We start from the raw sequence: 60,948 nt of genomic DNA, 5'->3' as shown, positions 1-60,948 counted from the left end.
AGTACCGAAGTGTGGTCTCATATTCACTTGCTTTATCTGTCTCATAAGTATATGTGGCATCTTCTCTGAAAGTACTTTTCCTCTATCCAGGGGTGGTATCTTTAATTGGTGGTGATGCACAAGGTAATGTATCAATTTGACTTGAAGCTTACTTGTAGTTTCAGGCTTGGTCAATCGCAATACAAACCATGTAGTAGGAGTCCCCCAAGTCGCCGAGCTAGGAGATCTGCCGAAAGAGGTGACAGACAAGGTAAGCAATCAGAGCTCCCAGCAATCAGTTCCAGATCAGAAGTTTGATTTCGAGTTCCGGCTGATTGTTCTCATTCTCCCTATCTTGCAGACAGCATGAAGGATAAAGAGAAGAAAAAGGAGAAGAGATGATATTACATACTTTTACTTTTGAAGAAGTAACTTCCCACAGGCTTATTCTTGAACTGGGCTAGAGGGTTTTCTGGTTTCCTCTAGAGTATAAGGCCGACTCAAGAATTTGAGGATCAAAACAAGTCCATCAAATCTAGAGTACGTTTGAACTTGATGATATGGGATACTTTTATTGTTGATAAACTAGTGGATGTAATGGCACATGTTCTGTTATGCTTGTCTCCACATACTTCATTGTATCCTTCTCATTTGCCCTATCTGTTCCTCAGGCAGATGTGGTATCTTCTCTGGAAGCATAAGATGTTGAAGATGAGTACTCGATAGCAATGCCAGGTAAGTAATCAGGTAAGGGGTTCGAGGCAGTCAGTTCCTGACTGGAAGCTTAATTCCAAGTGCTGACTGATTGCTCTCTTTCTCCTTGTCTTGCAAGAAAGAATAAGGCCAAAGGAAGAGACAAGGAAAAACCATGATATGGGATACTCTTGCTTTTAACCCTGATGATATGGGATACTCTTACTCTGGTGTGGCTTGTTTGCAGAGGTATTATCGGGGGGTAAAAGAAGCTGAGTATTTCGAGAGACTTTGCTGAGAGTGCCCTCTCGAATGTGAAGAAAAGTTGAGCATATTTTTTTATTTGCAAGTCTACCTGGCTATGGAGGATGAAGGTCAACATATATAGGAATTGTCCCAAAAGCAAGTGGTAACGCTTTTCCTTTACCCTTCTCAGTCATAGCAATGTAGTGGGAGCTGCAAGATACATGTGTTTTAACTTTGTCAAAGCACTTTGAAAAAGTGGTCTATGATATCTAGAAAGTTGATGTTGCGTGTGAAGATTGCAGACAAGTTTTATCCAAGGAAATCTGGCTTTCGAAGTTTGAAGAGCGGTGCCTCTTCAGTTTTCGAACAAGCAATCGTGTTGGGGATCTAGCTCTCGAGAATCGAAGAACGGTGCCTCTTCGATTTTTAAGAAATCAATCCTGTTGGGAGTCTGGCTCTCGAGATTCAGAGAACGGTGCCTCTTCGATTTTTGAGCAAGTAATCCTTTTGGGAGTCTGGCTCTCGAGATTCAGATAGCGATGCCTCTTCGATTTTTGAGCAAGTAATCATGTTGGGAGTCTGGCTCTCAAAATTCGGAGGGCGGTGCCTTTTCGATTTTTGAGCAAGTAATCTTGTTGGGAGTCTGGCTCTCGAGATTCGGAGAGCGGTGCCTCTTTGATATTTGAGCAAGCAATCTTGTTGGGAATGTTTTCTCCAATGTGAGTAAAGGTTGGGCATTTTTGCCAGTCTGCCTTGCAACGGAGCACGGAGGTTGACACACATAGGGACTTTCCAGTTATTAAGCAGTGGTGCTGTTCCTTTACCCTTGTGGGTAATAGTAAGGTAGCTGGACCTTCAAAATTCACGTGTCTAAACTTTGTCAAAGATTTTTGGCAAAATTATCTATGGTACCCGAGGAGCTGATGTTGCGTGTGGGGATTGTCGACATATTTTACTCAAGAAAATCTGCTTCTCGAAATCCGGAGAATGGTGCCTCTTCGATTTTTGAACCAACGGCCCTGTTGCCCTTTCTTTTATAGGGACACCAATTGTGTGCAAGAAGTACGTTCAAAGAGTTATTTCTTGCAGGAATTTTCCCCTTATTTTTGTACTTAAGAGATTTATTGAACCTCATTTCTCCTTTATCATTTCTGAGAATGTCTGACCCATCCGACCGTCGTTTTGACTTGAACTTTGGTGAAAAGGCAGTCATGCCTTCTCAAGACAACATATGGCGTTTATCCTTCTTATCCCTTATTGGTCCTCTTACCGTTGGGGACTCTGTGATGAAGAATGATATGACCGCTGCGGTGGTGGCCAGGAACATTCTCACTTTCAAAGATAACAGACTACTTTCCAAACGGTCTGATGAGTTGGCTGTTAAGGATTCTTTGGCTCTCAGTGTTCAGTGTGCAGGTTCTGTGTCTAATATGGCCCAACGCCTATTTGCTCGAACCCGTTAAGTTGAATCATTGGCGGCTGAAGTGATAATTCTTAAACAGAAGATCAGAAGGCTCAAGCATGAGAATAAACAGTTGCACAGGCTCGCACATGACTATACTACAAACATGAAGAGGAAGCTCGACCAGCTACATGAATATAATGGTCAGATTTTACTTGATCATCAGAGGTTTGTGGGTTTGTTCCAAAGGCATTTATTGCCTTCGTCTTCTGGGGTTGTACCGCGTAATGAAGCTCCAAATGATCAACCTTCGGTGCCTCTTCCTTCTGGGGTTCTGCCTAGTACTGAGGCTCCGAATAATCACCCTCTGTTGCCTCATCTTTCTGGGGCTCTGCCGACTGCTGAGACTTCTCCTAAGCAACCTTTGTGAAGGCTCCCTCTTGTTTGTTTATTTTGATTCATGTATATGTACATATTTGTATCTTATCGGAGATATCAATAAACAAGCTTTGCTTCGTTTCAACGTATTGTGTTAAATACACCAAGACCTTCTTCATTAAGTTCTTTGAATTTTTTCTTTTGTTGAAGCTTGTATGTTGAAGCTTTATGAGTGAAGCATGTATGTTGAGGTAGTGCTCCCTTAATTTCCCGAGAGAGGAAAACTTCTCGGTTGGAGACTTGAAAAATCTAAGTCACTGAGTGGTCGTGAGACTTCCGAGTATCACGGTGTAGTAGCATATGGTAAGAGTCCCCCAAGATTCCAGTCGAGGGAGTTGACGAATGAGACATTTCCTTTCTAAGTGGTAGCCCAAAACTCCTCCTTCATATATATTTGTTATGAAAGTTGTTAAGCCCAAAGAAGAGCATGCCTAGGCAATTTCTTTTTTTTTTTTGAATTTTTTTGAATTTTTTTTTTTTGAATTTTTGAATTTTTGAATTTTTGAATTTTTGAATTTTTGAATTTTTGAATTTTTGAATTTCTAAATATATATATATATATATATATATATATATTTTTTTTTAAGCTTTGTGGGTGAAGCTTTGGTGTTGAAGCTTTGTAGGTGAAGCTTTGAGGTTGAAGCTTTGTTGGGTACCATGAATTGATTTTTCTTTACACTATCTTGATCAAGATAGTGTGAAGCTTTTGTGGTGGGTGAAGCTTTTGTGGTGGGTGAAGCTTTTGTGGGTGAATCTTTTGTTGTGGGTAAATCTTTTGTTGTGGGTAAAACTTTTGTAGGTGAAGCTTTTATGAGTGAAGCTTTTGTGGTTGGTGAAGCTTTTGTTGGTGAAGCTTTTGTAGGTGAATCTTTTGTGGTGGGTGAAGCTTTTGTTGGTGAAGCTTTTATGGGTGAAGCTTTTGTAAGTGAAGCTTTTGTGGTGGGTGAAGCTTTTGTCGGTAAAGCTTTTGTTGGTAAAGCTTTTGTGGTGGGTGAAGTTTTTGTGGGTGAAGCTTTTGTTAGTGAAGCTTTTATGGGTGAAGCTTTTATAGGTGAAGCTTTTGTGGTGGGTGAAACTTTTGTGGTGGGTGAAGCTTTTATGAGTGAAGCTTTTGTGGTGGGTGAAACTTTTGTGGGTGAAGCTTTTGTGGGTGAAGCTTTTGTTTTGAAGCTTTGGAGTTGAAGCTTTGTAGGTGAAGCTTTTGTGTTGAAGCTTTTGTAGGTGAAGCTTTGGAGTTAAAGCTTTGTAGGTGAAGCTTTGGAGTTGAAGCTTTTGTTGGGTACCATGAATTGATTTTGCTTCACACTATTTTGATCAAGATAGTGTGAAGCTTTTGAGAATTTGTAGTTGTCCTCCATTGATGAAGCTTTTGTTGGTGAAGCTTTTGTGGTGAAGCTTTATTGGGTACCATGAATTGATTTTGCTTCACACTATCTTGATCAAGATAGTGTGAAGCTTTTGAGAATTTGTAATTGTCCTCCATTGATGAAGCTTTGTTGCATTTCCTTTTTTTTTTCTTTTTTTTTTTGGGGAAAACTAGAAATTTGAAAATGTGGGAGAGACAAAATATACAAATTTTGCTTCCACACTGTTGAGCAAGAGTTTGTGATGCAAGCCACACCTTGTAGTAGTCGAAGGTTTGGATGAAGCATATAAATTGAATTTGCTTCGAACATTCTTGATTAAGAGTGTGTGAAGCTTTGTACGAATTGTAGTTGCCCTTTATTGAGGAAGCTTTTGTTGGCACCATAAATTGGTTTTGCTTCACACTGTCTTGATCAAAAGTGTGTGAAGCTTTTGAGAATTGTGGTTGCCCTCCATTGATAAAGCTCTTATTGGCACCATAAATTGGTTTTGCTTCACACTGTCTTGATCAAGAGTGTGTGAAGCTTTTGAGAATTGTGGTTGCCCTTCATTGATGAAGCTCTTGTTGGCACTATAAATTGGTTTTGCTTCACACTGTCTTAATCAAGAGTGTATGAAGCTTTTGAGAATTGTGGTTGAACTCCTTTAATAAAGCTCTTGTTGGCACCATAAATTGGTTTTACTTCACACTGTCTTAATCAAGAGTGTGTGAAGCTTTTGAGAATTGCGGTTGCCCTTCATTGATGAAGTTCTTGTTGGCACCATAAATTGGTTTTGCTTCACACTGTCTTGATCAAGAGTGTGTGGAGCTTTTAAGAATTATGGTTGCCCTCTATTGATGAAGCTCTTATTGGCACCATAAATTAGTAATTGTGGTTGACCTCCTTTGATGAAGCTTTTGTTGGCACCATAAATTGGTTTTGTTTCACATTGTCTTGATCAAGAGTGTGTGAAGCTTTTGAGAATTGTGGTTGCCCTTCATTGATGAAGCTCTTGTTGGCACCATAAATTGGTTTTGCTTCACACTGTCTTGATCAAGAGTGTGTGAAGCTTTTGAGAATTGTGGTTGAACTCATTTAATGAAGCTTTTGTTGGCACCATAAATTGGTTTTGCTTCACACTGTCTTGATCAAGAGTGTGTGAAGCTTTCTACGAATTGTAGTGTTTGCATTGTTACAGAGGAGAAATGTGTGAAGCAGATGCAAGAGGGCTGAATAGTTTGATCTTCGTATGCCATGCACTGAAGTTGTTGTTGGCTTGCAATAAGACTTTGTTGGTGATTATAACTTTCGTTGGGCATAAGTGCTCTCTAGTTGAGTTGTCAAGCTTGAGGGTTTTTAATTATTTGTGAATGTTAGGAGTTCACATGTACAAATTATACCACTCGTCTTCTGGTAGGTGGAATGAATGGTGAGTTGCTTTCATCACTTGGTTGGTGGTACAAATGTGAGTTCCTTCATCACCTTTCATCACATTTCATCACCTGGTTGGTGGCATGAAGATGAGTTCCTTCTTCACTTGGTTGGTGGCATGAATGGCAAGTTGCTAAATGATATTAGAGTATGGGTTGTACATTTCATCACATGGTTGGTGACGTGAAAGAAAATACGGGTTGTACATTTCATCACCTAGTTGGTGGCATGAAGATGAGTTACTTCTTCACATGGTTGGTGGCATGAAGATGAGTTCCTTCTTCATATTTCATCACCTGGTTGGTAAGAATAAGGGTAAGGTGTCAAGGCATATTGTAGCAAGTGTCGAATGACACAAAGTATGTTGAACCCTTTCGAAGCACAGTTGGCTATGAATGTGTTGGAATGTATGATTGAAGGAATATACTGTAAAGCTGTTCATTTATTTGTATAGTCTTGTTAACATATACTTAAACTTTGTTTCATGTTGGAAACATTTATGTTGAAGCTTTGAACCCGAGTGTTTCATTGCTAGGAATGTAAGAGAATTAGGGCCGAGTTGTCAAAATCACCTCTTTATTGAATTCATCCCAAATAGTTTTTGTTACATAGGATGCCGAACGGCTGAAGCTTAACACTTGTACCATGTGAGTTTACTTGTAATAGTACTTTAAGTGGTCAACGTTCCATAGATGGCCAAGGGTCTTGTCATCAGAGCTTCTAAGCTTGTAGGAGCTAGGGCGACTGATGCCGACAACTTCAAACGGTCCATCCCAGTTTGGACTAAGTGTTCATTCACTCGAGACTCTGTCGCAGAGTAATCTTTTCTTCAATACCCAGTCCCTCACTTTGAAAGAACGAGGTTTGACCATTGAGTCATAGTAGTTGGAAATGCGCTGCTTGTAGGCGACATTCCTCAAGTGAGCCTTTTTTTGTGTTCCTCGACTAGATCTAAGTTGAGGGCAAGTTGTTTGTCATTTTCGCTTTGCACGTAGTTCTGGACTCGAAACGTTGCTTGCTCAAGCTCAATTAGGACAACTACCTCTGCACCAAAGGCAAGTGAGAATGGGGTTTCTCCTGTTGATGTCCGATACGAAGTGCGGTATGACCAAAGAACTTAGGGTACAAATTCTGGCCAACAACCTTTAGCCTTGTCCAAGCTGGTTTTCAAAGTTCACTTGATTATTTTGTTGATGGCTTCGACTTGTCCATTAGACTGGGGATGAGCTGGGGAGGCAAAACATAAGTTGATGTTGAACTTAGAGCAGAACATCTTGAACTTATTGTTGTCGAACTGTTGCCCGTTGTCAATGACTATCGCATTGGGAATGCCGAATCTACAAAAGATGTTCTTCCATACGAAGTCTTTTATTTTTGCCTCAGTAATGGTTACCAAGTGTTCTACTTCAGCCCACTTTGTGAAGTAGTCAACTGCAACGATTGCATAACGGACCTTACCCTTTCCTGCGGGCATTGGGTTGATCAAATCAAGTCCCCATTGGGCGAAGGTTCAAGGGCTGATCATAGGAATGAGCAGCTCGGGAGGAGAGATGAATAGTTACTTAACGTTGACACTTATCACATGAGCAAGATATTCTGATGGCATCTTGGTGGAGTGTTGGCCAGTAATATCATTGGCAAAAAGCCTTGTGTGTTAGGGATCGAGATCCAGTATGATCTCCGCAGACTCCTTCATGTATTTCCCGAATGACAGTTTCTGCCTCTGCGGGCGTAAGGCATCTTAGGTATGGTAGGTTAAAACCTCGCTTGTAGAGTTGGTCATTGATGATCAAGCAACGGGTAGCCTTGTGTCGAATCTGCTTAGCTTGGACTTTGTCATTTGGAATGATGCCATGAACAAGGAATCTATAAATCGAGGTAATCCAACTATCCCCATGTTGTAAGTTGCACACTTCCACAGCCATGGTGCTTGGTGCTGCCAACAATTCGACCTGAATTTTTTTTCCAATCTTGTCTTCCACCGCTGAGGCGATGCGAGCCAAAGCATCTGCATGACTATTTGCCGCTCGAGGAATTTGGGTGATCTGGTAGTGGAAGTGCTTAAGCAACAATTGTGTTTGTGCCAAATATGCTGCCATGGAGTTATCCTTAGCGTCAAAGTTGTTGGTGACCTAGTCAACCACCAATTGGGAGTCACTAAAGATATCAATTCGTTTAACGCTAAGGTGTTTGGCCAAACGTAAGCCTTCTATGAGGGCTTCATATTCGGCCTCATTATTCGACGCCTTGAATTTGAAACGAAGAGCATACTCCATCGCCACTTTGTCAGGGGTTGTAAAGACTAGTCCTGCTCCACAACCCTGTTGGTTAGACGAGCCATCAACATATAGACTCTATGCTGAGGTTGTTAGTTCTATTTTCTGAGCTTCTGAGGGTAATGAAATCATTTCTTTAGGCGTAGAAATAATGTCAACAGGATATGTGAAGTTGGCGATGAAGTCTGCCACTGCTTGGCCCTTCTCAGCTGGCTTTGGTTGGTAGGAGATGTCAAACTCACCCAATGTTATCACCCATTTTATCATTCGCCCAGAAGTGTCAGGACTTTGGAGTATCTGTCGAAGATGATGATTTGTAAGCACGATGATGGAGTGTGCTTGAAAGTAAGGGTGAAGTTTTCAAGCAGACATGACCAATGCTAGAGCCAATTTCTCAATGTTAGAGTATCGTGTCTCTGCATCTTGTAAGGCATTGCTAACGTAGTAGACATGCCGTTCGACATTACCATCCTTTCGAATGAGAATGAAACTTACTACTGAAGCCAATACCGACAGATAGATAATGAGAGTGTCACCAACCTCAGGTTTGGATAGCAGAGGGACTTTACTTATGTAGTCTTTGAGGTTCTTGAATGCCTCGGCACATTCATCAGTCCATGTAATATACTTCTTACTTCCCTTAAGTGTTTTGAAGAAAGGAGCACATATGTCTGTGGCCTTAGAGATGAACCTAGTTAAGGCTGCCACCTTGCCAGTAAGGCTCTGGATGTCTTTTGAAGTTACCGGTTCCTTCATGTCGAGGATTGCTTTGATCATCTTGGGATTAGCCTCAATGCCTCGTTGGCTTATCATGAAGCCTAAGAATTTACCAGAGCCTACACCGAAAACACATTTGTTAGGGTTCAACCTCATTCGATACCTCTTCAGAATGGTGAAAGTTTCAGATAGGTTAGCGATGTGTTGGTCAGCATGTTTGCTCTTGACTAACATATCATCAACGTAAACTTCCATGCTCTTCCCAATCTGTTCGGCGAACATTGAATTGACTAGTCTCTGATAAGTCATTCCTGCATTCTTTAGGCCGAAGGGCATGACTTTATAGCAATATAGTCCCCTGTCAGTAGTGAAGGCTTTGTGTTCTTGGTCTGAAGGATTCATGAGGATTTGGTTGTATTTTGAGTAAGCATCCATGAAGCTCAGAAGTTCACACCCTGCCGTAGAGTCTATAAGTCTGTCAATGAGAGGAAGAAGAAAGCTATCATTCGGGCATCCTTTGTTTAGGTCGGTGTAGTCGACACACATTCTCCACAAGACCTTTTGGAGCAAGAGACTTTCTTTGGTCTAATTTTTCTTAACAATGACCACATTTGCTACCCATGTTGGGTAATTGACTTCGCGGACGAAGTCTATGCCTTTGAGTTTTTCAACTTCTGCCTTCATTGCTTCGTATTGTTCAACATTATAAGATCTTCGCTTCTGTCTCACCAGCTTGGTCTTGGGGTCAATACTCAAGCGATGACATATGATATCGGGAGAGATGCCTGGTATGTCTTCGTATGACCATGCAAAGACCTCAGTGTTCTCTTGCAAAAAAAAGATCAATGCCAACCGAATGGGTGGTGACAAAGTGGTGTCAATCTTCACCATGCGATCTGGATAATCTTTTGATATAGAAACCTTTTCCGGCTCTTCAACGGGTTGTGCTTGCTGGGTGCAAGAGTCATCTCGAGGATCGTCGGGTTGACTATTGCCACTGTGAAGATCCAAGTTGGCTTCGTCCGGGTTGGTCTTTATGACTTGGTCATGTATAGAAAAGGTTTCCTTGGGCACAGGCAGGTGTTGTTACTTGACCGAAGTGTTGTAACATAACCGTGCACTAAGTTGATCTCATTTGATGTAACCATTACCATAGGGGGTTGGAAATTTCATTAACAACATATGTGTGGATACCATGGCCCTAAGATCATTGATGCATGTGCGTCCAAAGATGACATTGTATGTCGTTGGGCAATCAACTACCAGGAAGTTAGTGGTAATGGTAGCTATGTAAAGACCTGTACCAATGGTGAAAGGTAAGTGTATGCTCCCTATAGGTTGCACGATATCACCGGAGAAGCTTATCAGAGGAGAAATCGAGCGATCGAGCAAGTTTCAGCTACATTAAGTACCCTGAAAGCTTCAGCAAACATGATATTGATCGAAGCCCTCGTGTCTACCAGGATTTGTCGTACTTCAAAGTTGGCTATGTGAGCCTCTAGGATCAGTAGGTCGTTGTGAGGGTAGATGATACCTCTTTTTTCCTTTAGGTAGAAACATATTGGATCCCAGTTAGGCTTTTGATACTTGGCTCCCCTGATGTCTTCCACGTGAAACACTTGGTGGCCAGGCCTTAAAGCTCGTTCGCTGTTTTTCATGACCCTATTGGAAGATTCAGATATGGGCGTGCCGCCGCTTATGGAATATATCACATTCACTTGGCGTTGGTTACGGTTATCCTTTGAAGGGTGAAGAAGAAATCGATCAATTTTTCCTTCACGCGCCAAAGCTTCAATATGATCACGAAGAGTGATACACTTCTCGTCGTCATGGCCGTTATGCTCGTGGTAGTAGCAAAATGTGTCCGTGTTCTTCGTGGGCTTGTAACCCGACTGCCTCGGCATTGGCTTTGGTATCAAGTGTGCTATGCTGGGGTAAATGGCCACGCATGTGGCGTTCAAAGGTGTGTATGTCTCATACCTCGGGGTAGGGCCTGTCTTGACACGTGTTTGGCCCACTGTGTTGACTGACTGGGGGCGGGCATTATCGTGGCGATACCTTTGGTTATCGCCATAGTGTCCCTTACTCATTTTACTAAAATGAGACTGGTGAGGATGGAAATCTTTCCTTTTACCCTGAGATTGATATGTCTATTGACTTGGCGAAGTATTAAGTAAGGCAGGGGGAGGCACTGCTGCTGTTTGGAAGGTCGAGGTCTTCTCATTTGGTTGGATCTGGCTTCCACTTCCTACTTGCTGATAAGGGGTGGCTGTGGGGGTTTCCCTTGATATGTCATTGCCTCAGCGAATGCATGGTTGTAAGCATGTGCCATCATCTCAGAGTAAGTCTTCCAAGTGTTGGCATTGATCATGTACTTGAAAAAACAATCACGTAGGCCTGCCGTGAAGGCTTTGAGGGCAGTCTTATCGTCTGCCTCGGCACAACAGGAATACTCTTGGTTGAAGTGGCCAGCATACATACGTAATGACTCGTCTAGCTTCTGGCGAATAGTGTACAAGTCATCTGGGGAATACAAGCAACCGGTCTGGAAAATGTATTGAGAAACAAACAGTTTCCTCAATTTCTCAAATGAGTCTACAGTCTCAGGTGGAAGATGGCAATACCAGTTTAGAGCTTCGCCAGAGAGGGTGGAAGGGAAGAGAAGACATTGTTCTTCGTCGGTGTGCATCCGGTATGCCATGGTGGACTCAAAAAGGTTAAGGTGTCCAATCGGGTCCTCCTTTCTAATATAGAGTTGCAAGCCAAGCTTCTGCTTTGTCTTTGCTTAGAAGGGGTGTCGAGGATCCTCCTTGTAAGAGGGCCAGGCCTAGGTTGGTTCCAATCAAGTATCTCAGCTTGTTGTTCGGCCTTCAACTTGTTTACTTCCTTAAGAAGCTGTAGGACAAGAGGGTCCTGAGTAGAGTCATGTACCACTGGAGCTTTCTTTCGTAAATCTCCATCTCCTCTTGGAAGTATGAAGGTTTGATCAAGAGCATGTGATTTTTCCCTAGACTCGCCGTACTGACTTCCAAGGTATGTCTGTCGGAACATCTCTGAGTCCCCTATACCTTCGTGTTTCTCTAGGACTTGTTACCCCTTCCCCAAATTGGTAGCCAGCCTGGGACATGGGAGGGGACCGAGTCTTTCAAAGACCCTTGAGTCATTGATCTTCGAGCTTACATGGATGAGATTGTCTCGATGTTGCTTTAGGAAATCTCAACAGTAGCGAAAGAAGGCTTTCGATCCTTCCACTCCTTCTGTAAAGAGGTGTCTTCCTCCATTTCTCCTGCTTCGGGTCGAAGTAGCTGGGTTGAAAGAAGTCTCATGTTGATCAATGTTTTGATGATTAGCTCGCTCCTCATCAGGGATACCCATGTCGAAGGAAGGTGACCCTCCGTGTTGGGAGGCACCCAGATGATGGTTGATGTCTACAGGGGTAACGAGCTCCTGTGTTTGAGTATGCCTATTTTTGTGGAACGTCTCAAAGAGCTTCTCATACTGCTTCTGGATGACCTCATTCTTCATTGTTATCTTGTTATTCTGAGCTTCTAGCTCATCAACTGTAGCTTGAAGAGCAACCCTTTTTCCTTCCTTCTTTTGTTGCCTCGCACCAAGGCAAGAGGGGTGTCATTCTGCGTGCTATGGCTTCCTTCGCTCCCTATTTGGAGAGGGATGCCTGGTCAAAATAGAGTGTACGAATGGTGGAAACCAGTTTAACAAAGCTGAAGATAGTGGGAATAAGTGTCATTGCCACATACGGCACCAAATGTTGATGCACAAAATCAGTGGGGACTTTGGTACAACAGAAAGTGTTAAGTTTGTGATCTTCGCTAGATTGCTCCGGTCATTAGTGTGGATAAGTATGTAAATTGATAGAGACACAGAAGCAAAAATAAGATGTACGTGGTTCACCTAGATTAGCTACGTCCACGGAGTAGAGGAGTTCTCATTAATTGTGAAGGGTTTACACAAGTACATAGGTTCAAGCTCTCATTTTGTGAGTACTAGTGAATGATTTAGTACAAATGACATTAGGAAATATTGTGGGAGAATGATCTTCTTTTATAGAAGAGAGTTTCTAGCTTTGTTCTGACATTGACACATGCTGTGTTGTGATTGGCTTCTGATATTGACACGTGTCGCGTATGATTGGCTTCTTATGTCGACATGTGTCGCGTTATGATTGACTTCTGATGTTGACACGTGTCGTGTTGTGATTGGCCTCTTGGTTTGAGGGAAACTCTTCTGGGTCCTTGACGGTATAATGTTGAACTGTGCTCAGTAGTTTCAGGATTGGTCAAGTATGGTACAAACACATGTGTTGCACATGAGAATTATGGGATCACAAATTGACGATTACCAATGTTAATTTTGGTTTTCGGTAGCTACTAAATTCATTAATGAGTTGTGTTGATATTGAGCCACGTTCTTTTGTTCATCAACAAAAAGAAAAATTATTGGCCAAAAATAGAGAAAGGCAATTCTATTACAATTTATTACGAACGTGAAAAAATGGACCTATAATACAAATCGCCAAATGATGTTGAACCTAGAAGGTTACATATGGGCATTTGTAATACAGTGAAATACACTCACATGATATGACACAAGGTTTCCAATTGAAACCTGAAATTGTAATACACTCCTGGAAACATGATTTCTCATTGTGAAGCTTGTTCATTTCAATGGAGAATTATACGTGCCTGAAGCATATCTCCGCAAGTAAATCCCTCAAGTATACATGGAAGCAAGTTGCCCTGTATAAATTCCAAAGGAAAATGTGTCATGAAGTGTAGAAAATCCCTTAATGATTCAAATTTCTTGAAGAAAGCCCTGGAATGGTAAAGCATAAATTATGTACTCGATACCAATAGATGGTATAAATTGCCTTAGTGAATACTATCATTATGATATTGTTGTAAAATACTAAATCTCTTGCAAGAGTTGATATTAAATTGGGACTTCTAAAGAGTCTAGAAAGATTATAAAGTGTTGAAAGGAATATTGTCTTGAGCTGCAGATCAAACAATATGCCAACACAAATCTTATCCAAAATGTTTATGGTATTAAAAAACCATATGGATTGAAGATTATGAGCTGAATACTCAAATGATTAACCAATAATTAGACACTAAGAAAGATCATTCATCCTCGTGAATGGTATCAGATTACATTTGGAGCGCATGTGGTTTTTTATATCTCACAGAAATACAGGAGTTTGGTTAAGACATGTGGTCATTAAAATTTGAAGCGCATGTGAACCACCTACAGAAGCAAACACTCCAACTATCATGAATGATATCAGATTACATCAACATAGTAGTCAGTCAAATTAAAGAATTCGAAATTAGGGGGAGATACTCATCAGGGGGAGCATCCAAAACAGATCAAGGTTTTAACGAGGTAACCAAAATTAACATATGGCTATCTAAGGGGGAGTGTTGCAATGAAATATGTGGATGGCCCACATGAATAGTTTGTTACTATTCATCCAAAGAAAAATCAGATAGGTTATCATTCATATAAAGAAAGTTTGTAAAGCAAATAGTATTGCTAGAGTAATCTTTTGCCTATAAAATGAGAGCATACGGATGAAGAAAAAAAAGTAAGAAAGAAAAGAAGAGAGAGGAGAAGAAGAAGAGAAAGAAGAAAGATACAGAATAAAATACCAATGAGTTGGGCTAAAGAGAAGAAAGAAAATAGTGAGAGTTATCTTTGTACTCTAATTATTTCACATAATAAAAGAAAGTACTACTGTTGCGTTGATGACGTAGGCACACTTGCCGAACCTAGTAAAAATTGTATCTTATTTACTTTGTATTCAACTGCACACATTCCGTCGATTTTACAACAGGAGTCTCATTGTTGATAATTTTTATGTGTACATAGAACACAAAGTAGTATATCACATATTATGATATAAATAGAGAAAAGATTAATGTGTCTTATTTTTAGAATATAATTTTCAATGTCTCTCCATTTATAGTATGTCACGTGGTGTGCTGCCTGCGGTCTTTCTGCATTGAAAATGAAAGATCTTTCCTCAATGTCTGGCAAAAAAAAAAAAAAAGAAATTTTTCCTAGTCCGTATTAAGGGCTTACTGAAAAAAATTTCCCAAAAATGGAAACTATAGTTTGGTGAACAAAATATAATCTGAAACGTGGCCGCTGTTTATTGGGCGGTGGGTTCCCCGTTCCGTGTCCCTTTTCGCACCGTATAGCAAATCCCATTCCTAACCCGACTGTAAAGAAATCGATCGTCGATCTTCATCTCTCCCGAGGAAACCAAGTTCTCTGCAAGGTAAGCTTCTGGGATTCCAATCGATTGCTTGAATATTTTCTGCAAAAATCGAAATTTACGTTTTATACCCCTGAGGTGCATCAAATTGCGTATATTGCCCCATATCAATCGAATTGTATTGATTCAGTCTTCCGGAGGTTGTGGGTTTGGATGCGTGTGGCGAAATCAAAACTTCCAATCAACTGAAATTTCCAGTTTTTATTTACTTATTTATTATTATTTATTGTTAATTTTGTGAAAAAATGTTGTAATTCTGTTCAGATAGTGGGGCTTTGTGGTGCAGTGCTGCGTTTTGAGTTTCCAAGGCGTCAATCAACATGCAGGTTAGCTCAAGTTCTTGTTTTGGCCAGTCAGGTTATAGCTAGAATTCATTATTGTTTTTCGGGTTTATTTTCGATAGGTTGTTTATCCGAATTCTGTTTAGCTTCAGAGGATATTGGAATATGCGTGTTGTTGGTTAACAAATTGTTAATTGTTTGAAATGTGTCAAACTTTTATGGCTGAAAGTGGATTGGGATAGAGGGAGGATTGTCGAAAGATGCGGTAAAAAGCTAGAAAGGTGACAGATGGAGGGAGAATAGATTTGAGTTTGAGGATAAAGCATCGTTTGTTTTGTGGAGAAGAAGGATACTGTGGGGCCTAATGGAGCGATAATGATGAACTTGAATGACTAGTATGTTGTATTGCATAGTGTGGAATCGTTACGAATACCACACTGAAAAGATAAAATCGTGAAAAACAATCGTATCTTTAAGATGGAAGTGAATCCAATGTGAATGATGAACTTTAATGGCTAGCCGGGTGTTGCCATTATACAACATTTGCTCTGCTTCTGGTCTTCGATTGGTTTAATGCATAACTTTTTTAAACCATGCGGTGAAACCATTTTGAAGACATAAGTTTTTGCAGGCATCAAGGGCAAGGCTTTTCAAGGAATACAAAGAGGTGCAGCGAGAGAAAGTTGCTGATCCAGATATTCAATTAGTTTGTGATGACACAAACATATTTAAATGGACTGCTCTCATCAAGGTACGCTCAGTCATTACAATGAAAACTTCTTGGGGTATATTGTTATATTGTTTGTCCTCATCTGTCCAAATTTTGCCTGTAGGGTCCATCAGAGACCCCATTTGAAGGCGGTATATTCCAGCTTGCTTTTGCGGTGCCTGAGCAGTATCCTTTGCAACCTCCACAAGTCAGGTTCTTGACAAAAATATTCCATCCAAATGTACATTTCAAGGTATGAACTCTTTATATGATTGCGTCTAATCTGTTTGAATATGAACTACTACCTGAATTTGTTCTATCAAAGCTTTCAATGAAGTAGTGCATCAAAGCTTACTGAGGATTTCATATGGTTAATTGCTCGGTCTACCGGGCTTACCCTCTGACAGTTGACTGGATCACCAAATGAAAATTAAATTGGAAACTATATGTTTAATGTACTTTTCTAAACGCATCAAGTATTATTTCATTTTTCTGAAGTTGTTTTCTATGCAGACGGGAGAGATTTGCCTTGATATTTTAAAGAATGCATGGAGCCCTGCTTGGACACTTCAATCTGTTTGTAGGGCTATAATCGCTTTAATGGCCCATCCAGAACCTGACAGCCCATTGAACTGTGATTCCGGTTAGTTGGCACACTATATGAGCATTGACATTGGATTTTTAAGTTATAGAAGCTCAGTATTTATACTTGCATCCCATGTGCTTTGTGAGTCGTCTTTATCAATTCTTAAGCCAGCGACTGGATACCCCCCTTAAGTTTTCGTTTCAATAATGGGCGTTTCTTATGACACCTAAGCTTTGTTCCCATGGATGTCCGAGAACTAGGATTCTGAAACTAGGGAGGACATAAATAAATAATCGTCTGAGGCTAGTGAACCATAGTTTACTTATGACTACCTCCATTACAAGGAAGAAAGTTGGTCCAGTTTTCCATATCTGCATTTGTTATGAAGAAAGGAGATAACTTAAAGAACTTGGGCGCATCCCCCGTCCAAAGACAGTAGGTTTTCCCTTATTGATGCATTTGCATTGTAGAAGATGAAATTCACCTGGAATCCCCAATTCCATGTATTCCGTGAAAAAATGCCGTGGCAAAAATATCTTTTTAGAATTAAACTACAGATAGCTTCAACTATTCCTTCCACAATGTTGCATTAAACTGAGTGCTAGATTTGAGTTAATATGCAAAGTACTGTCAATTTTATTTTCCATCTTCTATTTTAGTTAATTGGTCTTGCTTGTGTGGTAGGCAATCTTCTGCGTTCTGGCGACCTCCGAGGGTACTCTTCCATGGCACGAATGTACACTAGGCTTGCTGCCATGCCCAAGAAAGGCTGACGAAGCGGGCATGCTCCAGTTTTTTGTCTTCAATTTTAGGAGCAGCTGGTATGTGATTGTATTGCCTGATTTTATGCACGAAGTTGCACATAATGTAAACCTTGACACATATTAGCTTGGGGGATATTTATACGTCATGATTTGAATTGACGTAACTGAAAATTGTACTCGTTTAAGAACGATGTTTTAATAAAAGTCCGTACTACCAAATGATTTTGCTGAAAACACGATGCATTATTTCAGTCTTGACGATACATTGTCACAGAGTACATTGCTTAAGCCCACAAGCCGATTGGATCTAATTACATATGAACATTGGGAAACTAGATTGGGTAGAAACAACGAACGGAACGACTGCAACCACGGCCTCACTGCTTCAGAAACTGGTCGAACCAGTCACTCGCCTCGACTACCATGAGCGGGGTCATTTGGTGCCCGATTCCTGGCTGCGCTATGAACTGCATTACGATGAAATGAAGGTCATTGAATAGCTTTGTCAACTAATCTACAAAAGGAAAATAAAATGCCAAGGTTCGATATTATTTGCGTTTGGATGAACAAATATGAACGTCGGCCATGAGCATGAAGGAAGATTTGAACACAAGAAGTACTAAATCAGAGGCTCTAAATGCGGTTGAAGACGGTGAAATTTGTGAAAATTATTTGCAGGGTATGACAGCGCTACTCCGTACCTTGAAGTTGTCTATGGCGTGCCCATCTGCATAAGCCTTGCATGCTTTGGAGTTGGGAACTTCCAGACCAGCAAGCGGACATCGAGGATCTTCGGCACCTGATATTTTCCGAAATAAATGAAACATGATAAAAACTAACATGAAGTCATCTTCACGACGAATAAATTGAAGGAAAACAAGAATTCTTGAAGATTGTCCATTGTCAAGTGGATTTAAGAAAGTACTGCTCCCCAGGACAGGGCGATGGACAAATAGGTGAAGCATCACTATGTTTGTGATTCGTAGCTCCAGTGTGAAACGGAATTTTACCGTTTAAAATCAACAGAGGACGAGGTGCGATAGCTGGAATCGAGTAAGGAGAATCAAACTGGGAGGCCAGACCTGGAGCAATCCTATCCCAGACCTGGTCAGATAAGTAAATTGTAAGCTGTCGTCCAACTTCATAATAACAATCAATTACCCCTTCTAGTTTGAAATACTGAATGTATAGATCAGACTCCCCGAGATCAATTCGTATCTGTGAGTCAAGTATGTAGCGAACCTTCTCCACCACTTCTTTGTCAATCACACTCTTCCTAAGATCAATTCGTGCTTCTGCAGTACAACCGAGAAAATGAAAGAATCAGAGAAGTAAACACAACCCTGTCTACGAAGACAAGAAACACTAAAAGAAGGTCTAGGTTTTCGTTCAAATGAATCGAACAAAAGAGAATTTATGAAGAAACTTGAATCCACTACACTATAATCGTATGTAGACTGATTACTAATAAAAATGGAGGCAAAAGAATCTACTATTGGAAGGGAACTAAGAGCGAAAAACGAAACTAATTGTTGGAGTGAAACCAAAAGTATACTTTCTAATATATAATTCAATCTTCTACTTCTCTTACCCTCAAAAACAGGTTTTATACTGTCAACTCGAGCCTGCCACTTATCGTTGTCTATGGCCCATCGAAATCCCTGCAGATGTAGTTGCACTGAGTTAGAAATTTAGAATCACAAGAGGTGAACTTATAACTAATGATATTAGATGCAGCACCTGAACACCAATTATAGGAACCACTACTGCATAACGGGTGTCAGCAGCAGCAGCAAACCATGCATGCATCCCTGCATCGGAAAATAACAAGATGACTTTGGAGTTGCACAGAAAGAGGTAATGTATTTTCAAGTTTCCGTCTCATAAAGTTTTCCTTCACAAACCTCCAAGTGATTCACCGGTGATTCCTACCCTAGTAGGGTCTATATCCTCCCTCTGTGTTAAATAATCTGCCAATTTTATCAAGTCCCAGACCTGCGATAATGAAATTTATTTCATTCACACACAATCATCAGATAACAATTCCCAATGACGAACTACATTTCAACTTATCAATTTTCCTACTTCAATGTACCAGTTGAGTAACTATCTTATTCACACAAAAACAAGTGGAGTTACCGTATCAAATAAGAATGGCATTGTATCACCCTTTTTCCATGCTGATACGAGAGCCTGCATGCGAATAAATCCCCGGATCAGTTTGTATGGCGTAGGAATGCTTACTAGCTTAAACCAGAGTAGGACGCCTCGCTCAATCTAAGATCGGTTCACGTTTTCTTGAGAAAACCATGTGAAGTACTAGTCTAGAACTCACACTACCATAGCACAGCTCACAATACGTACTTACCCGTCACTTTAATCTATGAGGAGATTCATAAACCAAAAAACTTGAAAACAGCATCTAGATTGTGCTTTTACCAAACCACAGGCCAAAATCACATAATTACGACGAAGCAAAGGTGGAAAAATATACGTACGTCTCTGTAAGTGGAGATATTTCTGGCACGTTCGCCATGGTAGCGGGAATCAATGGCAATTGCTACGTATCCCCTTGAAGCATAGGCCTGAAAAACAATACAAACATGAGAATTCTTGCTCTGACCGAGTGTAGATTGTAATTGAAAGATCGCACAAAAAGATCAGGTACCTCAAGCAATGGTCTTAACCATTCTTTGTTCTTGTTTGTACTATGCAGAAATACAACAGCAGGCCTTTTCTGGGTACAATTTTCCTTCATGCTCAAAATTAACACGGGCAACCGCCCTTGCTCTCCTGCCTATCATTTACGATAATAAGAACATTATTCCCCACCATAAAACTCCAACCCGAAATTTACTTAAACGATAATAATTTGAGAAATTTGATTATTTAGACTTAAACCAACTACCTCAGTATTTAAGTAAAGGTTTTCTTCCTGCAGCTTATCCTTGAAATCGGGGATGCTGGCTTTCGGACAAGCGTTCATTGCCTAGCAAGCAAAACACAAAACACCATAAATTCAACAATTTCGAATTGTCAAAATCACAACTTTCAACACATATGGGGGCCTGTTTGGAAGTGCTTTGAATAAGCTTTCAGATCACCAAAAGTGTTTCTAACAACATTTGAGAAAAAAAAAAGTTTAAGACCATCTCCAAAGGAGATGTCAAATATGCCAAATAGGATTAAAAGACATTTAAGTATTCTCCAATGGATATGTCATATATGATGTGGTTTGACTTCTTACTTTCTAATGCCTTTTTTGACGGCAAACAAAGAAGGAGTCAAATATATTTAATTTAATTTTTTAATGCATAGATCCCATTAACAATCAATAGAATACAAACTAAAACTAATTTTGATTATTTTTTAATAATTAATGTAACTCTAGGCCTAATAAAATAATAAAATAAATATTTAACACATCAATTGGAAAAGAAGAAGATTTAACACTTGTATTCAATTTGCCATATTAGCCATCAAATAAAATTACAAAGATGCTCTAAAGGTGCTTCTAGATGTAATAAGGTATGTGCTTTTTCTTCACGAAGCAATAAGTGATTTCTAGATGCTTTTATTAAAAAATTAGACTTGCGTGAGAAAAGCATTTCCAAATTGGAATCAGATTCGAACCTCACTGAAGCTTGCTGGATTATCCTCCTGAAACAACGGATTCGCCACCGGTTTCGCCGGCTCAACCAACATTGGAACTGAAAGGAATCCAAAACGTTACCAAACAGGCAAGTATTCAATCAGACATTTTCCACCGATTCCCTCAAATTTTCTCACCAGCCAAACAGAAAATTAAGCAAATAAACGTCTACAAATTCACTCACCTTCGCCCGATCGTCTGCTGCGCAGAACTTGGAGGAACTCCGAGCGAAGCTTCTGAGCGTCCATTTCGCTCACTTCACAGTCACTGAGTTTTGATCTGCTGCTTCTGGCCTGCGACTTGGTTCGGTATTTATAGGACAGTTTTGGCGGGGAGGGAGGTACGGAGAGACACGTGTGGGACGGAGGAGGTGCCACGTGTGAGAGCGTGGTGCTTGGTGACCTGGATTGCAGAGGTTGTTGACGAGCAGCGATGAGCGAGTGGGTCCTCATGATGCAGCTTCCTTTTCCTCCTGAAACGAATATTATTATTATTAAATAATATAATTTAGTACAAACGATGAAAACCTTTTTGGCGTGCGATGGTTGCATCATATCCAAATTTTCTTTATCAATGTGATTGGCAGCTGAGAAAATTTTGAGGTGATGATGGAAATCATTTGGGTTAAACGATTTGTTTATTTTAAATCCAGAGTCGTGTGGAATTAGTCTTTCTTTACACTTATGTATCAGAGTTGTGCCTTATTTTTTTAATGTATCGAACATATGTCTTATCATCTGTTGTATATGTGTGTGACGTAATGAGAAAAATAAACACATAATTATATACAATCACTTATGTTCCATAATCTCTCCCCTGAAGATAACGTATGCAAGAATGGTCCTCCAATGGTTTTGTTGGATACGGCCGAACGATAATGGAGGAGTGAAGTATCAAAAACATGATAACAATAGTAAATGCTTTCCATTGCTTAAGCTACAAGTTCTTTACAAATCGGTGAATTAAGAAACTAATTTGGTATTTACATTCTTTTCTCAAATTTCGCAGCATCCAAACAGAAATTTTCGGTATCCGATTGAGTTCGTGTGCTTGACTCCTTGCGGTGATGAACCCTAATGGAGCCAAATTTTGTTTGAACGAAAAATCAAACAAAAAATGAAAGCAGTAGGAAGCAACGTTCAGGCAAACAAAACAATCGGAACGAAAATACAGTTTATGGAAGATGCAAGGAAGCTCCGCAAATACGGTAATCGAATAATCGTACTGTAGTATAGGATGGCTTTTTGGAAAAGTGCTTTCCTGGGATAGGCTTTTTCTAGCTCCTCTACCAAGTCCCAGGTTTTCAATCCCAGCCATTCAACGAGATCCAACTGTTATAAACAACAATTATTGTGAAATTTGAACAGTTGTGTATTGAAATTTCCAAAACTGGGAAACAAAAGAGAAGCACTTTTATCGTACACAGCATAAATGCATAACGAAACTGAAAGCAGCCCTTTCGAGAATTAATTTATGCACCAAGAGAAAAAGGGTCTAGCTCTCATTAGTTTCTCAAAGTTCCTTTTTTTCTAACTGCGAGACCTAAAGATCGACTGATGTGGCACAAAATCAAGCCAAAGTGTCTCGAAAGAGGCACGGTGGTACCATTTGAACTACTTCGAATCCTAAGTTACAACCGGTATTGCTTTTAGTGCTCAGTATTATTTCTCAATGGGCAATCCAACCTTTAGAGTGAGATCATTGTCACCAGAAGTGACTGTCGTTGCCGACTGAAGAATTTTACCGTTTGCTGATGAAAGTGGAGATTTCACAATGCCGTTGATGTAGACCTCTTTCTGGTACCTGGGTTCAGTGTTTGGTTTTGCTGTTCCAACCTGTACGGATTCTTTCTGGCTTAACCTCTCCGTTTTGGCTTGGGGAGAACACATTGTTTCTGCAAAAGTCACCAAAGGACTCACTCTTGTTAGATTAGCTGGATGCATGAATGAAGAACAAGATCAATTAACGGTCACAAAATAGAACATGATGATGTGGGGAACTCAACATAACGAAAACCCATTTATATCAATGACAAAATGCATATTCACTCTAGAACTGCGGTCCGCTAGTTACAGTAACAGAAGACATGATCATCCAATTTATCACAATGCTCTGAAGAGGTAGAAAACTATACGAATAAAGCCAAACTGATCTTTCTTTTAGGGTGTTCTCATAGTATTAAATTCCCAACAATATTCACAAAGCACATGGGCATTCTGTGTTTCTACAATTATAAGGTTAGAATTGTAACTTGAAGAAGCTCACCTTTTATGCTCCCCCGAGTAATAAGATGGTTAAGGAAATCCCTGAACCCGGTCAGGACAAGCCTTTCCTGTTCCGCGTAAATCTCTGTGAAACCTATTTCCTGAGTTGGCTTCTCAGGCATACTTGGATTATCAGTTCCCGCACCCTTTGGCAATCCAGCTTCCATAAACATCTTATCTTGTTCATCACACATCAGGGCAAGAGTTACAGGGGACATTGGCCTACTATTTTGCACATCAACTCCATTTGATCCAGAAAAGGTACTTACTTCTCTATCTGCTTCGTTCACTCCTAATTGGTCGTCGTGCTGCTTATCATGTTCCATTTTATGATCTTCCCCCTCTTGAGTGGATGAAGTGGTACTAGTATTGATTGTCTCTCTTTGCATATCTCCTGCACATATTAAATTAGCAAATCCTAAAGCGAATCACATATTTGAAAAGCCATATGGTAAATGGAGAATATCTAATATCCATCTAGCAACTCAAAAGGGGGGAGAATAAGATCTTTTAGATTCTTCTTTGGCTACCAGCTAAACAGCAAGTTTTCCTCCCCAGGGAAATCAAAATTAAACTAGAAATCTATTGATTAGTCTGAAATAAGCAGAAGTCGAGGAGGAGAATGAAAATAAAAGAGAAAAAACATGTACTTGATTTTGGTCAATAACCATGAGGAGATGAGCTCTTTTTCTTGGGCCCTTAAGAAACAGCCTCTTGTTCGTTTTCTTTTTTAAAACCTATGAAGGGAGTTTTAGTTTGAAAGCAAGTTTACTGAAACCAAACTTGATAGAATTGTGACTTCCCAAAAACAACAGAGTTCCATGCCTTAGAATAATAGCCTTTTCATTCAACTGATTAGCTAAAAATTTGTTACTTTGGGAGAACCCATTGTAAATCCACCTACTTTTGAGGCCAGTAGGGTTCTAGCTTACAGTGTCCTTAAAAACTTTTAAACAAGGAAAAAAGAAAAGAGAGCTAAAAACTTAAAAGTGAAATGAGATGCACAGGTATCAGCAAGAGAAGAAAGGAATCTAATTGACTTATGTATAGAACCAAAACCTGCAAGTGCCTTAGCAGCTGCTCCTGCAACTACAACCAAACGTGAGCACAGATCCTTTACATTCTTTGGTTGGATGATATCCGCCAATGGAGATCTTCAGTCATGAAACATGATGATTAGTATTACAATATTTTGAAGGAAAATAAAGAAAACTTTTAAATTAGCAATGTTAAGAAAATTAGCACACCTGTATATAGTGGTTTTTGAAGGTCTTGGTACAGCTGCATCAGCACGAAAAATAGGAACAGACAACTGAGAAGAAGAGGCCATATGAGGTCTTAGATGATTTTCCTGAAATAAGGTTAATATGAAGCCTGTTAGCTTAAGAAATAGATCGAATGATATGAAGGAAGAAAGAATAAGGAACTGGATCCGAATTTAATCTGGAAGGGATTGCCATATTCAGCAAGCATTTTGTGTAGAATAATGATCATTATCTTAGCCTTCATGAGCTAATGTGAACTTATGGTCATTCAAGTATTAATAATGGCAAAACTGGACTTTTTGAAGCCTGACAAGAACAACTTATCAAAATATTCATAACGCCAAACACACAGCTACCCAAAACCTAACAAAGATGTATTCAAGTAATTGAAGAAAAATGTACCTGTTGAGGTTGTGCAATTGGATGAGTGGATTGATTTCCAGTTGTAAAATAAAGTTCATAGCCTTTTCTTTTTCTGGACACCAGAGGGGTCCCATAACCAGAGGTTCCAATGGCCCCACTAATGGCCGCATTAGCCTGTTGCATGTAGGCCGCGGTATTGTGGCCTTCATGATAGAGAGCTCTTCTCTCTTCACTTCCTTCAAAGTTCTTGCAGTCCATGCATTTACAATTTTCAGAGCATAGAATATTGGCTTGGAAGCACTCACAATACTTCTTGAGGCAGCCTGATTTCTTACAATGGCATCCTTTGTTGTGCTTTCCAGCCGCTTGAATTTCCCTAACATCTTCCTGAATTTGTTATAAGAAACTGTTAATGTACACTGAGCTGAATTACCAAATGCAATCTAATGAGAACATCAATAACCAGACTAAAAATTAAGTATCTACTATGCTTGCACCTCCTTGTTTGGTTTCCACTAAGAACTTGGTAAAAGTCAATCCAAGGGCACAGATGAAGCAATATATGAGTCAGATTACATACCCTACCATCACGAGATTCTTGTGGGCTGCTAGCAATCTTTGGTTGGAAAGCATTTGGATTACGCTCTAAAATTGCTCCCCTTGCGTCTTGCCTAGCAGCTTCATTGTTCACATTATTGTGACAATTTGAGCAGTTGCAACCATCACAATAAATTCCAGCTGCAAAGCACTCACAGTACCTACAAGATTATCAAGTCTTGACTTTAGGTGGTAAAAAGAACGTGGGGGAAGCAGAAGAGACAATGATCCACATACTGACATACATAGGGCTAATTTAAAACCATAGAATTAAAGTACTATAAAAGAAAGCTGACAATCGATAGTAACTTAATTTAAAGTGGATTTCCATTATTTCCACAAATTATCTTGTTCCAATATGCATATGGAATGAAATCCACAGAGAATTACATTCAAGCTTGCAGCTTTATGTAAGCAAATTTAAGCATCATTGAGAAAATCTGTTTGTTACTTTGTTTACATGTTAATGGACCACGAGCTGTGCTTCCACTATAAAGTACTTTGGCATTTTCGCTTGTAAAAACAGGATAACAGAAACTCTACATGAAAGGGTTAAAATGAATTTCAAGGTTTTAATGTAATGGAGAATTGACAAGATATGCAAAAGGTGAGCTGAAGTGCTCAGGACCAATAGTGTGAATATCTCACTCTGCAGATGTGAAGTGAAAACATCACTCACAAAGGGGTTTTAGGTATCCAAGTTTCAAATTGACAAGATTCCGAAAACAAATACAAATCACAAATGGTGCATTCTCATTCTAAGGCTAAAAATTACGAAGAGGAGGAAATGTCCTTACAACTTCAGGCACCGAGAGTTTTTACAATTGCACTGCTTCTGCTTCTTTGGAGTACAATCTTTTTCATCGCCACGTTGGCGTGATACAGGAGAGTCTTGTTTTCTGAAGAGACACACATGCACACAAAGGTCAAGAGAAGTATAATATAACAAATCTCACAACCAAAGCAGAACGTCAAATAGATTCTCAAAAGCAGAGCTTCCACCTCTATGATTACAATAGTTGGAAATTATTGTTTTTTCGACAATTTATCAACGACATTACCAATATCAATAACACATCTGAAAAATTTAACAAAATTTCCCATAAATGTAAAATGCACACTCCCAAAGCAACCATATTTTACCATCCAAGCATGCAATTACCAATTTTGCACTGTTTTCCTACGATAAATATCATAAATTTTAGCTCTACATCAAAGCCAATATTCAATACCAAAATCCACCATATAAACTTGAAATTCAACTCCGTAACTCCAGATATGATCAAAATTCATAGAAATTTACCTCACTTGCGAAAGCTTATGCACCGGGTGCGGAATCCGAACGTTTGCGGGCGGCGCCGGACTCCGCCGAGCCTGAAACTGCGGAATCGCCGGCGGCGGCGTTAACTGCTTCGACAACTGAACTGCCGCAGGCTGCGGCGACTGTAAATGCAAATGCAACTGCGGTCTTGCCGGTGAGATTTGTGGCTGCTGCTGCGCCTGTGACGGTGTCTGTAGCTGTAGCTGTACGTCCGTCAACGCCGCGCTCGCCGACGCTCGGTACACCGTCGTGAAATCCAATTGCCTCGCCAATTTCTTCGGCGCCACCTCGGAGACCGTTTCGCTCTGCTCCATTAATCTCCAATGAATCCAAACGCCAACATGCACAATCAGCCTCCCAAATTCGCATTTAATTTCCAAAACACAAATTATCAAAATCCTTCGAGAAATAATTCCACCGCGCACGCCATCGGTAACGGATAAACGGTGTCGTTTCGGAGCTCAATCGTCACCGGAGACGGTCGCGGACAGACGGCGGCGATTTGGCGGCGATTTCCAGTACCGAAAAAGCAGCCATAAAATTTTGAAACAAAAAAAGTGTGAAATTTCTGAAGGAGCTCGATTTGCAGCTGCTGAAAATCTCGAATCGGATCAGAGATTTTGAGAGACTAAAGAGAATCAGAAGAGTTGGGGAAGATAGAGCAGCTCTCCAGCTTTTGGTCTTTTTCTCTTTCACTCCCCCTCGTTGTTTTTTGAAATTGAATTTCCTAAATAATGGAGGGCTGGATGAGAGGGACAGGTGATCGGACGATTTGCTTAAAATCTCGGTTGGACGCTCACGATTGGGTGGGAGAGTGAGGAGTGGTGGCCAGCCGTTGGATCTGGAGGAGCTTTAGGTTTTGTTCTGTGAGAGCGACGCGAGTGGAATTTGGCGCTAATTAGAGTACAGAGAGCATCGGGGGTGAGTGGGGGGGAAACGTGTACGGGCGATGATGGATTCTGCTTGACCTAGGGAAACAATGGACGGTCAAAATTTGAAAACGATAAAGCAAGAAAAGTACGCGTTTAATTTTTTGAACTAGGAATTTGTATTTCCCGGCGGCTACAAGAGGAGAGGAAGGCTGTTTGTCGTTATCTACAAAAATAGCTACTCCTTTTTAATTTTGCCCCGAAATTATTTAAATGAAAATAAAAAATTTTAGGCACAGAAAGCAATGGAAGCATGGCTCTCACTTCAATCTTAATTATTTACCACAACCGGCCACAACATGATATATTTATAAATAAAATAAAATAAAAATAAGCGATTTCAATTCTTCTTTAGTTATTTTCGCATATTTTTGTTTATTTTAAAATTTTAATTTGAATAAATTAAAAAATATTAAGAGACAAAACTAAATAACATACATAAAAAAAGGGTTTGTACGAAAATCATGTCCAACACGAAAAATAAGATGTTTAATTATATTGTATCTTGTGGGACAAAAGGGTCACTACAAGTAAGGTACGTCAAAAATTCAGTTTACTACATTGGACAAAGTTACACTACGATTTTTTGTAGTTTGAATTATCGCAATCCAGTTGTCATAGTTTAGTAGTTGTTGCAATATTAGAAGGACAAACACTTCTTTCAAATTTTTGTTGACAAAATGAGCACATTAAGGTAATGTGGGGATTGGGGAGGTGTTTTACAGTTCTTAATGTTAATTTTTATGCATAAACGGAAATGAATTCTAATAAAGTACCAATATCAACGTCGTAGGTGAAAGTTAAAACAAACAATCTCAAACTATCACAAGAGATTTACGTGGTTCGGCGTAAAGCTTACGTCCACAAGCAAAGCACAACGAGGAATTTCACTAAACAAATGGAGATTACAAAAGAGTGTTTAAACTCTCACAACCCAAATCCCACAAATTACAAACCCTAAATCAAATGAGTAGAGAACCCAAACAAACGGAGAAGATTTTCTCAAATTGCTCTCTAACTCACAAATTCACAAATTGACTCTCACCAAATTTGCCAAACAAATGAGCCACGAATTTGCCACACACTCATGACTCCAAACAGTGACCTCCACCCAAAACCAAAATAGAGAAAAGCTCTCTAAACCATGATGAGGCACACTAAATACACTAACCCTAAGGTCGCATAGGACTTAGGTTACAATAAGAATCCTAATAGGACATAAATCCAAATCCTAATCAAATAGGTAATTAACAAAATCTCTCCACCAAGGAAACTAACTAAGAAGTCAAAACCAAACCCAAATAGGACACCAAAACCAAATAGGTAACACAAACCTAATTTATTGCATCATCCTAATTTTGAGCCAAAAACCCAACATTAAGAGTCAATGTCACATCTCAGTCTCGACTCAGTCGTAGCACGATATTGTCCGTTTTGGACCTTGACCACGCCCTCACGGTTTTGTTTATGGGAACTCAGATGAGAACCTTCTAGTAGGACACCCATCCTAGGATTGCTCTCGCCCGAACTCGCTTAACTTCGGAGTTTCCAATGGAATCCGAAGCCAGTAAGTTCCCAAAAGGCCTCGTGCTATAGGAGGTGGGCATGTTACAGTCAATCATATGCTCACATATGCCACTTTTGTGCTATTTTCGTTAAAAATTGATGAAATTAAGTTATCGTCCTTGAACTGCAACGTTCATTAAACTAGAAGTCAAATTAAATAATCGGAAATATTTTGTTCAAAGCAACACATGTCAATTACATAAACCAAATCATAATTTGGCTGTGATTTTTCCTTTTATTTTTTGTTTTTGGTCCATATAAATGAAGCTAGGGTTCGATCGGTTTAGGCTTCAAACTCTACACACCTAAATCGATGTAACAACATTAATTGTTCGATTTAGTTCGGTTTAACCTAATCAAATCAAACAATTTTGTGATCGTTTTTTAGTTTAATTTTGTCATCAAATATTTCTTAGATCTCTTTTGTTATCTGTTTTTGTGGTTATGTTTGGAAAATTACGTAGTTTCAAACTATCAATTAAAGAATTTATCGCCAAATTTGTGGTTATGTTTGAAAAAATACATGGATTAGATCCGTTAATTTTAAACTCACCCTAAAAAAACCACTTGAACTCCCGAAAATTACCTCGTTTGGAAAATAAGTAAAAGACTAAAAACAAATCATATGCAGGATGGAATTCTTAAATTGACAACAAGATACTGATTAAAACAGCATTGAAAATCACTAAAAATAAAGTAAGACGTCATTTATTTTCGTCCTAAAATTAGAAAATTACAAAGTCTTAAAAGAAATAAACTTGGTGTAGGACCCAACTGCAGGACCTTAAATATGTTATTTGATTTGATTAAAAAATAAAAAATAAAAAAACCCAGAAGGGAGAAGTTTATTTGGTCATGATGATTAAAAAAAGTACTAATTAATTATTAAGGTTTCTAGTTAATTTATTATTAAAATCTCTATTTTCTTTAAAAGAAATTCTTCTAGTTATATATGGCACATGTGTTTTTTCGCGTAGGAATTTCTTCTTTCTTACAGGTTGAAGCTACATCTTACATAGAGCTCTGCAAATAATGGGCAGCACAAATGCGTTTTGCAAAAGTTGATAATGAAGGCGACTCCAAAATTTTAATACATAAAATAAAAATTGAGATATATATTCTGTGACAAATTTCTTTTGTCATCAAGAATATTTAAATAAATTTCTGTCGCCATCAAGAATATTTAGAATTTATTGGAGGCGATAATTTTTAAATTACACGATTAATATTTTATTTTTTAACAAAAACGATTAATTATATTTTTAGAGAAGTCAACATGTTTGCAGATGGTTCATGTAAGAGCATCTTCACCCGTTTTTGGAGGGCAAGCAATTTCATTGCTTTTACTGTTCACTCTAAACCGTAATTACCTTTCTACAAGTCCACCCATTTAAAGGAGAAAGGGCAAGGGCAATGGTGATTACTATTCACGAATATATTTTTTAATGTTTTCTTCGTTTTATCCTCCAAATGTCATTATCGTCGTAGATTAATTGGGATACATTGGATGCGGTCCTTAATCTTTGACATTCTTTGATTAAAACCTAATAGTATTCAAAGTTTGATCAAAGTCCCTTAACTTTGTACACCTTATTATATTACTATTAATATTTATATTTTTATAGTTTTGATATTAATTGTTTGATATTTTATGAGATTTATAATCCTATAAATTTAAAATCCCTCATTATAATACTATTAGAAACGGTTACAATAAAAAAATTCAAACATTTTGATTTAATAAATGGATAAAAACTATGTAAAAATAAGAAATAATAAATGGCAAAAGAATGTATCCATAGTGTTAAAAAAATTGGTACATTTAAAAAAAAAAGGGTACATTTCACATATAACAAAGTGGTACATTAATAAAGAAGAATGGGTACATTATAAATAAATTAGGGTACAGATAAAAGATAAAAAAATTATGAGTACAAATGAATTTTAAAAAAATATAGGTGCTAAAAGAAATTAATACGTGGGTACAAAATAAAACTAAAAAGAAAATACTACAATTTTAAAAAAAAATATTGCAAATTAAAAGTGGGTACAAACTAAAAATATAAATATATGATACAAAGTTTAGGCATAAAACATAAATATACCATATGTAATTTTTCTATCATTTATTAAATCGTGACAATATACACATGGATACAAACACAAATAAAACTTTAAAAAATTGGGCACAAAAAAAAACTAATATATGGGTACAAATTAAAAATGAAAAGAAAATTGGTACTAATTAAAAAATATTTGCAATTAAAAATAGTTACAAACTAAAAATAAAAATATATGATACAAAATTTAGTCATAAACATAAATATACTAATTGTAACATTTTTAACACTAAATGAATATATTTAAAAATAAAAATATTTTATTATTCAAATAATTAATGATGTTATTAATACCCACGGACCTTGATCAAAAATTGAAAATGATTATGATTTTAATCAATGGAGTAACAAAAAGAAGGATGTGAACCTAATTTTCCCTTATTTTATGCTCCACGTGCCACATCCCGGGTCGGCTCCACCGTAGCACGATATTGTCCGCTTTAGGCTTACCATTCCCTCACGGTTTTGTTTCTGGGAACTCACGAGCAACTTCTCAAGGGGGTCACCCATCCTGGAAATGCTCTCGCCCGAACTCGCTTAACTTCGGAGTTCTGATGGAACCCAAAGCCAGTGAGTTCCCAAAATGCCTCGTGTTATATGGAGGTGGGCGAGGACACCGGGTTCCCCTTAAGTGGGGTGGATTGTAACATCCCACATCACCAATGTAGAGGGGGTGACGTGCCTTATATTCTCTTTGACCAATTTCTTGAGCTTGAGTTTTCTTTCGTAGCCTGTTGAATTCATAGTAGTCTTACCAATGACTTTCTCATCCACTTCAATATATCGGCAAATCTTGGTGTAGACAATTACAATCGATGGTATAATTCTCACCCTATTTTATTGTACTGTACTTATGCTTTGTCATCACGTGTGAATTGGGTTCATTCCCGCTCACAACGCACTCTTATATTTAGGCACTTTTAGGATTAAATTTATTCACATTTTCCATATCACTACACTTTATGGCTTCGTCACCTTCCAGGTGTCAGCTAGCATAGCTCGATTCGGAGTCCTAATGGACATACCGAGTCGGGGTGTGTCACCACGTTAGCAATAACAATATCTACTTATGTTTTATTTATTATATTTTGTGTGTTTAATTTTAAATGTTTACAATTTTGTAAGATTTTATAAGTGTGAACTTGAATTTTTTAAATTCTTTTTTGGTAAATTTTTAGAGTTAAGATTAATTTTGGCCATTGAATTATTTATTTTTTTTAAAAATATCAATCGCTACAAAGCGCCACATGGTGCACCCTAAAGTTTTTTACCGTTAATAGACCGTAGGAAATCCAACCGATGTTGCATCAAATTTGAGCCGGCTCTATGTTCTTCACGCGGGGTGGGCCCCCTGTCTGTTGCTTCTCCACTCGAGCACAAGCCCTTGCAATTATCGGCGGGGCAACTGGCTGGGCACCTACCTTTCCCACAATTGCCTTCCCACCGGTTAAGCAACTTTCTTTGGGCAAGAAGGCAATTTCACGCAATTACAAGGGCAATTGATGACTGCTGGAGATGCTCTAATAGGTACTAGGTTACAAGTTTGATAATTTTGTTTTTTTTTTTAACAAACGATATTACCTATAGAGGTGGAGGAGTGGGCTAAGCCTCATAATGGACTGACAATAATTTGGTTCAATTGCCTTTGACGATAATTGAATCTAAGACCTCTCACTTATAAGTAAAGAGGAATACCACTAGAACGTAGTACTAAATCGCTACAGGTTTGATAATTGAATCTGGTTAACATCCAAAGTTTCTTTTTCTCCTAAAAAAACAATTAAAACGAAGGTACATATCCAAACCCCACCTTTTTTCTTTTGGGTTATGTTATTCACACACCATTTTTTACTTCTCACACAGCTCAAGTCTTTTAATTTTCTTCAATTCATCCGATTACCAAAAATTAAGAGGGTGTGTGAATAGCCCAATCCTTTCTTTTTTATGATATATATCCCTGCCACAATTAGATTGCCTTATCCGCACATCTGCCAAAGTGGCTCAATTATATCGATCTATTTCTCCCACACAACCAACCCATTAAGAAAGAGAGAGCCACTACCAGGACCACCACCACCACAGACGGCCGGCCCTCCCCTTAAAGCACCACCAATTAACCCTACAAACTATACAGCAAAAATGTGATTGCCTACCAGCAATTTAACCTGCACACGAAGAAAAAATTGGAAAAAGTCAAACGCTCCGGAGGACTGAGTAGTTTAAATGACAAGAAGGCCAAATTTACAACAAATACTGGAAAATAGAGAGAGAGAGAGAGAGAGAGAGAGAGAGAGAGAGAGAGAGAGAGAGAGAGAGAGAGAGAGAGAGAGAGAGAGAGAATTTGAAATAACAAGGAATCATTTCATACTTTTCAAGTCCAGTTGTTTAGAGAGAGAGAGAGAATTTGAAATAACAAGGAATCATTTCATACTTTTCAAGTCCAGTTGTTTAGTTTTCTCTTTTTTTTGCTAAAAAATTGCCGTGTATGGAAGTGATAGTGTAATTAGCAGTGATTATTTTCCAAAAAAAAAAAAAGAAAACCTAGTTTTAGGGAATTGTATTGTATTGTATTGAAATAGGAGTTTAAAGGATTTCGAAAGAGTTATAAATCTCTGAAGTTTGATGGAGCTTCATAGACACCATTTGAATCTTGGGTGAAACCATTAAAAATCTTAGGGAGAAATGCCTGATTTCTAAAGCTTAAAAATCACTATAACTCTCTCCAACTTCATTAAATTATTTATCTTTTAAAATTCTTAAAAATCAAATTCTAATTCAATACAAATAAAATTTTATGAACTATTTTAAATTTAGAATGAATACACTAGGATTTCTATGAAATTTTATAACTCTTTTAAGATCTTTGATTAAATACCCGTAAACTTGTACGTATTCACTAATCATTTCTTAGTGAATTAAATGGGTCCATTAATTAGGAATAAAATGAAGTAGTTTAGTTCATAAACTGATCTGGATCAAGGAAATTAATTATACGACTAATAAGTGTGACTATCAGATTAAGGGTCTAATCTGAATGACTAATTAGGACATGATCAGCCATTCCCTCAAACTTGAGGAGTTTGTTATTTCCATACCTCAGGCGCTCTTATGAGAATGAGACGATAAAAAGAGGTGTTGATATATTGGCATGCAATGCTTTGACAACAAAGAAACGTACACACATACGAGGATTTGCAATAATTGTGGAGAAAACAAATTAATTTGCACACATTGCAAATTATTTACACACAACATAAATCTCAAAATTTAATTTAAGCGCTCAATAATGATGTCATTTCCAATTTTTGTACCTGAGATATATAAAAGAAAATGCATTAGAGAAAGAAGGTATGAAGAAGCTGGTGAGAGAGATATAGAAGAAATAAACAAAAAGGAATGAAAACAAAATCTTGAAAGTGAAAACAATTTAATATTGTTGTTTTTTTTTAATTTTTATTTTGTGTCTTTTCTTGTATATTTCCCGCGAACCTTCATCTCTTATTTCTTCTCTTGTGCATTTCCACTTTATCACTAACACAAAATATAAAAATTAAAAATTAAAAAGTTATCAAGCGTACTCACAATTCCAAGGAAATGTAATGTGGTGATAATGCATAAATAATGAGCAAATTTATTCTCATATTAATATTGGTTTAATCCAAAACATAAATATATAATGCTTACTTCTAGGAAAAATGATTAAATACATTATTTTTTCACATTTGCACAGTATTTTTATTTTTGACAGTTAAATCGAGTAATGTAAAGAAAAATCGATGAACAATAATAATCAAATCTACAAATGAAAAAGAAAAAGGTGTGTAGAATCATTTCCTACTTTTATACTCACTCTTGGCCTACTTGGTACTCATGCATGTTATGTTGGGTCGTAATACTTCTGTTTCTTCTTCTTTTTAAGCATCATGCATTGCTCATGTGCGAGAACCATCTCTCTCTCTCTCTCTCTCTCTCTCTCTCTCTCTCTCTCTCAAATAAGGATGGTGTTATCCACACACTTTTTTTTTTCTTTCACACATCTTGTTAATTGCCATCATTTGAAATTCTTCAATTTATTTGATTTGAAAAAGATGTGTGGATAGCATCACCGCAAAATAAAGGTGCTAGTAGTATGTACGTACACTGCAAATTTTCATACGTACACGTATATAACCTAGCTACCACTGTGCCACACTTGTCATCATACTTTGTCATAAAAGAAGATTTCTTTGATTCGCAGTTCACCCTTGTCACTTTCATCCAGTGTGGATCAGAAATTTAAACTGGCCAACCACTCAGACTCAAAACTGGTATCGTCACCGATAATATTCCTTGATCAGAATTAACCCTTAATTAAAAGCTCGGAGTTTTTTTATCAATAAAAACTGGTTTGGATTAGAAGAGGACAGTACACTTTCCTACAAATAACACTTGATTGACTCCAGCTTGTGACAAAACGTACAGGCAGAGGTTGACGGTGGGGACCATGTACATTAGGGTCAGTGATGACCTTGATAGAAAATTTTGGTGAACTGTATATTCACAAGGTATAAAATTGAACGTAATTGCGCTATAAGATTTATAAAGTCGATATTACTTAATGAGATAAATTTTTGTTGTTGTATTTATCTGGCTTATTATCTATTGCATTTACTTTCGTTTCATTCAAATCTAATTTATTTCATGTTAAGTTATTTTTTTTTTTGTTAAGTGGAGGTGTTATTTATAATTCAGGACCAACAACATTTAGAATTATAAAGTCTTTCCTCTAGCACAATCACAAAGGGTCATACATCGAAAACCCTAGAAACTTGGTTAAACGAAACACTATCTACAAAACTCAAGTTGAATTTCTGCAACTTATTGTTTGTGTCTCATATACGTAAGAATGGCTAATTAATTAAGTACTTTTAAAATTAATTGGGTATCCTAATTAGAAATTTAATAGGAGTATCAATTAGTTAAAAAAAAGAAAGAAATATTTTAACACTTGTTATATAAGTGTTAAATTTGTGCGCAAGAATCAGTTCATTTTCTTAATTAAATTCACGTTGATTCTTATAAACTGAATCATTAGGTTCTGCTCCGACCCAAAAGAATAAACCGGAGTAAGATTACGCAGCAATTCCTTTCTTACTTATATATATGAACAATTTAATGAATTAATTAATTAGAAGAAAAGCAGCATGATTAAAATTCATGGTTGTTCTGCAAATTCCTTTGCTAAGGACCTTTTCCTGACTCACAAAGATAAAATGATTTGCATTAAGAAATAGATGTATGATTTGTAGCTGTTAATTCACACAAACCACTGAGCAGCTGGCAAGGTTCTCAAGAAAAATGGCACAGTGACACACGAACTACATAGCAGACATCCAAAAACAATTTTGTTGCTAATGGGTAGACTAAAATACATTTTTTTTTTTTGAAGAAAATAATCTAAATCCATAAATTTGTTTAACAATACAATCAGACGAAGATTTTAAAATGTACCAAGAGAAGGGTACTTGTAAGCAAAAAATTTGAAAAATACAAGATAATAAACTAATGTTGGACGTCTTTGAAAAGGAGGAAGATCCATAGAAATCAATTAATACATCCAATGTTGTAAGATTAATTATGTGAAAATGAAAACTCTCCAAACAATTTATTAAATATGTCATTTTAACTAAATTTATATATTAAAATAAAAACTGCAGCTAGTAAACTAGTCGAGCTATTATTAAGTAGAGCAAGCTCTATTTGGGCACAAGATGCAAGATATCAAGACTAAAATTTCCTCATGATCTCAAAGCATCATCTAATAATGGATCCAACAGTCACTTAGTACTACGGTCGCTAGTGGTATTCCTCTTTACTTGTAAGTGAGAGATTTTAGGTTCGATTATTGCCAAAGGCGAATTTGAACCATATTATTGCTAGCCTATTGTGAAGCTTAGCCTACCCCTCCCCCTTAATGTAAATAATATTTTTTGTTAAAAAAAAAAAAAAAGGATCCAACAAACTCAACCAGCTCACTTCCAATACTCTAGTGTAAAATTAGCCTACTAAATTGATCTCACAACAACCAAACTCACATGTAGCATATAGCAAGATTAAAAAACTCGCTTAAAGCGACTATAAACACAAACAACTCATATTGAGTTCTGTAATTATTACAAACACAACATATACAGTTTTTGGTTACACATAAATTAATTCATACTTGGGTCATTGCAGTCCTTTTTTTGGTCTGTACGTGGATGACAGACTTTTTCTTCCTTTTTTTGCCTGTGCTTGGGGTTTTCTTTTTTTGCCGAGTTTGCAGTTCAAACGCTCTCTGAATTAAAGAATAAGAAACCGAAGAAGAACAAATTGAGAAGGAGCAGACAGGGTTCTTGGGTCGTGAAAGGCACTTTGTTAATTTAATTATTTAATTGGGTTAATATATACTTCTTTGATGGGGTCTTTTAATTAGATCTATATGCATGATGACAAGGAAATCTGAAGAGGGAGGGCCCCGATCTCCATAATAAGAGGGTGAGGTTATCTCTGTCAGCCTTCAGATTAACTTACACAAAATCCTGCAATAAAAAAAAAAACTCTCTCTTAAAATTTGTGTCAAATTTTAGCCATCAATTCAACACGCATCACTATATGGGTCCAGTGCCTTCAATCACTGATATATTCATCTATATATATATATATATATTATATACATACATCATCCATACATATACATATATACATATCATGTATATATATATGTATTTTTTTTCACTTCTCCTTCGATCGGTTTCTTATTCTGTATTTTTTTTATTCTCTTCATATATAGTATAGAGGCCGGACTATATCCATATATAAACAAGAAGAAATAAAGTTCATAGATCTGGAATATGCTTGTTTTCTTTTCTTTGTACGAATCATGATCTTAATTTCTTGGGTCGACAACATTGATCGATGCAGGTATAGTTAGGCATAACCCAAACGTGTCTATTGCTGGTACTAGAAATGGCACATCACAGTCAATTATTGGAGTGTACTGTTCCCCGTATTAACATTTTACAGAGCTTACTTTCTGGATTTAATGTTAAAGACGGATCTTAGTTCGACTTTTCATTTACTTGTATGTGATTCGTATTTTCAACTTAACGACATCAGAGAAGTGATTTTAAACTTGAGTGCAATTGATCAGTGCACTACTCTACAAATACGGCTAAGTTCAATGCGTATATGAACCGATAGATTCCTCTACATTGCCCCCTAGCTTTGTAGCAGTACATATGGATATATACACACACACACATATACATATCTCTATTTAACAATGGGCTAGCTTAATTGATCACCGTTTTTCATTACTTTATAAAATGACGAGTATACGTACACAATAGCTTTTTTGTTATGAGAAGAGTATTACGCGCGAGTGCTTTAGGATCACCGTTTTTCATTCTTTTTTGTTTCCTGGTCACTGTTGGTATTAATTACAAATTGATAAAATCATACTGGAAAGTGTATTTGGCCAAGAAAATGAGGAGAAAATTACCTTTTTTTTTCCATCGAGCAGCCAAAGCAACCTATTTATATTTGAGATCGAAGGGTATAAAGGCAATATTTTACAATACATTCATATTAAAAAGGAGATTTGAACCTTGATGCAAGAAAAACACTGTTTTTGTGAGCTTAACTAGGCTCAAGTTTGCACATTACGAGGTATTTAGCTAGCCAAAAAATGATCCATCGAGTAGCCCATATTATTTACCTTTGGACGCTATACAAATTAATATAGAATTGCATGGCTTGAATCAGCGTTAACATTAGCTACATTTAACTTAATGAGGTTGCCATGCATGCAGCCATATGTTCCTTCCAAACTTCCTCTTAATTTTGTCTTCCTTCTTAACTTAATGAATCTGGTCCAATAGAAATCACACTTAAAATAATTAAGTTAGCTAAATCGGCTAATAAACTCCTCTCTAACCAATAATCTTACGCGCGCGCGCGCGCACATATATATATATGGGACCTGGCCAGCGACCTAACCAAAAAGATACATATAGCCTGTTGGTTTTGTTATAGGTTTATATCAACATCCTTCTAATATGTAAGCAATGCATTCAATGTTTTTGCCATGTCTAGCAATCACCATTATTTTTAGAGAATCCGATCACTTTTTACTTCAATAATCTGCATGAATCCAAGGCGGTCCCGATGTCAAAGCCCATTATATTTAATAATCTTGTTGATACTCTACTATGTTTTTAATTAGTCTTTGTAATACTATACAACGTTTTCTCTATATATATAATTCTTCATTTCTCTCAAGGGTAAGAAATCAAAATGAATCGATTTCATATATTGTTTATGTGTATATATGTGTTTTTATTTGGATTTACAAGGTATTTGAAATTTTGGGTCTTATATATATTGCAATTAACATCATCAATAAAAGTAAAATTCTAGTAAAAAATTCTGAATTTGCCACTGAATGAAACTCATCAAAGATAATATAGATAAATAGTAAGACTCTGACCCCACCAAAGTAAAATTCGAGGTCCGGCCCACTAAATAACTTATCCAATAAATCCCCGCAAAAGTAAAATTCTAATTCTGCAAGTTTGAACAATTTAAGACGCATATGTAACGAAGCTCCACAAAGGTAAAATTTGAATTAGCCCAGTGTTTAAAACGTGTCTACATTTGGAAACCAGCTAATATAATTTGTGTCCGTCCATAGAATGTGACACGAATGTATCATGCATTACACATCAAAACCTGTTGTTCCCCATTCAAAATTATTAATTGTATAGAATTTATATCATAACGAAATTAGATTTTTTAACTAATACATTTCATTAGTGTAATCCCGAGTAATACGGCAGAACATAACACTTAAAATATCTAATTTATTTCACATTAATATTAGTACAAAAAAAAAAATTCGAACCCCAACCTTTTTCCTCCATCTCCCTCTTTCCCATTTTTATTTCCCCCCTTTTCGTGAATCATCGAATTGTTGCTAGGTTAAGATACGTAGATACCCTTTGATTACCCGCAAGAAAAACCTAGGGTTTCATATTGGACCGCACTCACACTCTCGAACGACTCACCTGAGCCACACGAACCGATCAGAATCCACTTATGTGCAAAGGCATCTTTGGCCCTCCTTGACACGACAGGTATAAATAAACTATCCACCCCCTCACCTGAACCAGAGCGTACACAACACGCGAGGGAAACAGTAGCTTTTTTTACCTCCGCTAGGGTTTCCTTTTCCCTTGTCGAAGGGATAAGTGACGCACACTGCGCCACGTGGCGGAACGGGATTGCTCCAGCACCGTATCTGGAAGTAATTTATCGTACAAAATGTATGTGTTTGGACATGACATGTAATATGTATGGTGATGTTTTTTTAAGTACATTCGACGACAAAAGAAAGAATAAAACCCTCTCTCTCTCTCTCTCTCTCTCTCTCTCTCTCTCTCTCCTCCTACCCTCACTCTCTCTCTCTCTCTCTCTCTCTACATTTTCGAAACCTCCTCTCTACTTTTTCTCTCTCTAGGGTTTTACGATTGTTCGCACTCAAATTCCACTCACCCAGCTTCGCATCTCAGCTGAAAAATCGCCTCCCGATCTTCCCCCTCTACCGCTCTATCCGCCAGTGTCATTTTCCGGACGCGCCGTGGAGAATCGGGAGCTGAGCTTCTTACGACGTCGTTTCCGGTGGTTGTCGATTTGCCTTGAGGTTTCAGGTCTTTTTTTTCATCTGCTCGATTTACTCTTTTGTTCAATTGGGTTTTTGAAATCGATGATTTTTTGGATTTAATTAGTATAAAGTTTGAAGCTTTGAGCTGATTTTTTCAGCTGCTTATTAATTTTTATATTTTTTAAAAAATATTTTTTTGAGCTGGGTTTTACTGTGTATAGTACGTCAAGTTTTGGGCTTTACTTTCCATTTCATTACCTGGGGTTCGCTGTTATGCTCGGTATAAACAATTTTATGCGTTTAAGGTGTTATTCATGTCGTTTTGATGTGCTTGGACTCAGTTAATTGTCTAGTGACTGTGAATTTATACAAGGTATACAATGAAAGAACCCTAATTTTTTTTTTCTGTTAAGTTGGTTGATTGGCATGCATTTATTTTCCAATTTGGAGTCTCCGAGGGCGAGCCTGAAATGGGTTTGTACGATTGTAGCTTATCTTGGAATATTCATTCGACCTAGATTGCTCTAATTGAAACAAAACCCTAATATGTGGTTTAGCTTTATTGTTCCTATTTTTGTGGTTGAGTTTGCATCTTTAATGGTGAGTTTAGGTGTGCGAATAATTTCATCGATCGTAATACATTTAGCTGCCATCCTTGTTTATATTGATTCATGGAATGCTAGGGTTTGTAATTTCTTCCATTGGGTTGCTGTACATGTATATATCTATGCTTGTACGTCAATGGAGGTTGTTATTTTATGTGCAATGTCAGTGTAGGATGAGTTGTTATACCTTGTCATTTATTTCTATGATAATTTTGACACTGAATAATTCGTTGCGGATGAGAATTGTTGGCGGTTGAGTATAACCCTAATAATTTTTTATTTTACTTGAACAAAGATTTTCTCTCGCATGGTATAGATCAATGCTTTCTTTACACTTTCCTCGGTTTTTCTCCCTCCATGGTGCTTTCTTTGCTATTCTAATTATCATACGATAATGATATCACTCAATTAATTGTTTCATTTGTTTGAATATAGGAAGTACTATATTAAGAACACTGATCTGGATAGATGCTATAACATGGAGAAGGGTCTTCTGATCGACAATAATCATAAGAGGAATGGTCCTATCATTGCTTCCAAGATGGTGGGATCATTTGTTAAAATTGATTCAATATCTATAGATCTTCCTGATGCTAATGACAAGGGTAGCAGCCATGTGGGAAACTGCGAGCATTTCAGTATACGGTAAGCCTTGGAGCCTTGCTAGTTGGTACCCCCTTCTGGGAAATCACCTATCCTTCTCAATGTCTATGTGCTGTTAATTACTCACTTGTTCATAATAAACTAATGTGAATCTTTTGCTAATGATATTAACTGATTTATATTTCTTCATAAGCTGTCATTTCTTTTGGCTCAATTTTCAAGCTCTAATTTGGATATAGATTGATGTTGTTTAATTAGTTTCCTCCAATTTTAAAGGTAATATATTATGCTATTTTGCAGCAGTATATTATATATGATTAGAGAAGTATATCCTCTTTACTTTTTAGTTCACTGTAATATCACACTTGTTGGGATTTGACTCTTTGATGCAGCAAAGGTTTTCATCAGCAATCATATGGCATACTACCTAGCTAGTATGCGTGTTGCTAATATAACAAGATAGTGTCTGAAAAGACATAAGTACATAAACAATGGGGAGGATGTATGTGTGTGTGTAGAGCATTATTTTTCAAGAGTAAATTGTATGTAGTAAATAATTGACTTCTACTTCACACATGGATCTTTTTTTTTTATTGAAACTTCTGTTTTATGTTTTGGATGTAGTGGTTATGTAGCTGAAGTTCGCAAAAAGAATTGGAAGCTTTGTTGTCCATTTCCTCTGGATGGTGAGTTGGACAAGTTTGATCAGGAGCCAACATCCTTGCTTCCTCCTTTGGATCCTCCAAAATTCAGAAGGTGGTCTTGCCAGAATTGCGTGCTGGAAACTGGTTCTGAGAGTATTGCAAGAGATCATGGTACAGACATTCGTATTGGATCTGATTCCAATAACAAGTGTGCTCAGGTCCCACACCACAGTGATGCTCCACTGCTTCTGTTAGATTCTGAACAAGGTTCAATTTCAAAAACTGTTGATGGAAAAAGAGTTGAAGTTTATGTTTCTGTTGATGGAATTGGCAATAAGCAACATCCTTCGTCATCTCCCTTTGATAAGAAAGAAGGGAGGCATGAAGTTGCACCCACTGCCATCACAGGTATACTTAAAGTCAAGCTCAATTCAACTAAATAGACTGTTGGGTATATTATTGTCTTTTGATTAATTTACTTTTTGTGCTTCATCCAGTGAATAAGAATGTCTTAGATGATTATGCGAGTCATGAAATGCCGAGACTCAATTCTGTTGAGGCAGAAGTTGACCCAAAAAGGACGCAGGAGAGACATAAAGGTAAAACAGTTTTTCTTTCCCTTTGTTAAAATTATAAAATAAGAATCTGTGATTGAAAAAGTTTACCTGTAATTTCCACAGGTAAATTTACTTTGTTAAGAAAAAAAAAAACAAAATTACATTACAACTTACTCCATATGGTATCTCACATTCATAATGTCTTTGATTTCTGAAGCAGAAGCAGTAAATTTGGAGGGCAATGGATCTGTTGAAGTCTGGAAATCAGGATGTGAAAGTCGTGATGATACCAACATTAAGCTCCATTTTTCAAACAACAAATTATTCTGGAATAAGAACCTCACCCAGACTAGTGAAGCCGAGTGCCGACCTTCTGCAGAAGAAAATCACAAGGAGTCAATGAATGCTTCTGGGACATGTAAGATAGTCGGAACTGTTGACAGGGCAGGTGATGCTACCAAGGGCCAGACCAACATTAATCATCCTCTGCATGAGTGTGATTATGCATCTTCTGAAAATCTTGATAAGTCAAGTAGTTTGAATCGTAAGAAAGGTAGGAAGGTGCGTGTGCGTCTGCTGAGTGAGTTGGGTGATGCAAAGCCTGATTTCTTCAGGACGGAAGATTCTCCATCCAACAGAATTAGTAATACATCTGGGGCAGGAACTGTTTCCCAAGGCCAGGTGTCTGTCCAAGAAAGTGCTATAGTGGATCTTGGTGAGAATAACAAAAGGAAATTGCCTGAGGAAGAGGAACAGAGAAGCCAAGGGACGAGCCTTCCAAAAAGTTTGAATAGAAAAGTTAAGACTTCCAAGCGAGATGAAGAAACCACCAGACGCGTTGAGGATTCTGAATTAGAAGAAGATGCAGTTGCCAGAATATCTTTGCAGGCAGATATGAGGAGCAACTGGAATAGATCTGAAATTGAACGAATCCCGGCTGTTGGTAAGAAGAAAATTATGAAATCCAATGATATTGGTGTATGTTCATCCTTAGTCCGACCCAAAGATATTGTGCCAATAGAAGCGCTAGACAAAGTTGGAAGTTCAAGTAAAGGTAATGCTACTACAATAGCTTCTTCTATTCCTGCGTATGATGCATCCACAGTTAGAGAGATAGATCAAATTGCTTTGCCTGCCCCAAAAGCAGGTAGAAAGTCTGGTTCCTGTAAGCGGAAAGACAAGATGCCAGAAGTTGATACTGGACTGGCTTCTCTATTTCCTTGGCTCACGAAAGGTCCAAATACTAGGAAAGATGCAGAATTCATGCAAACTGGGCATCCATTTCATCGGGCAGAGGACTCACCCGCTGAAAAAGGGTTGAATCTTTCTCTTAACAGCTATTTGTCTGCTCAAAGAGATGACAGGAAATTTATTCCTCAATCCGAAGATGGATTTCCTTCCTGGTCAACTCGGAAAGATGGCACCGGCAAACTAGATGAGTTTATTAGGAAAAATGCGGAAGCCAACGCAAATCTGAACAGACTTCCTAAACCTGTTTCAGATGCATTTTCTGGGAAAATAGGGCATGATGATCGCAGTAGTAAATTTTTCACCTACAGCATGCCTATCCCGAATGAGAAGCAAAACTATCGCTCCCAGGTTGAAGGGAGTTTGTTGCAGCAAATGGTAAGAGCTTTACTCTCTTTTTACTATTCCCTGGATGAATGTCTTCATCTTGATGGCTGCATGATATATGTCCGCAGCAAATGCATGTTTCTTCTGTTTCTAAGGCTTTTTATATGCAACTGTGCGGTTATAAAATTGTTGGGTATCATAAATCACTCATCTGTCTCAAATTATTACTGACACAGTTAAGTAGTGGAAACTAGTGAGTTTTTTTTTTTTTTTGAACACTGCTGATTGGTGTTATGTCTAAATAATTTGTTTTCCTATTTCCGTTGCCTATGCTGATATGCTAAAATTAGCAGCATTGCTCAAGTTCAAAGAAATAAAGAAGCCAGTCCATTATCCTTGTATTTCCGTTGCCGATGTTGATACTGTGCATATTAGCTAGTCCTTAGAATCATGTTGCACATTTCTCATATCTGTAGTAAATTTGTAAACACTAATATGCATAATTATCTTCTCTGGTTCTAGTTTTGTTTTGCAATTTCTTTCTATGATGATTCATTTTCCTTTTCAGGATATTTCTCGTGCAAGAAACAAGGAGAAAATCATTGAGGTTCCGAAAAATTCAGCTGTGCCTGTTAGTAGGAAAGATAGCAACCATAGAGCTGAAAAGACGTCTCATAAAGGAGCTGCAGATGACATACCGATGGAAATTGTTGAATTCATGGCAAAAAATCATTATGAGAGAAATCAGAAAGTTTTGGAAGCAGATCATAGTTATGGCTTTGGAAACTTAAGAATATTAGAGGAAACAGGTCAGAAACGAAAACCTCAGGCAAGAAAGGCAAAAGATGGTGCAACAGCAAGAAAAAATGTGGGACCTTCCAAACAGAAGTTAGTTGACTTTTCTACTTATATCCCCGAAAAAGACACATTTCGTCTTGATCAAATGCATTGCCCTACAGGGTTTAATGCATTCAGTCAGCCTAAAAAGAAGATGAGTACTCGAGAGCAATTTCCTACTGCTGGTTACAGCAGCTGTAGTTGTGCTCAAAATTGCAAATGGAATGGAGATATGATGAGCCATGGGTTGTCAAATTCTAGCTTGCGTCCGTCTGTTCCACAATCAAAGGAAGAAGCAGCTCGCTTATGGTCACCTGCAATGCCAGCTCAAACTCCCTTAATGCATTACAATCCTCAAAAGTGTGCAGCTCAGCCTTCTAATGTCGATATGCTTTCACACCCTCCAGGCTCGCTGCATAAGGGAAATTTCCATGGTGATTATGGCCTGAAATTATTTAATTTAAATGCTACCAACCCGGAAAAGCATATTGAAGGTGTTGGTTCTGAACCTTTCAGCAGAACAAATGCAGAGTACTCATTCACTGGCAAACGTAACGGGACTGAGCCTCCTAAGAGTTCAGCGGGTTCTTTTGATCTATATTCCAATGAAACCATACCAGCAATGCATTTGCTCAGCCTCATGGATGCAGGTATGCGGTCAAGTCCGCCCTTCAGCATTGCTGGAAACCCGAAATTTCCCAAGAGACCCATTGATTTTTACTCGAAGGAGTATTCTGCGGTGGATGCTGGTGGTTATAAGGTTACCGATACTATGAAGCATCCATCATCCAGTTGTTGCGGCAAAAATCACATTTCTGAGAAGTCTCTTGACCTTTTTCCTATGAATCCTGGTGGTACATCTACCTCTTCCTATCCTAAAGGATTCAAAAGGGCTGCCGTAGAGAATAGAGGCTCCGGATCCCAGAATTCTGCATTTAAAGGTGGTGTTTTGGGCAAAAATCATGGAACTATCCCTGTTATGCACAAAGGACTCGCTACACTGGCTGATTCTATGATGTTTCCCCAGCACCACCACAACACTGAATATCCAATGCTGCAGAAATTAGATACTCATAATGCTAATGGGGCCATGAGGCCTCCAAGGAGCAGTCCCAATTCTTTAATCTGCACTATAAACAAAAACCCAGCTGAGTTTAGCTTGCCAGAAGATGGCAATGAGTACATGATTAGCGGGAAAGACTTAAAAGTTGGGAAGCAGAGGCACGGCTTTGTACAAGTAGATCAGAACAAGCAGCTGAAGAAGAGGAAACAGACTACAGGAAAAGGACGCGCACAACAATGAGTTTGATGAGGTTCCTGATATATCTTTACTTGTAGTATTGTATAACCCTTTATTAGCTAAAGTGCTCGAACCAGAACTCTTTGCTCAGCTGCCTGGTATACAGTGTTTTCTTATTGCGTGTCTTATTCACAAATTTATCAGTTGGGGTTAATTTGTTTTATTTTAACAGGCAAAGATTTTCCCAGCTAGCTTCCGCAAAATAAGGTTCACAGAGGATCCAAGTTGTAGTCGTATGAAGCTGATATTAGTCAGAGACTCGGAAGCTGAGAAGCGGAGTTTATAGCAGTCATACTGGGTGGAGGTTAAGGCCTGTATATAGCCTTCATATGTCTTGACCTGCCTGTGCTATTGATTTTGTATCAAATCTTGTTATTGTTTTTCGGGGTCGTACTTTTGCAATGACAAGATGGCTTTCGTACTGGTGAGTTATTTTCATGGATAAAACTTGAAATTGTAATTTCTGTAGTTGCCAAAAACATGTGAAAGAAGACAATGCATGCTGCTGTTATTTGAGTGATTTGAGAATAAGATTTTGCCTCATCTCTTTCAAGCACTTGAAAGAGATGAGCACATCTCTCTCTCTCTCTCCACACACCCACCCACACAGGTGATTTCTGAATCTCTTATAACTTTGGTTAATTTGTATATCTTTCTTCAGTTTCTACTTTCTACACACAAAACTGGAGACTCAATTTTTTTTGTTTAAAATTTTACTTTTATGACTTATGACAGTCAAAATTCCATGACCTTGTTATTTCGCCTGTCCAAACTCGTCATGAAATGGGCTCTGTGCGGTGTGGCAAATCAGTTTGGGCGGGAGATCAAAGGGAAAAAGATAAAATAAGGAGGGGAGCCGTGCGTTTAGAGAGATTTTTTCAATGTGCTGAGAATATGATTCTATACATCAAGTGATAATACAATTGGTTGGACATTTGAAATAAAAAAAAATTTCAACTAATTGCATTATGATACTTAATTTATCGGGACGTGTTCTCGGCACGCTAAAAAAATCATCCAGCGTGTACCTCGTTAAGAAGTATCTCCTTATTGACCGGCGAACTAATGACTGCACCTGATTGATGAAATGAAAGTAGGAATACACACATGTTCAAAAGAGCAAAAACACAATACCAAAATGTAAATTCCCCAATATATATATCAATCATATTTTTTAGGGCCTCGTTCTGTACTTCTTTTTAAGAATTTAAACCATATATATTTCAATTCATCATTCATAGATTATCTCCGTAAAAAATTAGACAAATTCAAAATTATTAAGAAATTCATCTTTAGTGAAGAAAATGAAAGAATACGATTTTTGAAAGAAACACTAAAATGATTATCATTTAATTCAACGATCACATGATTTTGAATTTGAGTGATTTTTTATAAACATGATATTTGAAGAAGGCCTAAAAGATAAACGTGTTTTTGCTACCCACATTTTCTCTCCTATGTATGCTACCCATCCTATAAGAGATATTTTATTTTTCTAGTGCAATATCACATAAAGAGGTTCCTACCAGTCAAAGAAATGAGAATTCGTAGTTTGGTTGGTAGAGGACTTGGCCTTTCAAGATTGATCCTAGAAGGCCAACTTATAAGTGCATAAACTCATTTTTTTGGCGGTTCAAGTATTTTCAGTCAATTGAATGTGTTTCCTAAGTTTTCTTCTAAGCCCAGTAACAAAACTTGTTTTCCAACCAGAAATTTATAAGAGAATCCCTTTCTTCAACATTGTAGTTCCAGCATGTGCCTGCAAATGAACTTCTTTAGCTTGTAACTCATGAAGCACAAAACCAACAGAAGAAAGTGGAATGCGATGCAGAATAAAACTACGAAGCGATTCAAAATCATCCCGAAAAGCCATAAAAAACTTCACTAGTCTCTTTCTCTATACGTACAATACTTAGCAATTAATAGAGCTAAGTTCTTCAGGTTATGCCAATAATGGCTCGTCCCATAAGACAGTCATTACATTATAAATTTCTTGAATGCTTTTATCGCCTAACTAGGTGGTACGTAAGTATATCCATCTCTAGCTGATAACGCTCAGCAAAATTGAATGTGGTCTACAACAATAACGACAACAATCAAGCTTTACTTCACTAAGTGGGATCGGTTGTATGAATTCTAAGACTACTGTTGTTCAAGCAAAGATCTCTTTGGAGAAGGCTCCTTGGACCTCAACATAGCTCCCCAAGGGATTGGCACTTTGGATGTATATGTTTGGTAGTCGGGCTCTTGCTTGCCTGGTTTGCTGCAATAAGAGCTTAAATTTAGTTCTAAAAGGTGCCTTTGTGGGGCCTTAGGTGTAGGTTTTGAGGCTCGTGATCAAAACTAACTAAATGCTTAGACGTGGCACTGCTATCTTAGTATAGCAGATGTTGAACAAGTGTGTTTTAAGTTGATTACTTGCGCCCCAAGTTACTCCAACTTCTTGTTACCAAAGGATTGTCACAGATGAGTTAAGTCTATATTAAGTTCTTTTTCTTGCCTTGTAAACAAGGACTTTTAGTTCATGGTTTTGTATGTTTGAATGAAGGGAGTCCAGAGCCCCTTAATTTATTTGTTTGATCTTAAATTGATCTTTAATGAAAACATATCCATTAAGCTAACCAGATCCAGATGTAAATGAAACTCTTTAAATAGAAAAACAGGTGGAAATAACTTGAATACATGCTGGAGAATGTATTAAGCAATAGATCTACTAATTTAGAAAACAAACAAAGAGCTTCGGGTAAGATTTCACCTTGTCTGGCAAGGTTGAACTTCTTGCTGTCACTTATCTTTGAATTTACAGGGATTGTATGCTAAAAAGGGATGGATGGTAAACAAGTTTACACGAGGGAATCGATAATACAACACTGAGGGAGGTAGCAGAGCTTTTATACTAGAGAAAAGATAGCTTTTCTAAGGAAACTATTGCTAAAAGGACTGAATTTGGGTTGATTTCAGCTTTTGAATGCAAATCTGGCTTGAAAGCAGAGTTTGTATGTTTGTTTGATTGGTTGAGTGTCTTTGTCTCTGGAGCCTGTCATCCTTTTTATAGACAATTTGGTCCGACTGCTGTAGCTTTTGCTCTTGCCCGAAAGCACTTGGAGGGTAGTGAGTCACCAACTTTTTACTAGCAATGCCATTAGAAAGTGTTCTTTGGCTGATAGTAGGTTAGTTTCCATCACTTGTCATTTCAATTATAGACATGTGACTTGTATCTTGGTTGAGAACGCTTCAATTTGCTTCTGGGTTCGATGCTGGGCTTCAACAAGTCTCTTTTTAGTTGGCATCCTTGGGTTTTCCTTCATTAAAGCCCAATATTCAAATATTAACCCAAATAGTGCCCCATTTAATCATTGTTGAGTTTGCAAATCGAGGAGTTAATGATGATTAAACAGCCACCGCATGCCTTTACTCAAGACTTGCACCATTCAACACAATCGTTTGTTTAACAAAACCTTTGCACTAACCTACGAATTCCAACGTTAAGTAACTGCATTAATATATAATCTTCAGTTAAACCCCTTAGCCAAATACCTTAGCAATTCCAAATCTTCAAATTTCCAGAATCCCCAGATTTTTCAGAATTTCCTAGGATTCTCTTTTGTTCTTGGCTCTTTCAGGTGAGGGCATCGCCACCATGCGCCGCTTGCTCAACAGACTTCATCTCCATCGGGCAGGCCTACAAACTTCACTTTTCTTCGAAGAGGGATGAGTGCACTCCCTGGGGCTTGCGTGGACCTCTCAGGTCCCAATTGCAGTAGAAAGCAACATGCCTAAGACAAATTGGTTCATCCCCAACCAGTACTTGACCGAGTCGGGCATTTAAACCTCCAAGTGGTCGAACCACCATCGAGGTTTTCCTTTAATGAAGGACGAGGGTTTGACACAGTGGATAACCGAGCTCGAGCTTACTTTCAAGTAGAAGTAGAATGGATGAATAACGACATATATGAGCTAATCATGCTTTCCAAGACCACCGTGATTGCCAAGCCCGAGCTGCTAACCATGGCCCTTATTTTCTGCAGTTCGGGGACAAACACCTTTGATTTCAGGATGGGTCCTATGTTCTTGACCATTCTTGACATGGCTCAAGTCTTCGGGCTAAGGCCATCGGGTAGAGTCGTGGACGTCACCCACGACTAGTCTCTTTTTTCTTGCCCAACTGCTGAGAGCTCGAGCATCTCTGATCCTATAACTCATCTGGACTACAACTCTTCTACTTTCAAGAGTTATGGGACCTCCTTCAAGGGTTTTATCCGGTTATTAAGAAGAATTTTGGGCCTTCATCCTTTAATGCCAACAGAGACAAAAAACATATGTACTTCTTATTGTACTGGCTTAACAAACACGTCTTCCCCAACAAGTCTAAGGGAGTAAAGGTTGAATGGATCCCTTTAGTGGAGGCTCTGCATAACTTTGATGATATGGCCATGGGGTCTTTCTTCCTCGCTCATATTTATCATCTTTTTTATTAAATGACCCAAGACGCTTATTTTAAGACCAACCTTAACGGGCCAACCTGGATGGTCCAGTTATGGTTGCAGTGGTACTTCCCCGAGCTTCGGGCACCCAAGCTCGAATTTCTTGAAAGAGTAGCTCCTACCCGTATTCTAGTCGAGGCTTCACCCACTAATCACTCCACATTTTCTTGCCTCTACTTTTTCAGAGTCTGCATGACTCAGGCAGACTTGGAATGAGGAGCTTTAGTACTAAGAAGATATCCTTGGTTCTTTGACCAAGCCTTCCAAGATGCCTTTTGAGAAGATGCCAGCCCTTTTTGCAGGGAGAAATTTATCAGTTGCATCCAGTCAAGGGATTTGGCATGGGAAGTCCGCAGTGATCATTACAAGAACGGGCCGGAGGTTTGCCACCCTAACTTCTGTGCTAAACAGTTGGGGTTTAGATAGCCATCCCGATGCTTTTCTTCAACTCTGTTCATTACGGTACCTCTTATCGTCTTCGTTCACCACAATAAGCCACCTTTTGGGCTGCCCAACGTAGCCTTGAAGTTATGAGCAAGATTGCCCGAAAGCCTGTGGCCCTTAACTTCGAATGTGCTTCATGGTTCTCTACTTGGTGGGAGACCAAGTGGGCTAAGAAGTACGTAGGGGATCTCAAGGAGTCTTATGACTGCCTTTTCAGTCAACTTTCAATCAAGTCTTATCCTAACTCGGGCAAGCTCGAGAATTGGAAAGATATGGTTTACCAGAAGAACCAGCTCATTCTAATAGGTATCTTTATCTTCTTGACTTGTATTTTATGTTATTTTATAAATATGTCTTCTTCTAATCATTTCCTTGGTTGCTTTACACTTGCAGCCGAAGCTAATATCGAAGAGGTGGATGTCCGGCTAGAAGAAGAAATTGCACATACATTTGTCTTCCAAGAGGCTGCTGTTGAGGTAGAGAGATAGGGAGTTGGATCTACCCGTGTTGGAGGCAATGCTGAGGACCTTTTAGAGTTGTTTGGGACTTTGGGGGTGAAGTTGAGCTACCAGCAAAAACTCGGGCAACAAGGCGGACAAGGGCATCAGTGGTGGAATCTTCTGAGTTCAAGCCCGAAAAGTAGTCTCAACCTCATTTGTCCATTCCGGGTTCGCGGGCAACGCCTACAAAGAAAAGAACTAAGGATTAATCTTTCAACCCTTTAAGTCTTCCGCCTCTATAGTTGAAGCGGGTAGGAAGAAACAGAAGGCTTCCAGTAAGTTATCTCCCTTTTTCTTGTTTAGTTGCAATTTTAAATTATCTTGAAGTGTGAGTTGATATTTTCTCTTTTATCTTGTCACTAGGGCCTCAAGTAACAAAGAAGCCCACTTTTGTATCGAGGGAAGAGCCATTGGGTATGGAGATACACCAAAAGGCCAAGGATCTTCTTGATACCACCCTTGATGAGCTAGAGGTATGGCCTGCTTCTCAAGTTATCCCTTTTTTTAATCTTTTTTATTAACTCTTTGCCCGACTACCTGAAATAAGCCATAAGGGAATAAATGATCTCTCAGCCCGAGGCCTCTTCACCTTTAGCCCAAACGGTACAAGCTTCCATTCCTCGAGCTAAATTTTCAAAGGTATACTTTTCTCACTCTTGACTTTAAACTTGCAACTTTACTACTTTGGAAGTTAATGATTGACTTCCATTTCTCTGTAGACCAAGGTTGGGGAACCTGTGTCTTCAATCGGGCAAGGCTCAACTCTCAAGTCTTCCATTCCTCCCCCTGTATTGGTGGTGACTCCAACTACCCAATTTAATCCAAGTACTGGGGAGATGCTACATTTTGTGGAGGACAACAGTAACTCAGTGAGCATTGTTACCTTAACATTTTTATGCTTACAGTTCCCCCATTTTTCTTTTATATTCATCTTCTTTTGCTTTTCCTAGTCTTCCTCAACACAAGAGTCACATCGACCAACATCAACTGTATTTGGGGAGCCTATAGTCTCTGAGATCCCTGTGGTCTCAGAGATGACTAGCCCACATGTTTTTCCTCAAACAGCAGTAACCACAGAGGAGCTTCCTCATCTCATTCAAGATCCTGCTCAAGTATATAAGTACTTTTACTTATATTTTCTTTTCCTCATAAGTTAGTTACTGACATTTTCCCTATCTCCTTGATATTTATAGGTCTCTGGTGAGGGCTCGGGCATAATCTTTCATTCTCAAGAAAGTGAGAATGATCCCTCTCAACCATCAAAGGAAACAACTCCTCCTCCACCTCATTCCAAGACTTCAGGCTCAATTCAGGTATACTAACTCCCTTTTCTAGCTTTCTTTAATCTTATTCGAAGGCTTCATTCTTGACTTTATTTTGCCTTGGTTTGTAGCAAGGTCCTGGAGAGGGCTCGGGTGAATCTCCCCCGCCCTTGCTGCGCAAGACAGACCTTCCCTAGCCTTATCTAGCTTCTGAGGTCACATGGATCCCTATCCCTAGACCTAAGAAGAAAGCCAAGATCACCGTTGCTCCTACTTCTTGGGTTCTTTCTTCTGTTGAGACTGTTTCCACTATTGCACCTTCTAAAGGAGCTGGAGCAATGCCCTCTTCCCTTACACCCATTTCTGTGACAACATCACTGCCCGAGCTTTTCAAAAAATTCAGGCAACTCAAGACAAGGTTGAGATCTTCAAGGTATCCCTTTGAGCCCCAAGGCTTTCACGATCAATGCTGAATCTTCCAAGAATGGTCTAGGAGGGACTTCTCAGCCTCTTTTAGCCTCAAGGCTCTCCATGATATAGAGAAGGCTATTATTGATCTGTTCAAGGCTGATCAACTATCCAAAGTTTAGTATGAGTCATTTTTCACCTACTTTGAGAACTTGAGGGCTCTAAGAGATCAGCATCAGCGGGTTGAGAGGCAAGCCAATCAAGTGAAGTGCTTCAAGGTGAAACAATCCAGTACTTTGGCTCATATTCAACAGCTGGTGGATGAAGGTCCAACTACAGAAGAAAGGATCAAGGTGGTGACTTTTGAGATCCAGAAGTTAGAGGAGTAACTTGCTGTGTTGAAGGCTAAACAAACTACTATTCTCAGTAAACTTCACCAAAAAATTGAAGAGGTGAAGAAAGAAAATCTGGAAATGGAGGATGCTGAATCTCAACTTGCTAACAGCAGCACCGTTTTGGCCGAGCCTACCAGAATTTTTGCACTTATGTAAACTTATTATTCTAGAATACTTACTTTGGGTGAAGATGTAAATCTATTAGGCTATGACCATTGTAACTTTCTTCTTATGAAATGACAATGAATCCCTTCTTTACTTTTACTTGTCTCACTTCCTGCTTCACATTGAGGTTTTTAATGTAACATCTATCTTCAATCATCTTTGAAATAATTAACCTTCCTCAATATAACAATCCTGAACATCCCACAGAGTTGGATGATATTTCTTTAAAAACTTATCATTAACTGGATACTTTTGCAAGTTCCCTTCCAAATCTGCCAAGTAATATCCTCCCTTATCCAACACTTGGTTGATAATGAAAGGACCATCCCAAGTAGGGCTCCACTTCCCAAAACCTCTAACTTAAGCTCCTAAGGGCAAAATTGCCTTCCAAACTAATTCTCTTTCCTTGAAGGTTCTTAATTTCACCTTCTTGTTGTATGCTTGGGCAATAGCTCTTTTCCCTTCTTGAATTTTATTTAAAGCTTTAATTCGCACTACATCTAGATCTTCAACTCCTTAACATATAGCCTGAATGTATTCTTTATTGTGTAGCCCAAACTGGTTTTGGATCTTAACAGAACTCACATTAATCTTCATGGGAAGCATAACATCTTGCCCGAAAGTTAGGGCATAATGAGTAGTTCCAGTTTCTGCCCTCTTGGAGGTTCTATAGGCGCATAAAGTGTCTCCTAACTTCTTATGCCATTTCTCTAGACTTCCTACCACCATTCTTTTAATAATATTTACCAAGACCTTGTTGCTAGCTTCTACTTGACCATTTGACTGGGGATAAAAAGGACTAGATTGGATCATTTTTATCTTGAACTTACTCGCAAACTCTTCTACTTCTTTTGAAATAAAAGATGGCTTGCGGTCTGTAAAAATAGTCTCGCGCACCCTATACCTGTGTAAGATTTTGGTTTCAATGAACTTTTTGACAGCAGTTGAAGTGATATTCTTCACAGATGAAGCTTCTACCCATTTGGTAAAGTAATTTGTTGCCACAATTATGAATGTGTGTCCTTTGTTAGAAGTTGAGTAGATTTGCCTAATGAAGTCCATTGCCCATCCTCTGAAGGGCCAAGGTTTGACCATAGGGTTCAATGGTATTGAGGGCACATATTGGAAAGGTCCATGCCTTTGACATTTTTCACACCCTCAGGTATAGGCCTTGCAGTCTTTCTCCATGTCGGGCCAGAAGTAGCCATATCTTCTTAGCAACCACCTTATCTTAATTCTAGCTTGATGTGCCCCACAGATCCCTTCATGTACTTTGGCCATTATTCTCATTGATTATTCTTGGCCTAGTCATTTTAACAAAAGTCCATTTGGAGTTTTTCTTAACAAATTCTCCCCCCACAAAATATACTTAGTTGCTTGCTGTCTATTCTTCTTACTTGTGAGGAAAAAAGGATTTTTCAATTACTGAGTAATAGGTGATCTCCAATCTTTTATTTATGGCTCTTGAGTCATTACTTCCAGGGTGAATTCTCTTTCAAAGATAGAAGGTAGATTTCTTCTTTGCATTTCCACCTCTACCTCGAATCTTCTTTCTTGGATATGTGCTCCAGAAGCCAACTGTGCCATCTCATTGGCCATCACATTTGATTATCTGGGAATATGGTTGACTGATATTTCAGTGCCCCAATAACCAAACAATTGAGTGGCTGCTAAATAATAACCAGCCATATTAATATGTTTGCACTTGTATTCCCCTTTTAGCTGATTGATCACCAACTCTGAATCACCAAACACTTCAACTTCAGTTGCCCCCAACTCTATCAGGATTTCTAGGCTAATTATTAGTGCCTCATACTCTACCTGATTATTAGTAGTATCTTGATAATCCAGGAGAAATGAGTAACAATGGTGAGCACCCTTGGGATCACTAATGACAATCCCGACCCCAACGACATTTTGAGTGCAAGATCTATCAAAATACAATTTCCAAAGAGTGATCCAAAGGTTAGCTATCCTTTTTATTTCTTGTTGAATCCATTCTTTTTTTGCCTGAGAAGGCTTTTCTTGGTGGGATCCAAAGACTAGCCATCTCTAGAGTTCCTGGGATATTGATAAGTTCATCATGCGATTCTTGGTGCTTAGCCAAGAAGTCTGCAATTACTTGTTCCTTGATCACTTTTTGAGGCACATATTGAAAACTGAACTCTGATAGAGCTAGAATCCACTTTCCAATCCTTCCAGTTAGCATTAGTTTTGACAGCATGTATTTGATTACATCAGTCTTGGCAATGATGTGGATGTGGCAAGGCAACATGTAATGCCTTAGCTTGCAAGCAGTGACGTATAGAGCCAAACATAACTTCTCTTGTAGGGTATATCTTGTTTCTACCTCAGTAAGGATTCTACTGAGGTAGTATATTACATGATCCTTCCCACCTTCATTGTTTTGAGCTAGCAAGCTTCCCATTGATTTTTCAGAGGCAGAAATGTAAAGCTTTAAAGGCTTTCCTCTCTAAGGTGGCATGAGCACTGGTGGAGAGGTCAAGTAAGCCTTTATTATGTCAAAGGCCTCTTGGTGTGGTGGGCCCCACTCAAACTCTTCTTTATCTTTCAGCTTTAACAGAGGAGTCAACAACTGAATCTTGCCCGCCAAGTTACCAATAAATCTCCTCAAGAAGTTGATTTTTCCTAGTAGCCTCTTGAAGGAAAAATTTTGTCCTAGCTAAGAACATGTGAGAACATTTGAACACATATGCAAACTAATAACACTTTAAAGTAGGCATGCATTAAACAACAATTCTAAAACCCATGACTTTCAAATCCTAGTGAATGGTGAAACACAAGACTCTTTAACAACATTAAAGAGAAGAAATGAGTTTGAGATTCATTACCCTTGAAGCTCATCCTTGTTTACACAAGGGTTTCACCCAAATGAAGGGCCTTTAAGTCACCTCCTAGCTCCTTAGATCTTCCTTGTGATTTTCTTCCCTTTTGATGTTCCTTTGCTCTTTGAGGATGTGAGGAAAGGAACTCCAAAAATACCAAAAGTTTGGTAAATCTAAGTCTCCACACCAAGGATGATGGTGTGAAGATGAAATGGATTACATAGAGGAAGTTGGATGCTAGTGAACTCCCTTAGGAAGGCCCGCCTCTATAGAGAAAAAGGAGAAAAAGTTTCTTTTCTTTGTCTTAAGAAAACCCTAGTGAGAGAATGGCTATAAAGATGCCTTTATACCACTTCACACGTGAGTGGTAAACTTGCAATTAACCCAAGTTAGCTACCACTCACCCTATGGCCGGTTTTGACTTTATATTTGGGTTAATTTCCATTTAGTTTTAGTTGTCACACAACTTAAACTCAATGGGCCATGTGGACCAAAACCCTTTTGGGCCCAAGACCTGAAACTAACTTAAAAGCCCAATACGAACCTTTTGTATAATTAATTATCTAATTAATTAATCTTGACCATTCCTAATTAAACCATTTAATTGATTATCCATCACATTTATATTTCTTCACTTTCATCCTTAGTCGGTGTACAATCCATTAGGTTCCAATTAGCGAGGCAGTGGGCGATTGTTACTCTTAATGATCGATTGTGAATTGAAACTACATTTCAATTCTCCATTTGATGAAGATTAGTGTTTGCTAATCTTCAGGGCTTCCACAAACCATGAGTGGCACCTAGCAGTATGTCATGGCTACCCAAGCTAAGTAGAAGTGGTTGGAGAACCTATCCAGTTACAATTACAATGCAATACGGTCATTCTCTAATACAATACTCTTAATCACATTGTTTGAGTGATAGTTTTCTTTCATGTCTACTATCCAATGTGATACTTCTTTATATGATTCAATTGAATATGATTTGGAACAAACTTCCTAAGTCATATTCGTATGCTTTGGCCAAAGACTCCTGAACCATATCTCAGAGTATTATCCATCCACCATGGAAGGTTAGAGGTTGCTTGTTGTGTTTTCATATGCCTACATGACTAGATAGCTTAACCCCAACAATGTCATGGACACTTTCGATGGAATGCCTTTGATATGATCAAAGATCACAGACTTAACCATTAGACATCTATGATGCCTCAAGTCAAAGGACTACTTTGCATATTGCAACTTATGAGTTCTTACATGACATGTATGTTTGAACTCTCTTTTGATCGTAGTTCAGTGTACTCAATTACCTTTTGAGTACCTATGTGTTTGTCTCAGTATCCAACACTAAATGACTTAAGACTAGTCATACTCATGCTTGAGTTAACTTAACACTACTAACCTTAGTGGATTGTCAATGCCTAATTGGCAATCCTTTGGCTAGGAACGTTTTATGAATGAACATAAGAGAAAAGTCTCGTTAATCTAACTTACTTAGATCACTTCTCTCTTAGATTAAATACACTCATTCGATTCCCTTATTGCTTAAACACATAATACAATAAATAGTGATTAACAATAAGCTTTGCCTTTCATTAAACATATAATAGTTTAACACAATAAGTATTCTAAAAGCTATTACATCAAATGAGTGGCTTTGTGGGCATACTTCTAACACCTCTGTAGTTGTACTTTGTTGGTAGGAGGAGGTGATTCATTATTGCCCGAGCTTTATTTTTGTCTACCTCCACCTCTATTTGATGAACAAGGAATCCCAAAAAGTTGTCTGATCTTACCCCAAAAGCACATTTCTTAGGATTCATTTTCAACTTATGGATCTTCATTCTTGTTAAGGCTTGTTTGAGGTCTACTAGGTGTTGTTCTTAAGTTTTAGACTTCACCACAATGTCATCAATGTGTACTTCCATGCTATGGCCAATCAAGTCATGAAAAATGGCATTCATTGCTTTTTGATAAGTTGCACCAGCATTTTTAAGCCCAGATGGCATGACTAAGTATTCATATGCTCCAACATGGCCTGGGCATCTAAAAGCTGTTTTATGTATATCTTCTTTAGCCATTTTTATTTGATTATAACCAGCATTCCATTCCATGAAAGATAATACTTCGTGTTTTGCAACTGCATTTATGGATAGGTCAACCATGGGTATGTGATACTCATCTTTAGGCATGGCTCCATTAATGTTTTTATAGTTAACACAACATCAAACTGCATTAGTTATAGCTTTTAATATAGGTACAATGTTGGCCAACCACTCGACATATTTGGTAGGCCTAATGAATCCAACCTTACCAGCCTCTCAATCTCTTATTTGACTTTTTCTTTGATCTCTTTTGACATTCTCCGTGGTGCTTGTTTCATAGGTTTACATCATTATGTGTTCTACTAAGGCTGAATCCAAACCTGGCATTTCAGTGTAATGCCAAGCAAAACAATCTTTAAACTTATGCAGAAGGCTGATTATCTTTGCCCGATCTTCAGCTTCCAATAGGCCACTGATCTGTATAGGCCTTAGATTATTCTTAGTCCCCAAATCAATGGTTTCTAAGGGGTTTTGTACCTCTGGCGCTGGCTTGTTAGGTTCTACACACAAAAATTCAACCAGCTTTGGACTTTCGAGCATGTTTTCGGGCCAGTCTAAGTCATATATACATTCAACCATTTTTATGGTTGCTTCCAACTCCTTTCCAAAAAATTGTTCTTCACCCTTGTTCTGGTTGCTTGAAGCTTCTTCTTTTCATTCCTCTTGTTCTTTGGCCAAGCTCTCCCTTTCTTGCTTTCTTTCTATCCCATACACCAACAATATTTTGATTAAGGACCTGACTGCAACTACTTGGTCCTTTCTTCTTTGTTCTAACATTATTGGTGTTAGGGAGTTGGGATGATATGGGGTCTGTCCCATTCTTCCCTAGTGAGAAACAATCCTTATTCCAGGAGCTTTTGGACTGTCACCTTAGTTGGGTGGCCGTTCTCATCAGATCTTAAACACTAGAGAATCCCAACATTAGGATTATAAAAGCTGGCTTCTGTAACATTGGCGATAGGGAGGAATGGTCGTGATTCGGCCTCTACCATCTCCCAAAACCTTGGTACCATAGCCCCTTCCTTATGGTAAAATAGCTACTTGTTGATGCAAAATGGATGGTATAGAGAGACTCTGATGAATCAAATCCCTACCAAGTAAAGCTCCATAAGTATAACTACTGTCCACCACAAAGAAAGCTAACATGATTTGCTTGGAACCCAAGTCAACCTCCAGGGGCAATATACCATGAGTCATGGTAATGGCTCTAGAAAAGCTAGAAATTGTCAAGTGAGTGGAAATAAGATCTCCCTCGCTTCTTCCCAATTTTTTCATATGTTTTAATGGTATTACA

The 60,948-nt window shown here is 38.3% G+C and overlaps 4 protein-coding genes across 9 annotated transcripts; 2 read left to right on the top strand and 2 right to left on the bottom strand.

Annotated features, from left to right (window-relative positions):
- The first annotated feature begins 14,671 nt into the window (after positions 1–14,671).
- LOC126632157 (protein PEROXIN-4) lies at positions 14,672–17,400 on the top strand. The gene is made up of 6 exons (XM_050302401.1): positions 14,672–14,829; positions 15,091–15,152; positions 15,739–15,858; positions 15,941–16,069; positions 16,330–16,459; positions 17,087–17,400. The coding sequence occupies exons 2-6, from the start codon at positions 15,147–15,149 to the stop codon at positions 17,173–17,175; spliced, it is 474 nt and encodes a 157-aa protein (XP_050158358.1). The 5' UTR covers positions 14,672–14,829; positions 15,091–15,146; the 3' UTR covers positions 17,176–17,400.
- On the bottom strand, positions 17,389–21,285 carry LOC126632156 (uncharacterized). Its single transcript, XM_050302400.1, has 13 exons — positions 21,003–21,285; positions 20,800–20,876; positions 20,075–20,155; positions 19,835–19,963; positions 19,665–19,751; positions 19,306–19,359; positions 19,071–19,161; positions 18,907–18,977; positions 18,758–18,827; positions 18,409–18,461; positions 18,177–18,270; positions 17,868–17,965; positions 17,389–17,633 (listed from the first exon to the last, which is right to left on the bottom strand). Exons 1-13 carry the CDS (start codon positions 21,268–21,270, stop codon positions 17,544–17,546), a joined length of 1,263 nt encoding a protein of 420 aa, XP_050158357.1. The 5' UTR covers positions 21,271–21,285; the 3' UTR covers positions 17,389–17,543.
- Positions 21,286–21,723: 438 nt separating this feature from the next.
- On the bottom strand, positions 21,724–27,365 carry LOC126632155 (protein tesmin/TSO1-like CXC 5). 2 transcript variants are annotated; one of them, XM_050302399.1, is made up of 10 exons: positions 26,611–27,365; positions 26,105–26,206; positions 25,291–25,468; positions 24,750–25,097; positions 24,330–24,433; positions 24,142–24,236; positions 23,352–23,476; positions 23,084–23,255; positions 22,504–22,712; positions 21,724–22,149 (listed from the first exon to the last, which is right to left on the bottom strand). In XM_050302399.1, exons 1-10 carry the CDS (start codon positions 26,940–26,942, stop codon positions 21,958–21,960), a joined length of 1,857 nt encoding a protein of 618 aa, XP_050158356.1. In that variant the 5' UTR covers positions 26,943–27,365; the 3' UTR covers positions 21,724–21,957. The 2 variants fall into 2 exon arrangements, with proteins under 2 accessions (XP_050158356.1, XP_050158355.1); XM_050302398.1 differs by having other exon boundaries at positions 23,084–23,476; positions 26,611–27,359.
- A 13,305-nt stretch (positions 27,366–40,670) lies between these two features.
- LOC126632966 (protein EMBRYONIC FLOWER 1-like) lies at positions 40,671–47,635 on the top strand. 5 transcript variants are annotated; one of them, XM_050303503.1, is made up of 8 exons: positions 40,671–40,971; positions 41,966–42,175; positions 42,758–43,185; positions 43,275–43,376; positions 43,552–44,388; positions 44,482–44,960; positions 45,478–47,059; positions 47,219–47,635. In XM_050303503.1, the coding sequence occupies exons 2-7, from the start codon at positions 42,009–42,011 to the stop codon at positions 47,047–47,049; spliced, it is 3,585 nt and encodes a 1,194-aa protein (XP_050159460.1). In that variant the 5' UTR covers positions 40,671–40,971; positions 41,966–42,008; the 3' UTR covers positions 47,050–47,059; positions 47,219–47,635. The 5 variants fall into 5 exon arrangements, 4 of the variants coding, with proteins under 4 accessions (XP_050159460.1, XP_050159458.1, XP_050159457.1 ...); XR_007626918.1 differs by having other exon boundaries at positions 43,552–44,960; positions 45,478–47,144; XM_050303501.1 differs by having other exon boundaries at positions 40,671–40,964; positions 43,552–44,960.
- The last annotated feature ends 13,313 nt before the right edge of the window (positions 47,636–60,948 follow it).

The sequence above is a fragment of the Malus sylvestris genome, chromosome 8 (assembly GCF_916048215.2).
Source record: "Malus sylvestris chromosome 8, drMalSylv7.2, whole genome shotgun sequence".
Classification (NCBI taxonomy): Eukaryota; Viridiplantae; Streptophyta; class Magnoliopsida; order Rosales; family Rosaceae; genus Malus; species Malus sylvestris.
The sequence above is the reverse complement of the archived record's forward strand: the minus strand, read 5'-3'. Positions and strand labels throughout refer to the sequence as shown.

Coding starts and splice junctions, on each gene's coding strand:
- LOC126632157 (XM_050302401.1), top strand. Junction 16,070..16,329: donor ATCCAAATGTACATTTCAAG/GTATGAACTCTT, acceptor TTTTCTATGCAG/ACGGGAGAGATTTGCCTTGA. Junction 16,460..17,086: donor CCCATTGAACTGTGATTCCG/GTTAGTTGGCAC, acceptor CTTGTGTGGTAG/GCAATCTTCTGCGTTCTGGC.
- LOC126632156 (XM_050302400.1), bottom strand. CDS start 21,270: ATGAGGACCCACTCGCTCATCGCTGCTCGTCAACAACCTCTGCAATCC. Junction 20,156..20,799: donor ATCCAGCAAGCTTCAGTGAG/GTTCGAATCTGA, acceptor TTTGCTTGCTAG/GCAATGAACGCTTGTCCGAA. Junction 19,162..19,305: donor TGCCATTCTTATTTGATACG/GTAACTCCACTT, acceptor TCATTATCGCAG/GTCTGGGACTTGATAAAATT.
- LOC126632155 (XM_050302398.1), bottom strand. CDS start 26,942: ATGGAGCAGAGCGAAACGGTCTCCGAGGTGGCGCCGAAGAAATTGGCG. Junction 26,207..26,610: donor CATAAGCTTTCGCAAGTGAG/GTAAATTTCTAT, acceptor GTGTCTCTTCAG/AAAACAAGACTCTCCTGTAT. Junction 25,469..26,104: donor AACTCTCGGTGCCTGAAGTT/GTAAGGACATTT, acceptor ATAATCTTGTAG/GTACTGTGAGTGCTTTGCAG.
- LOC126632966 (XM_050303501.1), top strand. CDS start 42,009: ATGGAGAAGGGTCTTCTGATCGACAATAATCATAAGAGGAATGGTCCT. Junction 43,186..43,274: donor TGCACCCACTGCCATCACAG/GTATACTTAAAG, acceptor TGCTTCATCCAG/TGAATAAGAATGTCTTAGAT. Junction 44,961..45,477: donor GGAGTTTGTTGCAGCAAATG/GTAAGAGCTTTA, acceptor TTTCCTTTTCAG/GATATTTCTCGTGCAAGAAA.